Source organism: Nelumbo nucifera, chromosome 4, assembly GCF_055504915.1.
Source record: "Nelumbo nucifera cultivar China Antique chromosome 4, China Antique-T2T, whole genome shotgun sequence".
Lineage (NCBI taxonomy): Eukaryota > Viridiplantae > Streptophyta > Magnoliopsida > Proteales > Nelumbonaceae > Nelumbo > Nelumbo nucifera.
The window spans coordinates 54931169-54992958 of record NC_142652.1 but is presented as its reverse complement, the minus strand read 5'-3'; the positions used below and the strand labels follow the sequence as shown (position 1 = coordinate 54992958).

General features: G+C 38.0%; 1 protein-coding gene and 1 non-coding gene across 2 annotated transcripts; both read right to left on the bottom strand.

Moving 5' to 3' along the window:
* Positions 1-15539: 15539 nt before the first annotated feature.
* Positions 15540-45571, bottom strand: LOC104610121 (katanin p80 WD40 repeat-containing subunit B1 homolog KTN80.3). The gene is made up of 19 exons (XM_010276604.2): positions 45316-45571; positions 44981-45206; positions 44538-44668; positions 43961-44078; positions 43644-43870; positions 43432-43534; positions 38922-38992; positions 38700-38774; positions 35118-35261; positions 34752-34986; positions 34103-34630; positions 32511-32570; positions 32318-32433; positions 24985-25110; positions 16936-17010; positions 16742-16854; positions 16386-16502; positions 16218-16286; positions 15540-16137 (listed from the first exon to the last, which is right to left on the bottom strand). The coding sequence occupies exons 2-19, from the start codon at positions 45006-45008 to the stop codon at positions 16074-16076; spliced, it is 2400 nt and encodes a 799-aa protein (XP_010274906.1). The 5' UTR covers positions 45009-45206; positions 45316-45571; the 3' UTR covers positions 15540-16073.
* Positions 42278-42380, bottom strand: LOC148800525 (U6 spliceosomal RNA). Its single transcript, XR_016072041.1, has one exon. It is a non-coding gene; the product is annotated as a U6 spliceosomal RNA (small nuclear RNA).
* Positions 45572-61790: the final 16219 nt, after the last annotated feature.

The following is a 61790-nucleotide window of genomic DNA, read 5'->3' as shown; positions in this document are numbered from 1 at the left end:
GTCCACGCCTCGAACTGGCCGTGGAACTGGTTGACCACTAATTGGGAGTCGCTGAAGGCCTCGACGTGCCGAGTACCAAGGTCTAGGGCAAGTCGGAGTCTGGTAATCAAAGCCTCGTATTCGGCTTCATTGTTGGAGGCCTTGAACTCGAACCTTGGGGAATGCTCGAGCACTGTGTCTTCTGGTCTAAAGAGGATGAGGCCAGCCTTGCTGCCTTGCTTATTGGATGGACCGTTCACATGGAGAGTCCTTATTTGTGGTGCTGGGGCCGGGTCTTGAACTGCAAACGTACATTTCCCCAGAAAGTCAGCTAAGACTTGGGCCTTGATGGCGGGCCGAGGAGCATACTCTATGTCAAACTCATTCAGTTCCACACTCCACTTGATCAAGCGGCCACATGCTTCCGGCCTCTGTAGCACTTGCTTGAGAGGTTGGTCGGTAAGTATGTGGACGTTGTGGGCTTGGAAGTATGGCCTGAGTTTCCTTGCCATGGTGATCAGGGCCAGGGCTACATTTTCTAAGTTCGAGTACCGAGTCTCTACGTCATAGAGAACTTTGCTAGTATAGTAGATCGGCCTCTGTGTTCGGTCTTCCTCTTTGACTTGCACCGAGCTGACCACCTCATCTCCGGCCGAGAGGTAGAGCAGTAGGTCACCCCCAGGGCTCAGTTTGGTGAGGAGAGGTGGTGAGGTTAGGTATCTCTTCATCTCTTGAAAGGATTGCTCGCATTCTTTGGTCCATTGGAAGTCCTTAACCTTTTTAAGGCCTTAAAGAAGGGCAGGCACCGGTCCACTGGAAGTCCATGTCGAGGATGGCCTGGATTTTTTCTAGATTGGCTTCGGTTCCTCGTTGAGTGACCATAAACCCTAGAAATTTTCCGATACCAACCCCGAAGGCACACCTGGTCGGATTCAATTTCATCTGATACTTCCTAAGGGTGCCGAAGACTTCCCTGAGATCAACTAGGTGGTTCTTTGGCCTTCTTACTTTTCACGAGCATGTCGTTGACATAAGCTTCAATGTTGCGGCCGAGCTGGTCGTTGAACACCTCATTCACTAGCTGCTAATAAGTAGCGCCGACATTTTTGAGGCCAAACGACATTGCTTTGTAGCAATATAATCCACGGTCAATGATGAAAGCAATCTTCTCTTGATCCTCGGGAAGCACCTGGATCTGATTGTAGCCTGAGAATGCATCCATGAAGCTCAGGAATTCATGCCCTACCGTTACGTCGATAAGCTGGTCTATCCTCAACAGAGGGAAACTGTCTTTGAGACAGGCTTTGTTTAGGTCGGTGAAGTCAATGCATATTCTCCACTTCCCATTTGCCTTCTTCACCATCACCACGTTGGCCAGCCTGTCCGGGTACTTTACTTTCCAGATAAAGCCAGCGTCGAGCAGCTTCTAGACATCTTCATTAATAATTTGCCACTGTTCTGTGGCGAAGCTCTTCTTCTGCCTAATTGGTCGGTAGCGCGGGTCGGCATTGAGGTAGTGGGTGATGACCTCGAGATCAATCCCCGGCATATCCGCCGGTGACCATGCAAATACATCGGCATGGTTCCTCAGTAGCTGAATGAGATCCTCACGTAGACAGTTGTCTAGGAGAGATCCGATCTGGATTGTCTTCTTAGGGTCTCCCTCAGAGAGCGGCACCTGGATGAGGTCTTCAACAGGTTGGTCGCACTGTGTTCTTAGCTTGTCGCATAGATCTATGCTCTTAGTTGTAAGTGTCTCCGTGGCTGGCTATTTTCCTCGGCAAGACGTCAGGTAACATTGTCGTGCCGCTCTCTGGTCTCCACAGGCCACTCCCACTCTATATGGGGTCGAGAACTTCATGGCCAGATGGAAGGTGGACACAAAGGCTCACAGAGCATTCAAGGTCAGCCAACCGAGGATGGTGTTGTAGGAAGATAGGCATTGGACGATGATAAAATCTACCATGGTTGTAGAAGTGATCTCACCATCTCCGATTAGCAGGGGCAGAGTGATCCTTCCTGTTGGCATAAGTGACTCCCTGGAGAAGCCCATCAGGGGAGTGTTGATCAGTGTGAGACGATCTCTGCCGATGTTGAGCTGATCAAAGGCGTCTGCGAACAAGACGTCGACTGAGCTCCCAATGTCTACCAGGATGCGCTGAACTTTGTAGTTTGCAATATCGATCGTGATCACCAGGGCATCATTATGTGAGGTTTGGACCCCCCTAAGGTCATCTTCGGTGAATGTGACCGGTTCCTCTTGTCTCTTCTTCTGCTCCCTATTGTCGACCTCCATCAAGCGTGTGTATCTCTTTTGACCTGAGCTGCTCTCCCCTTCGGAAGCCATTCCTACCGAGATCGCTGCTATAACTCCAGTTGGAGGAGCTCGGCCCGGGGGCCTGGGTGCGGCTCCTCCTTAGGGGGGTTATCTTCTTTTATGTCGATGAAGCCCACCAAGTAGCCGTGCTTGATTAGGTCTTCAAGGTGGTGTTTGAGGTCGAGACAGTTGTTAGTTTCATGGTCGTGGTCTCGATGAAAGTCACAGTACTTGTCACAGTTTCTTTTATTGACTTGGGTCTTCATCTTTTCAAGCCACCGAACATACTTGCTATCTCGAATCTGCATCAGGATTTCAGACCGTGGAGTAGTTAGCGGCGTGAAATTCCTGAGTGTCAGAGGCGGCGTGCGTGGCCTCCTCTCTGGTCGGAAGTCCTGTCATTTTCTTTCTCTGTCCACCCTCTCTGTATTTCACTCCTCAGTGTCCCTTCTCTTCTTGTCAGGTTGTACCTCCTCGTCTCTTAGTTGTGCCTAAGCTTCCTCCGCTTTGATGTATTTTTGAGCGTGGCTCATCAGCGCAGCTAAGGTCTAAGGAGGATTCTTGGATATGGAGAAGTTGAATGGAGAAGGGCAGAGTCCGTGCTGTATAGATATGACGACCACTGGTTGGTTTAGGTTCTGAACCTGTAGTGCTTCACTGTTGAACCTCGTCAGGTAGTCTCTGAGAGACTCTCCCTTCCTTTGTCGTACCTGCATGAGGCTGGTCGAAGTCTTCCAATGCTTCTGGCTTGCTGTGAATTGTGCCAGAAACTGGCTCTCCAGCTGCTACCATGATACTATGGAGCGTGGGGGAAGGGATGAGTACCATTTCAGGGCCGATCCTTTGAGGGTGGTGACAAGAGCTTTGCACATCAAACCCTCAGACGAATTATGTAGCATAATTTGGGCTTTGAATGCTTTGATGTGGTTGCTGGGGTCGGTATTCCCATTGTACTTGTCAAATTGCGGTGCCCGCCACCCCATAGGGAGAAGGTCGTCCACAATCTCTTGGACGAAGGGCAATTCCTTGATGAACTGGCCACTTGGTTGTGCAGGCTGATCTACGGGTGGCACCGCGCTCTTCTGGGCTTGGCTGCACTCCAACTCGGTCAGGCGTTGTCAAAGCTCTCGGATCTCTACATCCCTGTCATTTGGAGCTGCAACGTGTGTGGCTCTTTACTTCTTGGGCCGTGCTGGGTGGTCCTTGACTTAACTGGATTTGAAAATAGAGACCACCTGGGGCGGCGTCTGTTTGCTGAGCCTTTCCCTGGCTGGGATTTGAGTAGTCTGGTGAGTCTTACTACGGTTGTCAGGTTCGCAAGACCAGGCTGAGGAGACGGATCTTCTTGCAGTATCTTGATTCTCTTGGTCAGACGACACTCCGTTCTTGCCCGACAGGCGCATTTTGGGGTCCTCGGGGCGAGGATCGGCCTTCGTACGTGACAGGGCAAGAGGGGGGACGGTCTGAGTGGGCGGGCGGCACCGCAAACCCCAGTGGCTGCATCATCGCGAAGATTTGATCAACCTTTTCTTGCATTGCTTGGAATTGGACGGGGTCAACCGCGAATGGTTGTGGCTACTGGGTCCCCTGGGGCGGGGGGCTGCGATGGCGGGATTCCCAAGATGGGGATCGGCTAGTTGAACACTCAGAGTTGTTTCTTGGCATCTTTATCGATTCTTGATTGCATAGTGAAATAGATTTAAGGAAGGCTTTTGGTTCATTTCTCACAGACGATGCCAATATGATGTTGCTCGATCATAGGTAGTGCAAGAACTGAGGTCACAGTCCGATAATCTTAGCCAACTAGGCATAGCCGAGATGGAAGAACGAAGCCACACACCAAGATCTGTGGAACAAGAAACAAGTTAGAGGCCCAAGGAGTTGTCCCCTGGTAGGCACTTCAACGCTCAAGTCAGTAGAGGGTAGTGGGCGGTCGGGCCAAGCAGCTAGAGAATGTGCTAGTCTGAGCAGAGTAACAATACGGGAGTCAGAAGTTGCACCCTTTACCTTGAGTGGGAGGTACCTTCTTATAGCCAAAGGTCCGTGACCTGGTTGGATGAGGCTTCCAAGGTTGTCGAGATGAGGCTAGCCACTGAGGTCTTCGAGATAAGACCTATTCCCTAGCGGAGTTGTCCCCATATATTTTCCTGTCTTGGTCGTGTCTATCCACATGACGTGGAGTCGTCATGGCTAGGATGGCGGTGTGTGGCCATGGTGCTGACGTGGCCAAGGAGAGAAGTTAGGCTGTAGACGCGGTGTGGTGCTGACGTGGCCGAGAAGATGAGCTAACCACCTAGGCGCCACGTGGTGTTTGGAGCCAAATCAACCATAACCCGAAAGCATGCCTTCATGAATGATGATATCCGTTAATAACCTATATAACATACAATTCAAAAATAATTAATAAATAAATATTAAAATCATAACAAAATTAATTATTTGATAAGTTATTTACTTTTATACCTGAAATCAAGTGATGATAACCAATAATTCAGTACCATAAGGAGTTTCCTACAGGCTCATAATTGCTTATATTTATATTGTGTTGATCTCTAACCAAAGTGCAATATTCGCCCCAACTTATTCTATTAGAGTATGACATTATATATATTTGTCTAAAATGCTCAAATTGCTCTTTAGTACAACATTGCCGATAACAAGGTTGAGTCGGATAATTTGATTTGTATCCTTCAGCAAAACCACCAAAAAGCAAAGAACTCATTGCAGTTCTAGGGGTTGTAGCTGTACGACCCATGTCATATGACTCATATTCATACTGAGAAGAGTTGTTGTCATAATCAAAAGTTAAACTCAAACTCATCCTACTTAATCCAGGCATCATCTCATTACTTTCAATGGATCTTCCATAATGTTGGTTCTATTCATTTGATCTTCCATAACCATAAGAATCATAATTGGAATCATCCATTAATTGCATCTCTTTACGACTTGGACGGTATTGCTCTTGACTAGGTGGCATTGAATCAGCCATGGGTAGTATATATTTGACAAAAGTACCAGTAACATCACCTTCATTGTGACCACCTGTTCTATCATAGCTACCTCTATTATATTCATAACAAAAATTAGATCTTACACTATCATCACCACCACCACCACTATCATCATTAGAGATTCATTACCATTACCAATCCCACTATCACTGGTTTGTTCTCTAACCCAATGATCAACATGTATCCCCATTTGATTAACAATATAAGGATCAATTCTTGGAGGGTTACCTGGTTCATCTAAGACCCTTGCTTCTTTTTTAGTATCTTCTAACCAATATATTATTAGATCTTCATCATATATATCATCAAGATCAATTGTGTTCAAGTAACTCTCTGGATGTCTTCTATCTCTAATGAGGTGTCTAACCCATAATCTCATGTTATAGTGGACATATATTAACTTCTCCAAAGTGTCATAGGATAGATGATTCATCTACTTTGTATGAATAAGGTCAAACGTACTCCAATTTCATTCACAACTACTAGAAGAAGTTGTTTGTGATAATACCCCTATTGTTATTTTACGAAGATGTTAGGCATCTTGACCATAAATCAACCACCACTCAGTTGAAAAAACAAAAAAATATATATATATATATTTTAATATAAATATAAAATATATAATATTAAAAAAAATAATTATTTAACAACATGATAATTTAACATTAAAGAATAGAAAATCAAGAATATTTAAAATTTTAATTTACTTGGGTTAATTCTTGTTCTTGCTTTGACGGCCATAAAATCTACAAAGTCACTTAATGCTTCATGGAATGTTTTTGCCTTAATTGAAAATAACAGATATTAGTATTATATTATAAAAATGTATTATTATATAATTTATTAGCTTATACAATTACACTTTTACCTCTTTTAAGTCAAGGGCAGGTCTAGTTTCATTTGGCTCCAACTTTGTAATGACTTTTTCCAAAGATGATAATAATCATCATCCACAACAAGATGATCATATTGGAAGGCCAAATTTAAATAATATGCTAAAATTTAAGAAAAATGTAATATTGTTAATTGGAATCTTAAATATTTATTTAGCAATTAGTATAAAAATATAAAATATTGGGAATTAATGATATAACTACATAAAGTAAAAAAATGCATGCTTTATGCAAATGGTGAACGAGTTATGCATTCCGTCTCTTGTTTATAATGTCTAGGATGTGCTTATTTGAATTTGGAAAATTTTCTTCAATAATCTTATTCACTCTACGCATTACCTTATATACAACTCCCATTGTTGCTCTTTTTTCACCATAAATAATTCAAAGCATTTTTACAAGGGGCTCAGTTATCAAAGTATATTGTTGAACTAATTTCCAAAAGTTGTTGTCGTTGATAATTTTTTTACCTTTTCCCTTTTTTGTTCTTATTTATGGCAGTGATTTCCATTCATCTGAATCAATCATGCATTTCAATAGTCTTTTGAAAATTTAGACTTTCAAGAGCAATATAATGAGTGGCAAAGCAAATTAGCCCTGGACATATTAACTCTCTGTTATTTGTAAAACTCCTCATCAAGTTGAGAATAATTGAGTGATTATAAATGAAATTGGTATTCGTTTTTCCCTTTTCAATGACTCTGAACACCATAGAAACTTTAGCGATGTCTTCTAACATTAAATCAAGGTAATGGGCTGCAGACTGTGTCCAAGACAAGTCCTTTTTTTTTTTTACATTTTGCCAACTGCTTTATAAGCACTTCCATTATTAATCACAATTTGAACAACATTTTCTGCACCAACTTCATCAACCACTGTATTCATCAACTTGAAAAAAAAATATTGTGTATTATGTCGATCACTAGATGCATTAATGGATTTATGAAACATTATTTGCCCATTACATTACACCATAAAATTGATTATCGACAATCCAGTTGGTTTTGTCCAACCATAACACATAATAGTGAGCCCATATGCTTCAGCTTTTTGGAAGAATGTTTTGAAATGACTTTTCAACTCTTCAACCTCCTCATAATTTTATAAGGTGTAGGCCCCCCATATACCTTTTTCCTACTTTTGCAAGGATATGATTGTATAAAAAACTTTGAAACAACTCTTTTAGCATCATTTCCAGATCCATGATCATAACACTCAACTTTTGTTTTGTCCAGCATCTCAGTCTCTACCCAAAAATATGTCCATCTATACTAGGAGTGTGACTTGTTGAAGATTTTTTGGACTTAAAGGGCTTAAATATGTTAAATGCTTCTTTCCAATTCTTTGCTCGAAAAATACCACTCTTTCTTTTAGATAATTGTGGTTGTGATGAACCCCTTCATGATGTTGTGATTTTCTAAATTGGGGCCTAGTGCTATAGAATCTTTGCAATTGTTCTTGTGCCCATTGAGAAGCTCGTGATGCATGTCTGCCCATATTGAATGCTCTTCGCTCTGCATCATCATCATCATCAATGTTAACATATTGAGGCATTTGTTCTTCTTCTTCTTCTTCTTCTTCTTCTTCTTCTTCTTCTTCTTCTAGGCCTCAATGTTCTTCCTAACATTTTATTCTCTATTTGTTTTTGTTTCTTCAATAACTTCTGTTCTTTAAGATGTTCTTTCATTGCCTTGGAAATTTCCATTAAGCACTTTGGACAATCCAAAACGTTTGGATATCCTCTAGCCAAGTGATATTTAAGACGGGTTACACCACCGGCTTTCATAATCTGCCAACAAAAATTACACTTAGTATGAAGTCTATTATTATTTACTCTAGTATTATATCTCTATCCAATATTTGGGTTTTCTTCCCTTTTAGGTGCCATATTAAAGACTCGACAAATGAAATTTCAATTTTAAATATCCAAGAGATGAAGAGCCAAGAGACCAATGCTTCCAAGAGATCCAATTAATTTAACTATCATAATTCATGTAAACCATAAAAATAAATTAGAAAGCACTTCATAATCATATTCGTATTTATTCAATATAAATGTCATATTTATTCATGATCCATATTTCAAAATCATTATCCAAATTTGAATAAAAATGTCAAATGATCTATGGATATGATAGATCAGCCATATATTACGAATATATTCAGTGTTTATGGACAAATTATAATAAAAAATAAATAACTAATATTTATTTTTAATTCTAAAAATTACAAAAAACTAAAAAAATCACATATTTAAAGAATAAGTTCCAAAATCCCAAATGATCTATGGATATGATAGATTAGCCATATATTTACAATACATTCAATCATTATGGAAAAATCATAATAAAAAATAATTATTTAATTTCAAAAATTGTAAAAAAAAATAAAAAAATATTACACAGAAAATTTCAAATCTTACATGGATATGGTAGATCATCCCTACGTTTCTAAGATATTAAGTCCTTGCATTCAAATAAAAAAACAAACATTTTAATTTTTTAATTTTTATTTTTCTAGATTTATTCATAAAAATCCATAAATCTACACATATAATAAAAAAATTATGATTTTTGACATGGAAAATGTAGATCAACTAAGTTGAGAACACTTTCAAGCATTCAAATAAGAAAGAAACAACAAATCAAAGGGAACAAATGAAAAAATTTGAAAAATTCACCTATTTTCGCAATATTTTCCAAAACTTAAAAATCTTCCCAAATCTTCACGTTTGATGTGTTTTTGTTGTTATTGTTTTTTTGTAGAACTAGCAATATGGGAAATATCAGATATTTGGACTGGTTTGGGAGGGGGAGAAGGCTCTTTTTGGGAGAAAGAAGCCTTCTATCACCTGTTCCTAGTTTTTAATCTCTGCTTGTATCATTTTGGGGGCGTATCGGTAGCATATCGATCATTACGACACTGAAATGGTTGATACTCCCCCGTATTGGTACGATATGGTACCGGCACGGATGAAAAGATATGCAATACCCAATTTCCTTGCTTCCCTCGTATCTACCTTTCAAAGATACAATATAATACGCCCCGATTTCTCCAATAGATTCACTCTTTAATCCTAAGTTTTAAGTATTGGGGTTTCTTATGAAATCTCATACCTTTCCAATTCATTGAGGAATAGCATTACTCCCACCACACTCTGATCTTCTTGATAAAGCCTAGAAGGAGCAACCACATGTTCTCACATGTGAAGGGGGTGGTCCCACCACTCCTTAAATCTTCCTTAAAATTCGCTATGGGCCAATTATCTAAGTTAAGCTTAGGAAGTGCCCTCAAAGTTATATTCCCCTAATGTTCTTCCCAATCAATCAAAAATAGAAATTCTATCTAACTTAGAGCATATTGGATTTAACTGGAGGTTGTACAAAGTAAAATTATTGTGTAGGAGAAGGGTCTCTTTAAGTTCAAAAGCATTCACAAAAAGGTTAAATCTATTCATACTTGTGGTCACCCCTTGCTTAAGGTTGTTGGTTTCTTCTAAAAACCTGGCTACATCAAAATTCCCTCCCACACACCATGGTCCTTCCCACAATCCCATGATATCACCCAATTATTTCCACATTTTCTCTCTCCCTATAATTATTGGGGCCATATACATTTCTTAGCACCTTGAGAGATTGAATAATTACCTTTTAGTTCCTCCATCCTTACTAGTACATCTTCTTTCCATAATGTCACTATCCTTTTTAAGGATCTGTAAGAGGGAGCATCCACCCACTTAATCCCCCTAGCTCTCCATACACTTTGCCCATATATTGTCAAATTCCATCCATTTAAACTCCTAAATTAGCACTACATCTGGATTAGTCCTCTTAATCACATCTTTAATTGTTGTTCTTTTTCTTGCATTCCCTAATCCCCTCACATTCCAACTTAGAACTCTCGTTTTAACCTTACCACTCAATCCCTTCCTACAACTAGAATATATTTTACCCATTTTCCTCCTTTCCCCTTTCATAGCAAAATTCTATCTCCCTCTACCTCTCTTTTTAATCTCTCAACTTCACTTAATTTCCTTTCTTGGTCTTACATTCATCATTCTTTTTTTGTAAAAAGACTTTTAGATCATGTTCTTCAGTTTACATCCCAACTTTTCCATAAATTATACTATAGAGTCAATTGTAATGAAATTATCTGGCTCTCCTGTCCTATTCACCTCTTCATTTCTTACCTCTCTCTCCTCACTATTTTCCTTTCCTGTTCCATGTGCATCCTGCCTTTGTAGTTCATTTTTTTCGTATTCACCCACTATTTTGTCAATGATTTCTCAAAATCTTTTATTCATACTCATCCCCCCCTTTGGTTCCTCCTCTACCTCCCATTGCATTTTCCGTGTATCTTCTGTCATGGGCCTTCGGCTCCGGGATGGGAAGGGAATCTAGAACAAGAGACATAGAGCACTCATCAGTAACAAAACCGGAAATGATAAGATTACCTGGGTTTAGCCGAGGAGTGGAAGAAGGGGGGAGGTGAAAAAAAGGAAGGTAGTTGTCATTCCCTGTTTTGAGGCATGAATACTTTCTGTCTCTTTGGATTGGTGAGAAAACAAGCCCATCACTTTGGCAACAGAAGGATCTCTTTTCTTACCCATTTGTTAATCCCTCTATGGTGTATTCCCAATCCGCTTTTGGATAGCTTGGGTTACTTCCCTCTCGGCATCTTGCATAGAAAGAAAACTTGGTTTGGACTGGTCTATTCTTGAGCATAGATTTCCCTCCCCAACATTGTGTGATGGTGCTTTATTCCATTAACTTTGTCTGTCTTGCCTATCTGAGCCAACACGTCCACTTGTTCTCCTTCCATATTGTCTTGAAATAGAAATTCCAAGTCTGGAGTCTCCCTATTTTCCTTTTCATGGAATTGTACATCTCCCTCACTTCCTAAGCATGATGCACCATCTAAGCTTTCCTCACCATTATCCTCCTCTGCACTATAATCAATCTATCCTTCATCTTCTTCCTCCCTATCCTCCATTCAATCCCTCACATACCGTGGGTTTGGGCAATTTGCTAAACGTTGAACCACATTGTTTTCCCCTAAATCTTTTTGAGGAATTCATTGCAACAAGCTCCCTTGACCTTCTTTGCTTAAACACTGTCTTGCTTCCCCTTCTCAACAATATTCCTCTTTGTTTTAGACAAAGATAGACGGGAATTCCCCATCTACAAGCTCTCCCTTGTTTCCCCAACCCATGTGATCATTTAAGTTGTTATGTGGGTCAATTCGGTTTTTATCCGGTTCCATCTCTCACCCTGTTGGTTCATATATAGAAGCTCGGCTAACTCTAACCAGGCTACCTCTCCTTCTTGCCACAGCAACATAAGAGGGCCTGCCCACTTGTTGTTCCCCCTAAGACTATTCCTTTTCCTGCACATCACCACTCTCCTCCATTCCCCAAGTGCCACATGTACTCCAACCTTCCACCTCATCATCATCTTCAACCTTAGCTCGTCTTCCCCAAAGAGACGCTTTAGCTCTTGAGGCCAACCAAACTCAATACTAGACACCATTTGAGGATATTTTAATTGATTAGGTTAAGTTTTCTGGTTTTATCTGTGCCACTCGAAGCTCTATGGTACGCATGTTTCTCTAATTTACCTCTAACAAGATTCCTCCCAAAGTCTTCACAATGTTTCCAAGGATTGTTTCACTATATTTTTGTAACTGCTCCACTCTCCTAATCATGGGAGAAGTTCCACGACTATTCGGAGATGTTCTGTTTGGTTGTGAGCTTTTCAATTCTGTTTTGAACTATAAACATCCTTAGCCTCTGTTCTTCAAGTTTACTCTTTGCTACATTGGTTTTACTCTATTGAACCATTTTGGACATACATAACATATTGGTTAGTTGATTTGGGTTGTTAGTGTATACAACGCCAAGGGTAAGAGCTATTGTATTCTAGAGGCTGACGGTCAAAAACCTTCTACACGGATAAGATATTCTCTAAGAAGCAACGAAATTGGTTTTTAGGAAAGCGAACACTTGTCGTGACTCCAAGGTTCAAAATTTCGATATGTATTATCAGCCAATACATATCATATCAAAGCCTTCCTGATACACCCCTACAGGGGGGTGTTTCAGGTCAGATAGTGGCTCGAAGGGTAGACGAGCTTTAAACCGACCCCTCTGAACCAAATTCAAAAAAGAAAAAAAAAAAGAAAAAAAAGGCTTATTGGCCTGTATCAATATTTTAAACCTTGCGTAACTCAGCTATTACTAATAAGTTGATCTATCTTCCTGTTATTAGTTGATATTTATTTGTAAGTTTTGGATCTATTCTGCCATTGGAAACCTTGTCTAACTATTGTGCTATAGCCATATTTCTTATTGTTTTTCTAACAAAATGTATAATTTATATGAATTAAAAACATTTGGAAACAGAACTTGTACATGCACACTATCTAAAAGTGGTGGCGGTAATGCAATAGACAAAGTTTGGTCAATAATAAACAAAGCATGCAATGATCAATTGCTTCTTTATTAAGTTCATTTCATTTGCAATCTAATATTATAGATTTTTCAAAAAGTGAGCAATTAGAAAATTTTGATATTTTAACCTAGTAGAAAGAACATGAGAAAATTATCATGTTTTTGCCACCATGTCACATGATCTACTAACTCTTTTGACATTTACAATTTCATAAGAATCATGTTTTAATGCAGGTACCAAGGCATTGGATCACAAGAGAAGCACTATGAATGGTAAAAGTCTGAAAATGTGCATATGCATGAAAAATTGGCTAGATGTAGAGGATAAAATGCAAGATCAAGGAGGATATGACACATCAACTGATAATTCACTAGATGATGTAGATCAAGATGGAAAAGGAGGTAGAACTCAAAGAAAATATTGAAGCCAGTTTTTAATATTCCATAATTGTATAATAGTTTTAACATTATTGAAAATTTTGATTTTCAATTATATTTGAAAGTTATTTGTGATTTTTTCCATTCCCATTGTAATTTTTTCAATTTAATTTTATTATTTCATATATGAATATATGATCAATTGATCAAATCAATTGTATATATTAAATTCAAATGAAATAAACTTTTTTAGATTTTTCTTTTCAATATATCGTCTATTTTGTTGTGTTTGTGTTTTTTATTATTTGTAACTTTATGTCGTCTTTACTTGGTAAAAAATAAAATAACTTCCTTCTTGGGGGACTCGTGCCCGCAAAAATGGTTCGTGCGCCCACATTACAACTCTAGGAAGATATAGGCTTACATTGCTCAGAGAGTATCACATGATTTGGGCCTGAGGAAATCAGGTTGTAACAAAAGACTCCATTTGGGAGGAGTGCAAATACAAATATGTTCAGAGCAAATACAATTGCCGCCATTTTCATGAATGACGGAAATTTGTATTTGTATTCTTCCCAAACAGAACCTTAATGATACACAAGTGTATTTAATAAACCCAATTTTAGTTGAAATCATTAAGGAGCTCAGAACCTTGATAACTCTGTTCACAAAAAACAAAAAACAAAGGGAAATTGTCTAAAACTCACATTGAGTTTTCAACATTCCTCTTAAACCCACTACAACTTTTTAACTCACCATGTCAGTAAGCTTTTATTTTCCAAAACTCACCTTCCATTAGTGTACCATTAATGCTTCTTAACAAAGGTATCCATGTCAGCATAAATAACAATTTTCATGACCAAATTACCCTTGAATGGTGAGTTAAAGAAAAAATGGTCTTTTCAGTTTTCAATTTTTTTTTGTTTTTTTTTTACATTTTTAATGTTTTGTTATAATTTCTAATGTTTTTTATATTGTTTTTTTTACATTTTTCTATTTTCTACAATCTATAAACTTTTGGTGTTATTTTCTACAATTTTCCTTTGCAATTTCAATATTTTTTGTAATACATTAACACCCATTAGTATATTTTTGAAAATATTTTTACATCTTCTGATTTTGTTTCTTGAAAATATTTGTTTGAACTTTTCCTTTTTCATGTCTAAATATTAAAATGGTAATATATTAACACCCGTTAATTTATTTTGTATATATTTTATATTTTTCTATGAATGTTAAAATGGTTATATATTAATGCTCATTAGTCTGTTTAACGTCAAGTTAGTGACATGGTGAGTTCTAGACATTTTGAAAAGTTGTGGTGAGTTTAAGAAAAATGCTGAAAATTCTTGATAAGTTCTAGACAATTTCCCAAAAACAAAGGAATAAGCCATTCAGTTCAAATGTTTAATCACATCACAAACAGCTCGTAAGCCTTTCTGTATTCATAATTCATGATATTTGAAGAGTATATATTTTCCGATGAAATATTTATGAATTAATTTCAGTTGCTAGTTCCTGTTTCTAAAGTCTCTTAATTTGCGAGAACTTGGAATCCGTGCTCATGTGGAAATATGCTCCATCTCTAATAGTCATGTTAAACTATTTTTTTTTTGTGATTTCTATTTCATCAACTGCAGATCTGGAATGAAAAATATAGTAGTTATTAAATTCAATGGGATCTTCATGGATCAGGTAGAATTGCTTTTTAAACTGTCTGGTGTCGCATTTAAATTGGAATTTATCATTTTAAATTCACTTACACCGGAGTTCTCGAGAATGACCATAAACCATACCAAAGGAGCATTCAAATTGATTGATGATTTGATGTGCACGGGCTTCAGCAAAAGCAGAAACCATAAACTGGGTTTTAAAATTAACATGGCATTGAATTTATAGACCAGACTACGTTTAACAAGGGCGCAATTTTTTTTCAAAACCTGGTTCAGTGTTGCATTGAAAATTTTTTACTGTCTTGATTCATAGTGATGGGTGCACACATGAATCTCAAGGCTGGAACCAGCTACTTTGCATTGACCAACTTTAAGTGCAAGGTTTGGAAGCAAAATTTGCTCACATTTTGAATGCAAAAATGGCTGGATAAACAAATTTACTCACTTTCAGTACAAAAACACATTCTTCCCAGACATCTGCAAAACTGAACTGGAGAGTTGAAAGTGACTTCAGTTCTGCATTTGCACTCTTACCAAATGCAGCCTAAGCTCAGTTTGGAAGGAGTACAAATACAAATATGTACAGTACAAATACATACAAAAATAATACTAAATACAAAGTTTTGCATTCTACATATTTGTATTTACACTCCTTCCAAACTGAGCTCTAGATAATAATCAGATTATGCACTGCCTCTGCCTTTGGGCTTTGTTGACTTGGCTTTAACCCAACTCCAGGTGCTGGTCTGAACGCTTTCCATTCTTCGTATTCGTGTGCGTGGGTTGGCTGGGAAAAGAGGGGGGGGGGGGGGGGGATCTACATTGCTCTAGCCTTGATTTAAACAACAATGCACTGAATTATCTTCCCCCAGGGGGGTGGTGAATACAAGTACCATTTGCATAAATCTCTCATTGCCCTTTCAGGACTTCAACCAAGAAATGAAGTCCAAATGCAAATATTCCATTTTGTTTGACACGTACATTTCTATAATATATAATCATGAAACTGACACAGGCTTTTTACTCGTGCAGCGCAAAATTACAAAACAATATGTTGCTGGAAGAACCAGAAAAGGATGTGGGGTTAGAGTTATCACCTGGCATGGATTCCTCTCAGCCAGACCCTGGTGTCTGCCAAACGACACGCCATGTACAACTGTCCATTAGCATTGGTGTTTGTTCCAGTAGCAGTTAAGGACCCATCTTAACATGTATACACAGGGTCAGACAAGACGGGAGGAGGAAAACAATTGGATGCTGCATGGAGCGCTTAGAGCTTTAAAATGCACAAGCTTGCTCCTTCAACGCAACAAGCCAACAATAGCTTATCCAATCAAATTGCCACCATCTGTATAGTGTTGGCTATTTTGCTCATGAAACCTCTTGAAGAACTAGATTCAACTCCTGTGCAGACTTTGCAACCGAGCCTCCTCTTCTGTGCAAAGAATAGAAGATGGAAACTATGGCATGAATAAAAATTAGAACAAAGGGTGAACAAATGAATAAGATACTCACCTCACAAGTGAAGGCAAGCTGCGCTTGACCTTTTGGAGCTCAATAAAACAGACATTACAACGTTCCAGCCTGATGCCAATTAAAACACAACACCCACCATCGCAGTAAATAAATTTTTACAAAACATGAGAAAACAAAAACCATAGATAAAAATGAAGCCAAACAAACCTCTGTTCTGCCTGGATATCCACACCAACAGACGAAGAAGCTGATAATGTTGAATGGATCACAGAACCAAAAGTTCTGACTAGTTTCAGCAGCATCTCCATAGAAATGCCTAAATGCCTGAAATTATGATCTATGGTCATCAAATTGGCATTTCAACCTACTTATGAGAAATTATGCTATTTCATGTATGAAATTAGAGCACTTGTAATCAGCCACCCCAAGATAGTATATCCCACACTTGTTCATTTTTTCTTTTTTGATGAATCCACTTGCTAAAATTTTAAAATAAAAGAAATTTTTCCTAGCAAAAAATAAAGAAAAAAAAATTGCCCATCATGATTCTGCAAAGATCTTACCTATCAAAGTTGCTTTCCAGAAGACCTGTGAGGAGGGGCAGGAGGCATGCGCAAATTTCCAATGTGACCATATCCATTTTTTCTGCTAAAATGCTGATTACATCAGCAACGACCTGCATTCCACAGAAGGCAATTAAATTATCAAGACAGTTTCAAAAAATAATGCCCATAACCTGGATCAGTAATATACATACAGCATGATCAGACATCTTATCCATTGCGCTAATGGCTCCCTTAACATCATTCCTTTCCCAATACCTGCGGACTACCTGCAAAATTTATATACCATTGCTGCTATTAAGTCAACGGTGCAAATATGAGTCAAGATTTTGATTATATAATAAATTTCACCATGCAGGATGAAGAAATCGGAAAATGTGGGGACATTTGGTAAATTCTGCTAGAATTTTGGGAAATATGAGAAAAATGAGGAAATACTGAGAAAATATTAGGAAATATATAGAATTGCTTAATGAAAGGTCAAAGAATGATACAGATTAATTATAGTCAAGAATACAGAGAATAAAATAAAAACTGGAACAACTATTAACAACAAAAGGGAGAAGTCTGAAAAATTTTACTAACAATTCATTAACACTCGATGAAAAAAAATATAAATAATTTAAGTATAAAAAAACACAAGTGAGAGTGCATAAAAAGAATTTGACAACTTTGTTCATCAGCCATTTGAATGGTTGATGGTAACAATAGAGAATAGTACTTATTTTCAAAAAAACGAAGTAAAAAACAAACAAGAGGAGAGAAAATAGGGAAAGGGACTGCTTCTTCATGACTGATTATGACTTGGAAAATGACACTTCAGCACAACTAAGTGATGCCACAAAGCTTCTATGAGGAGTATAAACTTGCAAATTGAAAAGGTATGGCAGTAGTATCTTCTTCTTCTTCTTGCCTGCTGAGTCAATGACCAATGGCAGATCTAATTTCCTGCCGCCACCAAAACCACTACTGCAGGCTTTCTCCTCCCTTCACCAGCTGATGAGATCAGTAAAATGTGATTTCTGATGGAGGATCTGCCATCTTACTGTTGTCAGTCATCTCTCTTTCAGTCAGCATAAGCACTGCCACCACCACCTCTTCAGCCATCTCTGACTCTCTCTTTCATACTCTCTAATCTAACCTTAAATATTTTTTTTTGATCAATAATCTAGCCTTAAATATGAATAGGGTTAACAGGTACCGGTAACTTAATATGCTAATCTAATGGTCTAGACCAATCTGTTGTATAACAGTCTGACCCATTCAACCAGAATTTTGAACTGTTAGTCACTCAGAGAGAAACAGCTTGATCTCTGGGTTAGGCTTTAAAAAATTACAACCAATCATACATGGGTGTAGTGGAAGATGCGTGAACTTGCAACTGGGAGTTGGGATCCCTCCGATGACTTCTAAAGGATTCCAAAGTACAACATAAAAGACACATAAATGAACCCAGCCAAAATGAAATATATGATCACTTAATGATTTTTTATCCTATAAACTTTTTTCATTTACTATACAACCGATATCTGTAGCCTTTCCCAACCCATGATCATTCAAGTCTAATTTTGAATATGATAATTTTCTTGGATCAGTAATTAATAATCAAGAGAAAAATTAATAATGATAGTATAATAAGAGATGACAAGTAAGAAAATGAAGCATAACAAGTAGGCCTGCCCCAATCTTCATAGAAGACTCTCCAACCACATTAATTTGTTGCATTACAAATAAATCAAATCAGTCCTTAAGGCTTAAAGGGCTTAACAGGCTTAAAGGGCTTAAAGGCCCCTTTTATGTAACTGTCTGCCAGCCAAAGATCTCGCTCTGTCTACTTCATTAGTTGATCTCCTGATCCAGATGAATGAAATATTCATCATAGACCAGTGTTCGGAAAATCATAATTATATTATAAATCATAGAAAATGTTTAATCAAATTCAAATTGAATAATGAACTTTGTCATAAATCAAAAGATTATTTCTGCTTTCAATAGAATGTAAAAAATTAAAGATATATCACATGAAAAGCTTAAACAAACATAAAAAAGTGACTTACTTCACTTTGAATCCATATATACCATATATGTACTTAACACAACAAATCTTACAACTTATACATTTGGTATCAAATGTCTTTGCAAGATTGAAAAAGGGTATTTTTGGGATCGGGCCAAACAAGAAGCTTTGAAGCCTAGGAGGATCGTAAAGAAGTAGATAACTCCAGATCAGGCTTTTTTGGTGGTTGGTGAATATCATGTTTCATTGGCACCTTGTCTTATGGGATCCTGGCCTTTTTTATGTAATTGGGGCTGGGTGTTTTGTTGGAGCGTGCTGTCATGATGATCAACTACTAGAGGGTCAGTTTTGTACAGTTTAGGGTGTTGTCTACATTTTCTATGGAAGGAAAACTAGAACTAATGTTGCTTTTCTTGGGTTGATGGTGTTAGCCAGGGAGGGTTGGGTGGGATTTGAAGTCTGTTTTTCTTCTTCTCTTAGGTGACCTCTAGCCACCTTCCTTGTATCGTTTTATTTTTCTGTTAATAAATTTTATTTTATTACCAAAAAACACTAGAAGCTCAATATGGTATAATCAAGTTTGATTTGACAGTCCCAACACAAAAGTTATGGCTCGCTAACCTACACATGTTTGAAAATAAACTCAAAAACCATTCTAGTAGATCTTAAATAGCCTAAATAAATCTTATTCTAGTAAGGTTTTAAAATAAAAGACCCTTGAAAAAAATTAAATTAAAGGAATGTAAGAAGTAGAGAAATAGGTCCCAATCAAAGTGATTCAAATCAGATAACAATTTTCAATTTCCCCCACTTCTAGTCCTTGGGATCCAATGAGTACATTAATTTCAATGCCTGCAATAAGGCAAGAATTTCTACTGAAATAGCAATTCCATGACCAAGCAAGCCTAAGAAAACATATAAAAGATCACCACTGTCTTTGCCCAACTGATGCTTGACTTTTCCAGACTCCTAGCCCCTCTTGGTCCCCTCCCTCTGGATTCATAAAACTGAATTTTGATGGTAGTAGCTTAAGGAACCCAGGGCCTTCTGGGATTGGGGGAGTGTTTAGGAATGAAGATGGGATTATTTCTGCCATGTTTTCAGGCCCAATTGAAGAAGATGACTCCCTTAGGGCTGAGATTCTTGCAGTTCTGGAAGGAATCCAAAGAGCAAGAGATTTGAACATCAGGTGTTTGGTCCTTGAAGGTGACTCAGAGGTGGTGATTAGATGGCTAAAGGGAGACAGCAGTGGTTTGTGGAGCTATAGAAATGAAAGGAAAAAATTCAAATGGCTGAGTAGGGACATAGAGGTGAAGTACAGCTGGGTGAAGAGAAATGCTAACTCAATTGCCCGATGGGTTAGCCAAGCAAGAGGTGACTAGGGAATCTCTGTTTTGGGCTAATTTCTAATGTTCTTCCCTTGCATTCTGTTGGTGGGGAGTTAAGACATTTTATCTCCCCCTATTGTAATTAAAATTTCACAAAGTTTCACATCATTAATAAAGCTTACTGTTATTGATAAAAAAAAAAAAAAATGCTTGACTTTTCCAGATATGACAGCAGCCATCAAAATTTAACTTAACAACTCCATGAGAAGGGGACCAATATGAGACTCAAACCAGCCTCTTGGTGGAAGATATCAAAACCTCTTGCCACCTCTTTATCACATCATCCACAAGAAAATCAAAAAACTCATGTTGTAAAGACCCAATTAATCGCTCCCCAAATTAACCATAGAATAACGCTTCCTTCAATAAATCAGAAAACATCAAAACATCTCTTATGCTTCCCAAAATGGTGATAATTGACATCATCTTCAATGCAATATAACCTTTGATATTGAAAGATTTAATTTGATTTATATGCAATCAGTCCTTAATATAGGTGATTACGAAAAGGAGTTTTTCTGCAACTGGAGTTGTTCCAAAGAAAGATTCATTTTTCTTTGTATGGGACTCATGAGGCTTCTGCTGCAGTCCATTTAAACCAGTTGACTTCTAGAGGATGCCTCAACACAGATATTAGCTTCAAAATAGAGAAAATGGTTTGGAATTTCAAGACATCAAGGCAAGGCTAGGCAACAAGGGGGCACCTCGTCACCTAGTTGCAATGGATTTTTTTAAACAAAACCATGAATCCTAGGGTAAATCCTTAGGTTCCATTATTCCATAGCAATCAACAACCATCTTTTACTAGTAATCATCTATGATCTTCATAAAAAAGAATAACTTCATATTAAAATTAGGATGTGAATCAATTTTTGAGTTGATTTTAGTTTCAAATTTATTCTTTAGGTGTCAGTAAATTAAGAATGTGGTCTTAAAAGAGTTGCAAGTCAAATGTCTACTTGTCAAGTTGGTTGGTCCACATAACCGTAGGTGTTTTGCTTTGTTTTTTGTTTTTAGGAGTCCAATTTAGTCAAGAATAAGGGCATGGTTTATAATTTTGATATTGATGAAACATTTTGCCATGTAGAGTTGGAGAAATTCCGGAGATATTTCACTAATTTTAAAAGATATTTGGAAAATCTAAAAAATCAGGTAAGTTTTCTAGAAATATAAAATTACTTAGCAAACCTTCAAGAGATAATTAGAAGAAGTGTAATTGCACAATTAAGGCTCAAAACCATAGCAAAGAACTATATAAATCACATAGGAAAAATTAAGAGACTGTAATAGGTATGTTTCTCTTTGTCTCCCTTTTGGTCTTTAGCCATCTCTTCTTTTTTTGATAAATCATCTTCTCTTCTTTTTATATGCCAATTATTTGCCATTTCAAGTTGTCTTTATTGTTATTATGTTTAAATTTGATTGAAAATACTCTTTTGTAGTTATATGTATTTTTCTTTTTCTTTTGAATTATAGTAGCTTAATGAATCTTATCAAAGTAGTAAGCCAATTATCTAATCACCAATTCCCTGTTGGTTCTTTTAGGAATATATTTTAAAAAAATTATGATGGTTTTAATTAAATATTGAAAAAAATTAATAATGTTTTTTAATATCTTTTGAAGGGCTACACAACGGGGAGTAGCCCATCTCCCAACTCACAACCCCCCAACCCGGTGCAGGTGGGATGCGATCCCAAGTCTCTGCTACAACCAGCAGGAGACCTTACCAACCAGCTGGTTGGCACCTTGCAAAAATGTTAATAATATTCTAATATTTTATCAATGAAATCTGAAATATCGCCAACATACTGGCAAACTATTGGGGACATTTGGGAAAAAAAAGATTCCTGGAAGATTTCTTATCACCACCTAGAAAATGGGGATATTTCGGGGATATATCGCCAAATATCATCGATATTTGTAACCAGGAATAAGGGCTAGCAATTGATCAATAAAAAAAAAAAGAATAAGGGCTGACCTATTAAAAAGGCTGACCTCAAGTAATTGCCAAGCAGAACTAAAATGAAACAAAAGTAGTTTTCAACTCATTTCTACATGAAGTGCAATCCTCCCCCCCCCCCCCCTTCTTCTAGTGCTCTATTTTTCTGCTGGTCTTCAGCAACAGAAAAATAGATTCTTCCATTCTCATTTCTGTTATCTCTTCTATCACAGCAATATCATTCTTTTCCTTTCTAAATTCTAACTTTCGAGTTCTTATTGCTAGAATTTCTATTCTCTTCTCAGAAATCTCAGACCAGCAAGTGTATTCTTCTCTGTCTATATTTTTTGTCAGCCTTTGCTAATAAGTATAACTTTTTTTTTATTTCTTTTGAAGGGCTACATAACGGGGGGTAGTCCATCCCCCAACCCATAACCTCCCCAACCCAGGTGCAGGTGGGATTCAATCCCAAGTCTCCACTACGACCAGCAGGAGACCTAACCGACCGACTGGTTGGCACCTTAAACTAATCAGTAGAACTTTCTCCATCCTGCCTAAATCAATCCTATCTTCCATAGGATTCTCAAAGATATTAGATCAGACCATTTCATAATCAGTCCTTGAATGCCTCAGTTTTTCCCTGCTACACCCAGTCATCTACATCAAGTCTGCAATTTCTCGCTTTTCTATTTAAATTCAATTAAACTTTCTATGTTGAATAATTGAAAATAAAATTTTGACAAGCCTTCAATTCTGCAGGGTTAACATGCTTGGTCCCATCCTGTCTATTGTCTATCCATATACATGTATACACAGTCTTGTAGTGGATAAGATTCCTTCTTTTTTCTATTGAGATAGATAAAGTAGATTCTAAACAGTACGCAGTACCTATTAAAACATTCACAAGTATAAGCATTGAGAGAATGTATGGGCTCTAAATACCAATAATCATTCCATCAGAGATGAAATTTAAACCTATTGAAATCCACTTGACGGAAGACCAACAAATGGCAATTGGAAGGGGATTCCAAACTCCAAAGAATATCTCCCCTCTTGCAGTGCCATACTTTGATCAGATTTAAATGCAACATGGTGCAACTCCAGATGATCTGAAACTGGAAACATTGTGTGCCCCAAGCTCTGTATGCGTAGCAACAGTAAAACAAGCAAAGCACACTTTCAGCTTCTTGACTGCATGGGTTGCATAGAGGGACATCCTTAGAAGCTTTGAGTGTCCCAAGCTTTGTTGGCAAAGTGACAGTGGAACAAGCAAGGCACACTTTCAGCTTCTTGATTGCATGGGTTGCATAGAGGGTCATCCTTAGAAATTTGATGATAAGGATTCTGTGTCTATATGTAATCCACGTAAAAATGCCACTTTTTACGGTACATGAGGATTCCACATAAAGTTGGTGGAAAGAATGGTACATGGGGATTCCACAAAAAGCTTGTTGAAAGAAGCTTCTCTAAGAGCCTTTGCAAAAGATTTCATCATGAAGGTTCCACCTGTTTTGCTCTCTAGATCCTTTCATCTTCCCCATTAGCTGCAGGCTACATCCTTTACAAAGTAGCCAACATTCTGGCAAGAGACTTCACCTCCCAATCATTTAAGCTTCTTAATCTTGGGATCCAAAGTGCATTTCCTTCATGAAATTCAGACACAACAGCTTCTTTATCCACTGCAAACTGATAAGACATGAATGATGCAATCTCTATCTGGAAGACATGAATGACACAATCTCTCACCAAACTGAACATCATGCCAAAGAGATTTGCTCTTTGTATATGATGGTTTAATGAGACATTCAATTTTAGCAGTTTCTTTTGGTAAACCAAAAGGCATGGTTCAATATGTTAAAACATTCTAAATTTATCCATATATTGCATCTACAAGGGTAATGTGGAACGTAACCCAAGGAATTCAAAAGCAAAGGAGACAGGAAAAATTATTTGTGACTAAGGAGATTGAGAAAGAGACAGATTTTATAAGGGGGGAGCAGCGTGGTGTGGGAACTGTTAACCTGCTGAGGATGCTTTGTTATGGCTTTAAGGTGCTTGTTTATGTGGGGGCTGTTTTGTTTTTTCTCAAAGGATATTTATCTGGAATAGGGCATTGTAGAGAGAAAAACTTAAAATATTTAAGCAAAGAGGATGGGATCAAGTACCTTCACCATCTACTAGATGGATGACTGAGTCAATAATAGCAATACTATAAATACTGTTTAGGATTGATGAAATGAGACATGGTGGCTACAAAATCTATTCGCATAAGTGGCAATGTTAAAACTTTATAATTTTCTATAATTTATAAGGAGAATTATATGATAGGGGGCATTGCTTGGTTTAATGGTAAAATCTCATGCTTGAATGAGAATGTGAGTTGGCCTGACAGTGGCCACTTTGTGCAAATGCTGAAGGTTAGTATCTTGTCCAGTCTACAGTCTACCATTCCCAAGACTGCAGATAGTTGGGACCATTACAGGGTGATGGCCTTTTATAAGATAACTATATAATACCAACTACTTTGCAATAATGATGAAAACCAATACAAGGACCTTTTATAATATAATATAAGGCATGAGCACATAGATATATGGGCTAATGGACAGACATATAATTGATACAAAGTAAAGCTAGACATCAAAGACTTAGCATACGAGCAAGGGGGTCATAAACAGAGGACAAGAAGGTTGCAAGTAAGCATGGGCAACTCTATTATTTTCTCTCCTTCCAGAAAGAATGTAAAAAACTTTCTCCTCACTCTACTTGCCATGCCAAAAAACCGTATGGTGGAGTAATTTAATCAGAATAAGAAGTTAAAAAGTAGATAAAAACATATATTAATAATCCTAACAAGCAACAAAGCTGAAGATCTATAGATTTTCTGTCTGAAATCACCTGTAGTTTGGTTAACCGAGACTGCATAGATCCTACAAACTGATCATGTACTTCCATTAGATCTGAAATAACATCCTCATCACTCACGGATACTGTTTCTTTTTCAGCAGACGGAGGGCACCCTCTCTGTACAGTACATGGAGAACAAAAACAAGAGTTAATTTTTAATATTTCTGCAGGGCACATAATCAAAAGCTTCAGCAGATCAACAGATGTACAAATGCATTTCTAAAGACATGGAAGCAAGATAGAAGGAATTTTCATAAAGGAATTGCATATTTCAATTCGTAGTCCATATACGGTAATGGGAACCAACTAGATATCTTAATTTAACAGGTAAAGAAAACATTTAAAAAAACTAGTAGAAAGCAGAAAACAAGCACTTAAAATGAAGCTATGCATGCCACGTAGTATTTCTTTTTTTTTTTTTTTAAGATAAGAAACAGAGTTAGGAGGGGTGGGGGAGGGAAGCTACAGTTTTCTGAAAATTATGGCTAACTCCACAAGTAAAGTTAACCTTCCGAAGGAAGTGGCTTAACAGAAACTTGTTCCTAATAATCCACCTGAACACCTAAGCCTCACAAAACTTCCTTTTGCAGTTCATATAATGACTTGTCAATATGAAGCATACTAGAAATATGAACTTATACAGCCTACAAAGCTTGAATGTTCCTATGACAACTGTAACACCTGAACTTTCTTATGATACCCATAATAGACAGATGTGGTATGTAATCAATACAACACTAGATGCTTGTAACCCCCCCCCCTTTCAACTAGTGCTATGCTTCTTCATTTTTCTTAACGAGGCATAAGCCTCCTTGTGTTCAGGAGGCTTATGCCTCTTACGTTCTGAACTATGCCTGTTTTAAAACATTGAGTAATTCCCATCATTGTTATTTATAGTAATTGTCTGTCATCATTACCATTTATAGTAAAAGATGACTTACTATTTAAAAAAATCTGGAGTCTTAGAACTAGAAAGTTACAGTGTCTTAATTTGAAAAGAAAGTTTCTACCTTTTGTTTTAAGATTAAATACAAGGAATTGGAGCCCAAATAGAATTGGAAGTTGCTAATTTGGGTCTATTAAAGAGTGTCAATGTTTTCAGTCCATTACTAGTCTTATTTTTTCTGTCTTATTATTAGTTAGTGCCACAGAGGTATATTTGTATTTTGTAATTCTTATTTTTTTATTATGTTTGCTCTCTTGCATATCTATAAATATCATTGTGGGTACCGCCAGCCCAGATTTGTGGCTTTCCCATCTTTATCCTCTCTTCTCTCCTCTTCCTCTTCTACTCTCCTACTGAATCCAAGTGAAAACATCGTACCAGAGCTGTGATCTAGTGATCTGGGCAGTAGAAGATTGCAGATCAACTTCTCTTCTCCCTGCGTTTTTTTTTTCCTTTTTTTGGACTGTAAAGGGATAAAACCTACATTGGACTGGTTTAGGCTACTGTCTCTACGGGTTCCCCTCCTTTTTCTTGGTACTAGTACCAAGATTAGTTGGTTTCAGTGACATACAATGCTGTGAGGAGGGTTTCCACAAGGTGTATGCTGGTTTATGGTGCTGCAGTGTATTGTAGAGTCCTGGTTCAGCAAGTAGTTACTGTCTGTCACTACCAGATGTATTCTGTGGGTTGGTAGTGGTTTGTTTATGGTGCATTGGGGCTGTGTGGCCTGAGAGTTAACAGTTACAGCAGTTCCCCTGGGTTCAGCTAGGGTTTCAGACCTGTTCTTTGTGATAAATCGTTAGTGTGGGTGATCACTGCAATGGCAAGTGAAGATTCAGCTTCGTCCAGGGGTATTTCTTCTCAAGGAATTTCAGTATGGGGCTTGACAGCATGAGTTTTCCTAATGTCCATTACTCTGAATGGGTTAAACTATTTGGAATGGTCCAAGGGTGTGAGACTTTATGTTACAGCTAGGTGAGGCTTTATGATAGGTGGGACTAGAAGAATAGTATGGTTACATCCTGGCTTCTTGTTGCTGTGGAACAGGAGGTGAGGAAGAATTTCATGCGGGCTGATACATCAAGTGAGATTTTGGAGCAGGCAAAATCTACCTATTCTGAACAAAGGCTTTATGCCAAGATTTATTAGTTACAGGATGAATCATCACCTGTAAGCAGGGCAATCATAGCTTGTCTGCTTACTATTCAGCCCTTACCTCGGTTTGGAAGGAGTTGAACCACTACCAAATTATGGAGTAGAAGAACGACGATGATGATGCAAAAGGCTTACAAGAACTTGGTTTCTCAACAGAGAATTTTTGCTTTCCAACTAGGTCTAAATCTAGTGTATGAGCCTCTCTGAGTTCAGGTTTTGGATAGTAGAGATCTCCCACCAGTTCAAGAAGTATATGCCATTATACAGTCATAGGGGAGTAGGAGTGATGGTTATAGCTAAGAGGGAGCAGCAGATTGCTCTAGCAGTGAAGGGTAGTAATAATGGTGTGAAAAAATTATAAGAGGAACGATGACAAGGATAAGTTGTGATGATGAACCCATTGCTGTCGTGCTAGACACACATGGGAAACTTGTTGGGATCTTGTTGGGAAGCCCAAGTCTGAAACTAAGAACTAGGAGCGAATAAGGGGGGCAAGGACAAAAGAAATACAATGCAGCAAATGTGGCGGCCAATGACTCTTAGACTGGAAGTATAACTACTAGTAATTCTCAAGAGCATCAGACTGGTTCTGACCCTAAGGAGGATATCATTAACTCTTTTAGGGATCACCTAGAATCCTAAGGTAGGGCACTGCGTCAGATGGATCTTCTATCTTACACAGTGCCCTACCATAGGATTCTAGATGATCCCTCAAAGAGTTAATGATATCCTCCTTGGGGCCATACTCCCTCCACTTCTTTTGCATCTACAACAAGTAATGCAGCCTCTGCTTTCCATGTTTCTACTTCCACCCTTGATTCTCCCTAGATTATTGACTCAGAGGCCTCCAATCACAAAACCAGTAAGTGTTATTTATTCCAGTCCTATAGCCTCTTGTCTAGGAGGGATAAAGTGAGACTTGTAAATTGTTCGTTCTCTTCCATTACAGGTCAGGGATCAATATCTCTCCCCCATGGCCTTGACCCTTTCTAATGTGTTACATGTTCCTAAGCTTCCTTGAACTTGCTTTCTGTTAGTAGTATCACTCACTCTATAATTGCAATGTAACTTCCTCTCCTTGTTCATGTGTTTTTCAGGACCTAACCTCCATGAAGACGATTGATAGATGAAGCATGGTGGATGACCTTTACATTCTTGAGAATAAGCTAATCTCTCGGTTTCTACATCCGACTCAAGTAGTCAATTGAGTCAAGATAATAAGAGTCAGGTGTTTTGGAGGCACAATTTTTTGGATCATGTTTCTTTTGAATTGCTAAAGTATTTGTTTCCTAGCTTGTTCAAGTCTTGTTTAACGTCCAACTTTCTGTGTCAAACATGTCAACTTAGTAAACTTTGTAGAAACTCTTTTTCTTCCAATAATAAAAGATCATAATTTCCTTTTCATATTGTGCACTCTAATGTTTGGGGACCCACTGCTATAATCTCTGAGGGTGGATACAGATATTTTATAAGTTTAGTTGATGATTTTTCTCGTTACACGTGGATATTTCCTATGTGAACCAGAGATAAAGTTCCAAAAATTGTAAAAGATTTCTAGCAAATGGTGTTTACATAGTTTCATGTGGAGGTTCAGATATTTCAATCTGATAATGCAAAAGAATACTTCTGTGGTGATCAAACTAATTTTTTTGCATCACATGGATCCCTGTACTATAGCTCTTGTGTAAAGACATCACAACAAAATGGTGTTGTAGAAGGAAAAAGTTGTCACCTTCTTGAAGTGGCTCGTGGTATGATGTTGCACATGAATGTTCCTAAAAGTTTTTGGATGGATGTTGTACTTGTTGATGCCTATCTTGTTAATTGTATGCCCTCCAGAGTGTTAAATTATAAGGCCCCACATCAACTACTTTATTCTCAGTCCCCTTTGTTCTCCATCCCTATTAGAGTTTTTGGGTGTCAGTCCTTTGTTCATGATTTGTCCTCTTCTCGTGGCAAGTTGGACCCTAAGTCTATTTCTTGTATTTTCCTTGGGCATCCTTCTACTTAGAAGGGTTATAAGTGTCTAAGCCTTTCTATCTCGCTTCTCCTTAGAGGGAGAGTTGTGTAGAGAAGCAAGCTCAGCCAGTTCATCTTCCTTCCATCCCAGATCCTACTCCTTTTTGTGTTTTTCTTCTTAAGCGTCGCAGAGATCATCAAAGTTCTAAGGATGTGGAGCTCCTAGCCTCCTAGATACTGTGCATCCAATACCATCAAATTCTCAAGAGGCAAGTCCTCAACTAGGTACTCTCATCCCTGTTGATTCTTCTGTTCCCATTGCTATTGATAATTGTGTGGATGACCTTGACATTCCCATTGAATATAGAAAGGATGTCAGGTCATGCAATACTTCCCATTACTATTGATAACCGTGTGGATGACCTTGACATTCCCATTGCCCATACAAAGGGTGTTAGGTCATGCACCACTAAACACCTCATTACCCACTGTCTTATGATCACATTTCACCCTATTATTGTGCCTTCCTGTTTGCCATTGATAGTATCCCCATCCCTAAAAGTGTTGCAGAGGCTTTGTCTTACCTTGAATGGGAAGATGCTATAAAGGAAGAAATTAATGCCCTCCATAAGAATAATACCTGGGAGTTGGTGGATCTTCCAAAGGGGAAGAAGCTAGTATGGTGTAAATGGATTACCCATTATAGGTATTTTAGTGAAGCACAAAATGGATGTGACAGTAGAAAGGTATAAGGCAAGGTTGGTGACAAAAGGCTACACACAGGTGTATGGCATTGATTACGTCAATACCTTTGCACCAGTTGCAAAGATGAATACTATTTGTGTCATCCTATCTCTAGTTCCTAATCTTGATTGGGAGTTGCATCAATTTGATATCAAAATTGCTTTCTTGAATAGTGATTGAGAGGAGGAGGTATGTAGACTGAAAAAATCTCTATATGGGTTGAAGCAACCTCCTAGAGCTTGGTTTAGTAAGTTCCATTATGGTTGTTTAGCAGATTCGCTTCAGAAAATGCCAAGTTGATCATACTCTCTTTATCAAGAGGAATTAGGGAAAGGTTGCAATATTGATAGTCAATGTAGATAATATTATAATTACAAGTGATTAGAACTCTGGGATACAGAAGTTGAAGGAATTTTTAGCCACTCAATTCAAAGTAAAGGATCTAGGACCTCTATGGTACTTTCTTGGGATTGAGATTGCCCATTCAAAAAAAGGGTATCTTCGTGTTTCAAAGGAAGTACATCTTAGACCTCTTGAAAGACACGGAAAATAGGTGCAAAACCAGCCAATACCTCTATTGATATGAATCATAGACTGGGTGACTATGATGGTGAACCTCTAAAGGATGTGAAACAGTTCCAAAGGTTGGTGAGAAGGTTTTGTACTTGTCAATGGCACGCCCTGATATTGCATATGTTGTGGGAGTCTTGAGCCAGTTTATGCACTCTCCAAAAGTACCACACTTGAAAGTTGCAGAAAGGGTACTTAGGTATGTGAAGAAATTTAAGGGCTGGGTTGTTGTTCAAAAACCATGGTCACCTAATAGTGGAAGCTTATATGGATACAGATTGGATAGGTGTGGATGATAGAAAGTCTACTGTTAGGCATTGCACCTTTCTAGGTGGAAACCCAGTGACTTGAAGGAGAAATAAGCAAAGTGCAGTTGCAAGATCAAGTGCTGAAGTAGAATACAGAGCCACGGCACATGGGGTTGCAAAGGTGCTTTGGATTAAGAGCTTACTAGGAGAGTTGGGGCTTTAATGTTGACAGCCTAATGCCTCTCTACTATGACAATAAGGCAGCTATAAACATTGCTTCTAATCATGTTCTCCATGACAAGACAAAACAAAACGTATAGAGGTGGACAAACACTTCATATGGGAAAAGCTGGATAAGGGTGAAGTGTGCACCCCCTATGTCAATTCAGAAGAACAACTTGCTGATGTTCTTACCAAGGGACTTCCATTTTTGTGGAATAATGAGTTGTGTGACAAGTTGGGTGTGATTGACATATACAGCCTAACTTGAGGGGGAGTGTTGTCAATCCATTATTAGTCTTATTTTTCCTATTTTATGACTAGTTACTGTTGCAGGGGTATACTTGTAATTCTTCTTTTTTTATTGTGTTGGCTATCACATACCGATAAATATCAATGGGGGTATCACCAGAGCAGATTTTTGGCTCTCCAAGTTTTCTACTCCTTTTCTTCCTCTCTTCTCTTCTCTCTTCCTCTTCCTCTTCTATTCTCCTACTGAATCTAAGTGAAAACAGTCAAGAAGTCTTGTAGAGAACACTCCATTGACCACTCTACTATGGGTCGGTTTGGTTTGCGGTCGAAATCAGAATTGAAATCTCTTGGAATCAAAAGCACCTATTCCTCCCACCTGTTTCCATAAGATTTGCATGACCCCCAAGGAGGGTTGGCATTGGGTAAATATAAATAGGGTTTGGAGTTTTAACTCATTTTTTAGTTGGCCAACTGGAATGTTATTCTCATTCACAAAGGGGGAGGCCAGAATGGCAATTCCCTCAAATGGGGGAATGCCATTTCACCAGAATGGGGATCGAAATCCCATTCCACCCAACCAAATGGCTGGAATGGGCCATTCCAATTCCGATTATGGACCCCTGTTCCTACAAACCAAACTGATCCTATTTTTTTATATATTTTTGCCATACTAAGTAAGGATTGAATAAAGAATTTTTTTTTTCTATTTCTACCATGGCCAACAACTATATTAGAAGTTATTCTTGCTTCCTCTATTTTCTCTTCTTTGTTTGTGTGTTAACATTTGTGGCTAAAGCTTGTTATTGTGTTAGAGATTTTTCTGCTCCACTTAGTGTCGACAAATTTGTAGTGTATTGAAATTTCATAGGGTGCAATTTTAATCACACCATTGTTATCATCCATGCAGATAGATTAACCTGTCATATCATCTATTACCCCCTTAAAAACATCAGACTCTCAAACACGTTTTATTTAATGTATCAACTATCAACCACCAAAAGATATGACACAATATGCCCGATACAGGACGTATCATATTGATACTTTGAGCCTTGCCACCACCATATTTCCAAGTAAATGCCACCATCTGCTATCAGTCTACTTCATTCAGTAAATATGCAGCTTATTTAAGGAAAAAAATTGAAAGAAAAACAATAAAAGAAGGAAGACAAATGCAGAGACAGAGAGCACCACAATTTACAGTTGGAATTGGGCAAAAGAACTACCATACCTGATTAAATGAGTTAACAGTAGATGCTGTTTCAGAGGAATTATTCAATGTAGGTCCTTCGTGGCAAGGAGATCTTTCTCTCTTCTCCCAGTTCGCAACCAGTGAACGTGTCCTCCCTTTTTCAGAATAACAAAACATTTAGGCTTAATTAATAATATGAAAAATATCATATGCAGCACAGAAAAGGATGTACCTCCTTTTTGGACTTCAACAGAACAAGCATCCCGGTTTACTTTTGGCAACCGTGCATCATCTGAAACAAAATATTGGAGCTTAATGCCTTAATCCTTATGTTGGACAGTCATAATTATTATCTAAAAAGATTACTCATCAAGACTACACAAAATGCATACAAGAGGACTTTCAATACATCCAACTACGGGGAAAAAGAATGACAAATATTTATATCATGTAGCAGAAAAGAAGATGAAATGTTCCAGCAAGTTCCCACAATATGAAATGTAGTCATTAGTCGATCAGTCGGTGTCAAATCCCCACACACAAATATTTTACCAATGCTCGCAGCTCAGACAAATGCATTGATATTTCAGTTATGAATAAGGAAACTTACTCAGGGAGATATGACAGAATAACAATCAACTAATTCATTATGTTGCAATTAGTGAGGAATCAGTTACACATGCTGCATGTAATGGGCCATACAAATGAGATGCCAGGTCATATTTGTCATCCACGGTAAAGAGAAATCTGAAAGAATGTTAGAGCCCTTGGACTATTAAGAAGCCATATTTCATGGCAAAAAATAGTGGATCTTTAGTCTGAACCCAGGTCACTGGTACCAAGATCAGATCTTTTCTGTATCTTTTATTTTTTTTCTGACATAACAAAGGATTCCAAAGGAGCCGAGGCAAACCAGGGAAACACAAGTAAAACTGTAAAAGACAAGAAGACATCATCCCAAAACATAATAACTTCAGCAAAACTCACAATCCAATAAATAACCCTCAGAACACATAACTAAAACAAACAATCAAACTAGTCCACACACCTCACATCTCAACCAAATTTAGAAGAAACCATTGCTACCTTGCAAAACTGAAATCAATACGTTTCAACTGGACTATCTTACAGGGATGCTTGGTACAGTTATAAAGTAAACCATTCTTTTTCACATAGTTAAGTTTCTGGTTAGGCACACATACATACACAGATAATAACTTAATTTGCAACCTTCAGTGGAACATTCTCAATAAGAGCCTCTCTGGTTTGGGATACCTAAAATTCAGTGTTTCTAACACTAAAATTGTCTCTCTTCTATTTTCCTCATTTCTTCTTTAATTTTCTACTTGACATGGAGAACTAATTTACAAGCAGTCTTCTGGGCAACAAGTTTATAGCATATAAATTGGTTTGGTCCATAGTTTTTGTTTTCATACTCCTATCACTGTTTCATGCAACATTACTATTAATTAGAGAGAGAGAGAGAGAGATCTAAACACCAAAATGACTAGAACTGAACCATGATAACATCAAATAAAACAAGAAATATGCCATTCTGTCAGTCTATCGCCAAAACATCAAGATCAATAACAGATAATAACCCAGTTAGATGAACAGTATGACAAAAAAAAAAAAAACATTGATTTTTTTAAGATAAAAGATGGAAAGCTTCCAAGAATTCAAATTGCCTGAAGCACAACACAAAATACAAGATTAACTGAAGAACAATAGCCATGAATTAAAACCTTAGAAATCACAGGCAACCACATCTGGCACATATAATAAAATGAGGAGATAAATAACTCTCAAGAAGTTAAAGCATACAATTTTCGTGTTGGAAGCTAGAAGGTGGCTCTACTGATGTATTTGTTGCATGTTTCCCAAGCCCAACGCATCTAATATCCATAACATTTCTTTCAGCTGTAGAGAATGCAGGGTTTAAGCCATCACCAGCAGGAAGGAAATTCTGGTCTGTAACTTCACTTAATTCCGTGTTCCTATAACCTATAGTTCCAGGTTGGACAGAAACATTCTGCTTCTCTGAATCATCCCGGCTGTTTGACAGCTTCCGAAAATCAGTAGTTTTTGACTGCATGGAGAGTGGATTTGTTCTTCCAGCACTAATAATTTCTTTACGGGATTCAGCAGCCTGCTCCAACCTTGCACTTGTTCTGGGAACAATGACGGGAATTACATCTGACTTGTTGAAGATCGAAACATTGGTTGTTGAATGGGACTTTGAAGCACTCCTCTTCAGAGTTGTACTAGGTGCTGTAGATGTATTTGTTGTAGTGGTCTTTGGACCAGAATTTAGGCCCACTCTTTGAGGAGTACTGGGAATACTTCCTGTGGCTTCATTCAGTAAACAGAACCCATAAGAAGAAACTCCCCTGGGCTTTAAAATTTGAAGTAGCTCAGAAGGAATGACAATCCAAGTAAAACAGAAGAGAAAGGAAAGGAAAGATTAGCATACATAACAACTGTTTGGACTCCTTAGCAATATGGTCTGAATTTTGTGAAACCAACAACCTCCCTAAAGATTTTGTTTCCTTGATTAAAGGATCTGAATTTTGTGAGACTGATAGCCTTGCCATGCTAGCCTTTGTGCTGCTGTCGGTTAATATAGACAGATTCCCACTTGACGTTGATTTTGATTCTGGATGACCATTTGATCGGGTGACACTAGCTGCTACATATGGCTCTATGCGCTGAGATACAAAAAGCCAGATGTTATGAAGTTATGCAACATTTTGAAATTCAGATACAATCCAACACCACAAGATAAGAATAATAGCAAATATATAGGGATGCAACCACTGTGATGAAATCCAGGTCATACCGAGAGATCCACAACCCATACTCCAACACAACTTTGATTATAAGAGCATCCAAGAAGTTTTCCCTCATGAATGTTCAGATCTGATAATCTAGACCATCCCACGTCCACAGCATCATGACATCTTATTGGTTCCCAAGAGAAAACCTAGACAGTGATCAACATCAATCAAAAGCTAAACTATGAGAATATCAACTTTATTCAATTAATCATGTTCATGTCAAGGTTATAGAACTATCTGTTAGTTGTAACTAGTAGATGGTTCAGATTATCTTGTCAAGATAAATTGCTCAAAAGTATTATGAAAATTTAGAAATTATTCATTGACACTTCAGAAAACGATTAAAGGAGAATAAGTAAATACTTCTGAGTTAATTATAACAGTGAGCCCCTATATAAAGCAGTAAACAATGGAAAATAGACAAAAATGTTTCTATCATATATGTAGGACCCTTTAATCATTAACGAGATCAATAAGAATAGAAAGAAAAGATAAAATATGATCAATACACCTAGCCAACTGTGTTAAAAGCAAGAGGCGCAACAGAAGCACAATGCACAAGGCACAATGCAAGGCACATGCCTAAATGAAGTGAAGCACAACTTTTGCAAAATGAAAATAACAAATAAAAATTTGACATATAAGAATATGTAAATCTGGATTGCATCATCATCATCATCATCTAAGCCTTGTCCCAACCATATAGGCTCTGCTATATGAATCCTGCTTTGCCATTCCATTCTGTTCGGTGCCGTATACATCATTACAGTATGGGTACTTAATCATTTTTTATTACTAGCAGGTCACTTCTGAGGAATGCCCTAGCATGAGCATGAAGAGACAAATCAAGATCCATGACCATGATAGTTTGGCAAAAGTTTTATTGCCAGTTGTCAACCTGACATAACTCTCCTCCATTGTCAAGATTTTATATCAAATAAAAAGCACATAAACCTCCATAATGTCATAATGTGATAGTCCATAACCACATATAATAAGAAAAAAACATTGATAACTCAATATCTATGAAATGCCATAATCCAAATACATTGAAGACATAAAGATACATGAAGGCATCAAGAAGGTCAAAATCAAAGTTTCACAATAACCACAGAATAAATCATAGTGGAAGAGGTTCAAGCCTATGAAACTCTAAATGTGTTTGTTTGTCTCCTGGTTGCATCACTTTAGGTAGCTAGTGCAAAAATGTCTAGAATTCCTAGTACTAGGAAGTTAGGGAATTTACAGAAGTGGAGGGCCAACAAGCCCAAAATTCATTCTCAGGGTTAGGGATCAGAGGTTTGTTGGACTCCTGTTTTTCTTCAGTGGAAATTTTTCCATCTAATATCTTACTCACAACAACTAGAGCTTCAGGTATTCAAAAGTTTTTGTTTTTGTTTATTTTAAGTTAATAGACCATTACTAGTGTACAAGCAAAAATAAAAGGCTATTTAGAAGTTTTCTTTTTGAAAGCAAGGTTATTTGGAAGTTAATAGGCCATTTCAAAATGTAAACACCTTAGAGTATAAAAATAAATAAAAAAAGCAAGGGTTGCCCTACACCTCAGTCCAAACACATGCCTAGACACACCAGATATGCCTTTTAAAAGCTGAAAGCGACACCACATGTGTGAAAGCGGGGCATAGGCCTTAAATTCTGCCTCGCTTGTGCACCTAGGCATGCCTGAGGCGGAGTTTTTAAAATATCGGCCTAGCGATCAAAGGAATCACCAAATTCGCAAAGTGTCTCATCAATAGGCCAAACAGAAACAATTAGATCAGTAACAATCAAGAAAGGAACAATAAGGTGATCCAGGAGTGATGAACATGAATACAACTTCACTCTCCAACTTCAATGTTTTCAAAATTGTATGATTTGGGATTCAAATCATATAATTCAAATTGAATTGCAGCCAAAAAGATTCAAAATGCAAAAGACAAACTCCAAATACAAATCGTTGAATCAAATCATAAATCAGGATTTGAAGTTGAATCGAGCAATTTAACGTCAATAGTGTTTTAAAGAGTGAAAGACATTTCAGGCCACATTTCGTTTTATTTAATGAGGGGTATGCATGTTGCCAAACAGGCACATTGAATTTTTAGCTTCTTTTTTGTCTCTTTTTGTGCTTTGAAAAACAGGGATTCTATCCCATCTTTGTCTCTTTTCTTTTATGCTTTAAAAACAGGGGTTCTGCCCCATATTCCACATTGTTTTGACTTTCAGCATGGTACATTATTGTACCATGCCCCATATTCTCAATCCACACTGAGATTGACAAAAAATTGTTTTGACTTTCAGCATGGTACATTATTGTTCTCATTCTCAGATATTTAAACTGAATTTGCAACATGAATATGATATAGCTGTATGATTGTTCTTGAATTATTCAATTCTTGTTAACATGAAGGTGACACAATTGTTCTTGAAGTATTCTAATTCGTATGTACATACATATTCTCTTTGTATAAGTCCTTTTCTACCAATTCTTTGTTTAAGTCCTTTGTCTTAGTGTTCTTTGTGCTTTAGTTGTCAATATCTTTAAAATTTGAGGAAGCAGTGGAGATTAAAGAACAGTTGCGATTTTTTTTCTTAACTATGGAACAAGTAAATGGTTGCTGTACTGTGTTTTACTAGCAGTAAAAAAATGTCATTAGTGCATATTTATATTATGCCTATAGCTGAAAGTTGGTGAAAAGACACGTTCTTTTTTTTTTTAGATTTTCCAGTAATTGTTTTAGGAAATTTTTTGGCATCTTTTTTTACTTTTAGAAAAATCAGAAAAACATCTTACAATTCACGATACGATTCAATTCAAACCTCATTGAGATTTACAATGCAATCACCAAGAGTTAGATCCCTCTCAATGATTAAACTGCTAGCATCAGCACTAATATTGCACGGACATGGAATTTATCAAAAAAAAATATTGCATGGACATGGACAAGAGAACCAGAATCTGATGCATGTCTGGGAATCTGAATAAGATGAAAAACATAAACTTAGGTATTTTGGAGATCCAAACTGTAGGTGATCTAACATAAACCTTTCTTGTCCAATCTATTTTCTATGATTTAGGCTCCCCAAGAAGTCCACTGAGTTCAATTCAAGAAAAACAATACTTCCTTTCAAGTCAAAGGATGGTGCAGAAATTTCCCTTTACTCTCGGTTGGAGTATATGGAAGTAAAGCAAATGCAAGGATCTTGACAAATGATATTATAATCTTGGCATATAGTATAGTAATTAATTCTTTTTTCATATGGTGATAAAGTTTCTGATTACCAATCAAAATAAAATCTCAGTGCACTGGCTGAACATACAAAGGGACAGGTGTTCCATTTAAGTTTGTGCTCAAAAGTTTAAATTTATAAAAGTAAGTAATTACATTGGTTCAAATGAATGAATTTCTGTCCACCCAAACAATATTAGTTATTAACATATAGCCAGACACCTTTGGTGTAGCATCATCTATGGGTACTTGTCCCCTTGTACCAGGATTAAAATTGTTATACAGAACATTTAACATTTTGCATTGGTATCCATGGAAAAGGAAACATCTCATATAAATAAATGGAAAACTTACCTTCAAACTTTCATGTAACCCACAAAGCAGGGTTCTTCCATCAGGATTAAAAGTCATAGATCGTACCCCAGTAGTCTGCCATAGGAATAAAGATGGAAATAAAAAGTATTTGTTTAATAAGCAAAAATGTATAACAAATTTTTGAAGGCAGTAGCTAAACCCAGACCTTTAAAGAAAGTAGCAATCAAACCATAATGGTAATAAGAAATATTCATAGGATACCTCAGGTCCAGCTGAACCAATCAGCTCAAAAGTCTCAAGATCCCAAAACTTGACAGTTCTATCAGCTGAACCTGCAAATTCAACCAACATGCAGTTGTAGTTACGAAGGGATTAGGCTATACAATAACAATATGGGCAAATATTTAGAGCATATGATGAATGGTCCGAATAACTAATTATTATAATTATAAGGTCAAGGTCATCTGTTTAGGGTTGATTTTTAATTAAATCTTCTTACTAATATCAACATTATAGTGGGTCCTACCCCCTGAACAGTGGAATGGAAGATCAATATTCATGTAGCCAACCCTACAAGGTTAGGAGCTGGGACAAGGCTTGGTTGGGTAACTTGAGTTGTATTGAGTGTGTCCCACTCCTTGCGTGCATGCATGTTTAATAGCCTATTGGCTCAACTTAAAGTACATAAACATAATATATGAAACACATTCAAAATAAAAATGTATAAATAAAATAAAAAAATAGCATATAATACATATTTAAGCATTTAACAACTTAAGCATGTGAAACTTTCATCAAGTAGTTAATGTGATATTACACATTTGGCATTTGGCATTCTACAAGCCACTTCTATACCAAACCCCTTGAGGCAACCCAAATAGGTCCATGCCAAGGTCTTAAATTTTTAACTTGTATGTAGAAAGATAATTTTTGTAATTTTAAATGTAGTTCTTATCTTTTGAAACATATCTTGCATCAAGGATGAGGCAAATAAAAACTAAATGTTGATAGGTGTCATCTAAGAAATCTGGAACTGTTTTTTAGATAAATAACATGGTTCCATTTCATTAATATAAACAGATATGTACAAGGAGGACCCAAGAGAGGAAGGTATATTTATCTACCTCCCCTAAATACAAATATTACATTTGAGCCCAATACAATTGCCCCCTATTAACCCCCTTGCTTGCTTAAAGAATCAGCCAATCCATTTGCAGGCCTAGGAACCCACTCAATTGTTATTGATGTTTCCCTTGTTAACCATCTAATCTTCTTGATGGCATCTCTTTGTAAGTCAATGCTGTCTTTTTCTCATCCTTTTACCAACCAACCACCACTTGAGACTTGAGAGTCCCCTTCAATGACCACCCTCTCTAGGTTCAACTCTTTTATCTTTTTGAACTCTATAAAGTACAGCAAGCAGTTTGGCTCTTGTAGAGTCCCCTACGCCAACAGGACCCTAAAACAATGCCATTATACCACCATCCTTGTCCCTAACATCCTGATCAGTAATCCCTGAGGGGCCTGGGTTACCAATAAGCAATCTGGAACATTCAGGGATGGGATATCTCTTTGGAGATTATACAAGAAACATATTGATTATCTATTCTCATCTGGCTGGAGTAGGGAATTCATTAAGGGCTGAACTTCTTGCTCTACTTACAAGGATTAAAAATTGAATATTACAGAAGCCGATCTAGGTTAATTGTTGAAGCCTTGAAGGAGATTGTTAAGTAACTGTAACCCAGTTTCTATCACAGTACGAAGGGCCACAGAATCACAGATCTTAAGATTCATGATAAAGGGAGCAAAGACATCAGCTTCCAATTTGAACTGCTCATTCAAGTGGACTCAAAAGATCTGCCAATAGCTTGGCTGACCATTTATAGGCAAAACAATTTGGTTTGGGGGTTACCAGGCGCAAAGATGAACCTGTAACTCTGCTAGTACTCTATTGTTTAGCATACACATGTCAGCTTTGACCATCTTTTCATTCTAGTCATCACATTTCTAAGGACACTAAGAGAGTAGGTAATGCATTTCTCTCAGTTTATCATCAACAAATTCTGATTTATGTTTCTGATAAGAAAACTATAATATACTGCCGACTGAGGAAGAACTAGAACAGATGCATATATAGAATCACCCAAGGTTCTATTGACTGACAGCTGATGCTCTATACATTTACTTTTGGAAATAGGTAAAGTAACTTTTATTAAAAATCAGATAGAGTACAACAGGCCTCCCAAGGAAAATACCCTGGCCAAGCACAATCCGCAATGTATGAACACCATTAGAATGGAAAATTAAATAAATAAAATAAATAAATAGCTTTTGTAACCATTCACTGACAATGCCTTTTTTTATCAGCAGAAGAAATTATTTTATTAGATTTAAAGAAAGCTGTAGCAGTACAAATGATGACAGGGATGTCATCCCCAAGAGCTTATCAAGTTACAGTTACCAAGAAATCCCAAAAAGGCTAATAAGTTCCCAGCATCCCAAAATACACCAGATTACAATTTAGCCTAAAACAAGCTATCTCTATCAGTTCTTTGCTTTACCAATACATTGGTCATTCCACTTGCAGACCTTCTTATCCACCCAAAAGTGGAATTGAATCTTTGCCAAGGTGTCAATCTCTCTAAAAGCATGTCTGTATTACCATGGAGCTGATCTGATATTCTTGGACCAAGATATGACTAACTGAGAATCGCCTTCCACTTCAAATTCCCTTACTCCAACTTGTACAGCAAGCCTTAATCCATGTAAGAGAGTCATCACTTCAGCTTGTACTGAATCTCCAAAGCCAATTGGTCCTGAAAATAATGCCACCACCATTCCTTCGTGGTTTTTAGAAACACCTCCTATTCCTGCCCTTCCATCACTGACAATGCCTTTTTTTTTATAGATACTGACAATGCCTTTTTTCCCTCTGTACTTTTCCATTACTCTTTCAATAAAACCTTTCCAAAAAGAACCTTATGAAAATTCAAAACTTAACTTCCCTAGATAGATAATATGGTAGGTTTTGTAAAAGAAAGGAGTTTCAAATAGGCATGTGAACCTAATTAAGGATATGCATAAGGGTTTAAAAACCAATGTTAGGACTCCTATGGGAGAGACATCAGATTTTACAGTTACAATAGATCTTCACCAATTCAGAACTTGGTCATTCATTATTTATTTGCACTGATCATAGATAATGCAGTAAACATATTAAGGAGGAGGTCCCATGGTGCTTGTTGTTTGATAATGACTTTAGAAGAAGGGGGAAGATTTTTTGGCACTTAGCATCTTTGGTTATTTGTTGGTGTATCTGTAAAGAAAGGAACAGCCACACTTCCGAAGACAAGGCATTCCCAATTGAGCAGGTGCAGAGCAAGGTGGAAAGGATGTTAGTTAAGTGGGCTTCAGTCAACAATTTCCTTAAGGGCTTCAACTTTAGTCTGTTCTCTAGTCACTGGAGTAGTATTTTGTGGGATAATGATTTTGTACTGTAAGGCTTTCCTGCCAATGTTTTCTTCCTGCTTTGATGTACTCAGCTATTAAGGAAACTTCTCCTCAGCGGCCTTTATATTTACTTCTTTTAATAGAAAACTCATCTTTCCTCTAAAAAAATGACATTATTTTTTGCGATTTGTGCGTGTCATCCTTACACAGGGACCATGCTAATCTTCTCTGTATCATTCCAATTTTATCTGATGTCTCCGAAGATACTAAAAAAATGGCATTATTTTAATTGATGAAACAAATGAAAGATTAAATGCAAAATTAAGTTTACAGACAAATACCTAAGAAACAAGAGGTTTTAAAATGAGGACTAAAACAGAATTATGCTATGTAAATTTAATAATAACAGGAGAGCAAATCAAGGTATACAATTAGGATTGGAGACCAAGAGATAACTCAATAGGACCTTTCATGGTACCTTGACTTGATAGTTCATAACAAGGGAGAGATTGAAGAGGATGTTGCCCATAAAATTAGAGCAAGCTGGGCAAAATGGAGGGATGATCCAAAGTCTTATGTGATAGGAAAATACCACTTAGATTAAAAGGAATTAAGGAAGATTCTATAAAACGATTGTAAGGCCAGCAATGTTGTATGGAGCAAATTGTTAGGTAGTCAAAAATACATGTCCAAAAAATGAGCATGGCCAAAATATGTGTTCAAAGATGGATGAGTGGAAAAACTAGAAAGGACAAGGTCATAAATGAAGTCATTTGAAGGAACTTAGGACTTAGGAGTAGCTCATGTAGGTGAAAAAATGAGAGAAAGTAGACAAACATGGTTTGATCACATGCATTGAAGACCACGTACAGCACCCATGATATAATACAAGTTGAAGGGGCTAGAAGGGCTAGGGGTAGACCAAAAAGGACACGGGTTGAAGTAGTAGGAAATGATTTAAGTGCCCACTATTTAACTATGAATATGGCACTATAGTTGTGATAAGGCTCAGATGATGATGATGATGGTGATAAAGATAAAGATCTTTAATGGTTTCACTGTCAAATCTGTCTCATAACCAGGTCAATCCCTAGTACACAATCCATCACATCACATAAGGTCCTAGGTCATGTACCTCTTTTATTCAGGTGCCATGTATGGTGATGCATTGGCACCATAATACTAGAAAAGAACAGAAGACATAATAACTTAGCACCCATTATCAGGAAAAGAATAGCCTTCAGAGAATTACATGCTCATGTCTAAGGTAAATGAAATGGAAATATTACACTTAAGTAGTGAACAAAACATTTCTTACCTGTTGCCAGCAGAAACTCATGAGGATGGAAATCTATACATTGTATCTGGCCCTCATGACACTTGAAGTCATGCAATAGCTTTCCGGCAGTTAGATCCCACAGCTGTCAAATCAGGATCATCATGAGAATTGCACAAGATTGAATTTTGTCATAAGTTTCACCAATTCCTCATGCAGTAGCATAAGTATGAGGTAAAAAAGTCCAGTATCACCTTCACAATGTTGTCTTCTCCACCAGAAACAACCCAACGGCCATCTGGGGTAAATCTGATTGCATTGACACCTCTTGTGTGGCCCTTGTATGTGTGGATGCATCCCTTCCTCCTGATATCCCATATTTTAAGATTTGTATCTAAGGAGCCAGAAGCAAAGAATTCACCAAAGGGATGGAAGTCAACTGATATGCAATTGGATCTATGTCCTGTAAGTGTGCGAACAACTGCAGGCAGAAAGCAATATAAAGTATATATGTTATTTTGGTGTACTTTGGGACAGAATCCAGAAGCTCAACAAAGTCCAAGGTGCATACTCTTTGCCTCTTCTAGATCCCACAGCTTAATTGTGCCACTAGCAGCACCCGCAGCCACCAAAACTTCAGAAGAATCAAAACTCACCGACTCAACTGCACTGGTATGACCAGATAGACTCTGCATAGCAGCCCAAATATGTAGATCAATTGAAACATCACTGCTGGCCAAACAAGCAGAATATTGGTAATACCCAGATCCTGACTATGACTGGTATTCATTGGACAATGTATAACATCCATCCAGAATCTCAATCAATTGCATTCATTAAAATATTAAAATATATCTGTCTATTTTCATGTGTGATACAATATAGGAAAAAAAATTAAGCAATCTGTAAGGAGTTGTGAGGTGTCGCTCAGCACCCACGAAATAAATACAAACAGTAGTTGTGAGGTTTCATCCAAATGCATCCACCCCAAATCGTTAATAAGGACGATAAGTGCAGTTATGAGCATATGCAAAGGCAATATTGACTTTCAAACTATACAAATATTTTCATTTAAAGAAAGTTAAAAAAAAGGGAAATTGCAATTAGGAGAAAGGATAACAGAATAAGAGGGGACAGGGAGAACTGACCAAGATGGCATTGGGCTTGCCGATAGCCCACAGGTTAACCTTGTGATCTTCTCCTCCAGTGACGAGAACTCGCGACGACTTCCTCCCAATCTTGAGACAGTTGACATTGGAAGAATGTGCTACAAATTCCTCTAGATAAATCGTGGTTAAGGCTACAAAAATCCACTCGGTCCATTTGAAATAAGAAACCCCCAAAATAGCATAAAATTCAACAAAAAGTCCAACTTAAAGTAATTATGGTGTTGATGAGTGTCAGCAGAAAAATATAGTACTGGATATCGATGTTTCATAAACTAAAACAAATTGTTGATTATGTTCAGATCGAGTAATACAAATATGACACGGTTCCAGGATCAAACCCATTACGGCCGTCAAAGAAACAAACAAAACCCTAGATATAACAAACCAAAAAATATACATATCACAAAGTAGAAGAAGGATACGTAGCTTATATGCGCGCTTGGTCGTCATGAAGCCAGGAGGAGGAAGAAGACAGGTCTCGTTGCCGATGGAAATGAAAGAAAAACAGAAACAGAAACCCAAACCCAAACCCTAGGTCTATCTCCGTGTTGAAATGCTGTTTCATCTTAACATCCGGCGGATCTCGAGAAATGGCAGCATCTCTTCTTCCCTATTCATCGCCGAGGATCTCAAGCACCCCACATTATGCTTTATATGTAAGAAAACAAAAGCAACAACATCAACAAACTGAACCCAAGAAGAAGAAGAAAAAGAAACTGAAGATTCGATTAGAGAAGACGCCGACACTGCTTCTTACCATCTCCCCTCTTTCACTTTCTGCTACTAACAACTACCAAACTCCTACCAGTGTGAGTTGCTACACCCAATCATTCCATTTCGAATTTTCTCCTCCTTCTCTCTCCTTCTTCTTCTTCTTCCTTCTCTCTCCTTTCCTCCCAAGTCCCAACACCCAAAAAATAGAAAATGGACAACAAGAAAAACAAATACTGTAGGTAGCAGTAATATTATTTTATTTTCTTTATATGATTTCAACAACTTACTATGTTTTTTATATTTGAAAAGAAGAGAGGGAGAAAGAGGGAAAGAGCGTATAGGTGTGTTGGCTAGTTGGGTTGTTTCTTTCTTTGCTTCCAAACCTACAATTTCACACTTCACATTTGACATTTTCTCTCACTAAACATGCCCTTCTCAAAGGACTAAGAGACAAGAGTGGTGGCCATGTCTCCATCTCTAAAAACTCAACCTCTCATCTGACTGCCTTAATAGTTTCTCTGATGGCTAAGTTAATTAATAATTTAAGCAAGAATTGAGAGAATCCCACAAGAGTTAAGAGATAAGGAAGTGAGTAACCCCCACTCCCTCCTTTCAAAATCAAAATCCAAAAAGAAAATAACATACATACCCCACCAGACCACCACCCTCCCTCTCTCTCTCTCTCTCTCTCTCCTTGCTCTTTACCATTCTAATAACATTCTCCATTTCTATTTTATTTTTTTTTTCTTCTTTTCTTTTTCTCTTTGATGTGGGCACCACAGGAGGAGGCTGCAACTTTTTCTTTCTAGAGCAGCCCAAGTGTTCTTCATAAGTTGACTGTGTTTAAAAGCTTAATTAAAGCAACTGCTATTACTATTATTATTCTCACATGGACATGGGAATTTTCTTCTCTTTTTTTTTTCTATTTTGGTGAGAAAAAAAATCTTCCACTTTCAATGCTTTGTTTATCCTTTTGGGGGGAGATGTATCATCATGATAATTGATGGCAGATTTTTTTTGGGCCTTCTTAGCTCATAACTAGAGACTTAGAGAGGAGGGACAAGTATTTCCATTACCACAAATCATAACTGGGAGACAAAAATGTCGGCACTCTCTCTCCTCTCTCCTCTCTCCTCTCTCTATCTCTCTATCTGGAATGGGATTAAATTCAGATATAGAGCAGGCATATAATACAAGAATGATCATAAGGACTCCAAATGAAGATCACCCATGCATCATGGATGAGTCATATAGATTCTGTAGACTAATAGGATAACTAGGTTGACAATCCTTTTCATCCACCAACCGGACTTCAAATTTTAACCTACCTTCCGTACATGCAATCATACATATAGAGGCATCTCAATTTTTTTTTTCGACCTGTATTTTAAGGGGCTACCGGTAAGAAGTGAGGACATAATTTGAATAAGAACAGCCAGAGAACCAAGTCGAAGATGAGCCCATAAAGCTTTCCATGCAACCTGCACGTTAGATAAGGTTTTTAGCCAATGTGAGCCCATTCTGCATGAACCCCAGGCCTCAAATATAAGTCTGGGCTGTGTTCCAAGCCTATGAGTTTATATGTAAAACATTACATATGTTAAGACCTGGCAAAAAGTTTACCCAACCCAACCTGAAAAAAAAAAAAAAAAAAAAAAAAACAGGGTTAGGGTCTTACATGTAGCTACCTGAATGTGAGAATGACCCCACCCGACCCAACTCGGAAAAAACTAGGTTGGGTCATGGGTCAACCCGCTGACCCGATTGTCAAGTCTAATTGGGATTATTTATGCATTGTTAGAAGTTTCCACTCTTTAATTTTTTCTATTTAGTCTTTACTATTTATTGTTTACACTTTAAATTGTTAAATGTTCAAGTTTTTTATTTTATTTTTGGAATTTTAAGGTTAATTCCTTTAATTTTGACATTTTTCATGTAGTTTTCTTTATTTTTTTTAATTTCAGTTATTTTTTGGGATGACCCATAGGTCAACCCTAACCCCAACATTTAGGGTTAGGGTCTAACATTTGACAACTCAACCTGAAATTCAACCCAACCCGAAATCAAACCCGAAGTGTCTTGGCCCAACTCTAACCTGACCCACCCAACCCAATTGCCATCTCTCTCTCTCTCTCTCTCTCTCTCTCTCTCTCTCTCTCTCTCTATATATATATATATATATATAATGAATGATAAAATATATGTCATATTTTTAATATAAAATATGCATTATATGTCTCATATTATAACATTTATGTATATAAAATAAAACACACACCCTAAAAAAGGCCCTAGCTGGCCCAAAACTTCAAGGTCTTGATGCTGGCTTGATCTAGACATAGAACCTATGCCAAGCCAGGAATTTTTTGGGCCATGTCAGGCTAAGTTATAAATGGTTTCTACTATGATACGAGAAAAACTTGTAAGTTGCAACCAATCATCCGGTATCATAAAAGTGATAACTAGGAAAGTAATGTTTATATGTAGGCCATGTTTGGGAGTGCTTAAACTAAAAATAAGTGCTTAAAAACAAAGTGCTTATTCAAATAAGAACTTAATTGCATTTAGCACCCAACTTTCTCAAGTGCTTACTTTTTAAAATAAACACTTATTATATATTAGGCATTTGGTAATCTTTACTCTAATAAGCACTTAAATAAACATTTGTGACTATTTTGTCCTTCATTTTCTTTCAAACTTTCAAAATATACCCTTTAAAAACACTTTTAAGAAAGCACTTTTATGAAAGCATTTTACAAAGACACTTTTATAAAAACACTTTTATAAAAGTACTTTTATGAAAGCACTTTTATGAAAACACTTTTATGAAAACATTTTTACGAAAGTACTTTTATGAAAGTACGTTTATAAAAGTACTTTTATGAAAGCACCTTTATGAAAACACTTTTACAAAAGTATTTTTCTGAAGCACTTTATAAAACTTTCATAAAAGTGCTTTCGTAAAAGTACTTTTGTAAAAGTACTTTTATAAAAGTTCTTTTGTAAAAATGTTTTCATAAAAGTACTTTCTTAAAAGTGCTTTCATAAAAGTACTTTTATAAAAGTGCTTTTGTAAAAGTTCTTTCATAAAAGTACTTTTATAAAATTCAAATAGGGATAATTTTATATGTGGTATTTTAAAATTCAACTAGGGATAATTCTAGAAGAAAAAATTGAACAAATATTTACTATATAAGCACTTAAAAAAATTTGGAAATTTGGTACGCCCCCCTTAACCACCACTTCCTCACCATTGCCTATGATTAGAAAGGAAGGCTAGAACTGGACCGACGAATAGTCAATCCGTGCAAAGGATTAGATTTTTAGCACGAACCTTTTGATCATTGCACACCATTTCACAACATGGATCGACAATCCAACGCAATAAAGGATTGAACTGAGATCGAGGCCCATCGGGAAGTTTGGAGAAGGAAAATCCGTAAAAGAAGTGAAGTGGGCGTAAAAGAAGTTCTTTAGCGGGGAAGTTTAAAAAAAGGGAGATGCACTGAGATCCCACACATGGAGTGGGTAGGTTGTGTGTGTGTGTGTGTGTGTGTTTGTTAACTAGTTGTCTCTATAGTTGTTTGATTGTGTCCTATTATTCCTCTAGTTGGTTTCGAATAAGAAAAAGGTCATAGGTGGCATTCTATTGATGTGTTTAACCCCTCAAGGGAGGATGGAGTCATGAGAGGAAAATAATCTATGTCAAATGTTTGATTCAATGTACTATGAATCAGATGGGATGGAGGTTGATGATGAAGTACAAGCAAAAGTTGATTTATCAATGGGAGTTGTGTTTAGTGGGTCGGGTTTTTCATGAAAAGGTTATCCATCCAATGGCATTTGAGAGGTATACTCCCAAAATTGTAGGAGGTTAAACGTAGAATTGATATGTAAATCCCTCAAAAGGTTATGTATTGTTTTTCTTTTTTCATGAGGTGGATGTGTAATGAGTATTGGGATGGATGGCTTACCCAATAAGGGTGAATTCGGTATAATTTAAAAAACTTCCCCCAAAAGCAAATCTAAGTTGTCTTCAAAGAATAAAATTGAATGCAATGGAATTGAAGGCTTAAAGTGTATGTGTGCATGTGTGTGTACAAATAAATAAAGTAGCTGAACAAGAAGATTCAGCAAATAAATAGGCAATTACTTTAAACCAATTATCAAAAACAATATAATAATATTAAAATAATTGATGCAAATAAGCATAAATTACAATATGTTGTAGCAAATGAAAGTAAATGAACAAGAATGTAAAGAATAATTGCAAATATACTTTTTATACAAAAGTAAAGCAGATAATAAATATAAATGAACGAAAAAGTAAAGTAACTATTTGTTGGTGCTTATTAGTGAAGTTAGTAGAATGTTGGTTTGTAAGATAAATAAATAACTGTAGAAACTAAAAGTATAGCACAAAGGAAAGTAAAGGCACAAAGAAAACAAGAAGAAATGTGCACACACAATTTTTATGAAGGTTTGTCTAAACATGGCCTACAATCTCTACGTCAAGCAAAGCCCTAAGGATTTTAACTAAATTAATTGAACTTCCATGCACCAGCAAAGAAGCCTATACAACCAACATGACTTCGAGTGTTTGCAATACCTTGGAAAATTTTATATGTGCTTGCCCAACCTAACTTGGTATAACTTATGGGTGTCTACCCAACCTAACTTGGTTAGTAGAACTTACGAATATTTGCCTAACTTAATTTGGTGCAACTTACAAGTGTTTACCCAACCTTTAGTGGTATTCAAACCTTGAACATCTCTTATTCTCAAATGATATTACAATGAAGCTTAGGAACTGTAATTACCTTTCAAATAGGCAAATAAAACATATACAACTCAAATTATTCAAACGCAATTGATGCTTAACACATAAATCTTTGCTCAAATAAGAGATTTGTAATAATTCCATGAAAAACATATAAGTCTTATGGATACTTAGTTTTTTCTCACTATTTTGACCTAATGAAGCTTAGAAATCTCTTCAAGAAAGAATGAAATCTTGCAAAAAACTTACTCACAAAATTATATAGTATATACAATGTAAACTTTATTGATTTCAAACTAAAACTTCTTATTTATAGAGGTTGAGAACAAGTGATTGTTTTTCTATCCATTGAGAATACTTGAGTTCTCAATAAGAAATGTCTTAAACTTGTTCCCAAGACCATGCGAACACTGTTCGCACAACTTTTTTACATCGTGCATTAGGAATATCTCTATACTTGTATGCTTTTTTCATGGGGAGATATTCCTAATGCAAGGCTGCAAGGGATTGTGCGAACTGTGTGAGCACAACCTTGTGAGTACTGAAGCCAATTTCCATCATGGAATGCACCTTGCCTTAATGTAGTTTGGATCTCCTACCCACAAGACATTGCAACTACACTTGGGGAACATTCCTATTCTTGTATGTTATCATGGATGGGGAGATGTTCTCAATGCACAACTATAGTGTCATGTGGGTAGGCATGGGTAGGAGATCCTGATTGGTCTTAATGGTTCCTATGTGGCTTAAAAAAAGTTCCTATGTGGAATGTTGATTTCCTATGGGTAGGAGATCCTGAGTAGGAGATCTTGATTGCCTAATAGTTCCTATGTGGCTTAAAAAAAGTTCTTAGATAAGTGACATGTAGTTTGACTTTCTATTCATATTTTGTGCTACACAAGTAGTTTGCATACCGAGTCCAAACAGGACACTGTAGTTCAGATCATTTTGATGAAAAGAAAAACCTATACCACCTTCCTAATTATTAACTACCCAGCCATGATATGACCCAGATTTCCTACTCACTTTCTCTACCCATATTGGTTATGGTTGTCTAAATGGGAAGTGGTGTTGTAATAGGAAAATTCATAGTGATGAATTTGTTGAGTTTACATTCTATGAACCCGTGGGTTCACGAGAAGCGTGAACCCACCAATACGCATTGAACACATCACTAGTAATGGCTTAACAAGCAAGCTAACGGGAACTAATGGAGTTATCCTATTAATGGCTATTTCATTGGTTGGAGCAGACACTAAAAGACAAAAAAAGAACCCACAAAAATCCTCTAACAAGACCATATCACCGATGTTTGATGAAGTTATTCTAGCAAAAAACAAATAGGCGGCCGGCGGCAGCAACATTCATTTGGTAAGCTTTTGTGTCCAGTGTCCAGAAGGAACAAAAAATTAGACACTCTATTGGTGTTGATTTGAAGGTTTAGTTGTTTTAGATGATCAACAGTGAAGGGCATGATTGCAGGCAAAGGGATCCGTCGTTGAATTTGTAGCAGTGATAACGTCGTTGGAGGAAACAAGGGATGGGAGAAAGAGAAAGAAAGAAAGAGAGGGAAAAATAATGAGAGAGAGAGAGGGGGGGAGAGAATGAAAAATAGGAAATTGATATGAAAGAGTGAGAGAGAGATTGGAGAGGAAGGAGATTTGCAGCCACTAATCTACCTCTATTCAGTGTCACTGTCAAAAAGAAGAAGAAGAAGAAGAAGAAGAAGAAGAAGAAGGGGAGTTCACTTTTCACTGGAATAACATTGCCAGATGTTAGTTGCCCTACACATCACTGATGATTTGATCTGGCTAGGGTTTAAATGAGAGGGGGGAAGGGGATTTTCGTTTATTTGAATATATATTTCTTTTTTTGTCTTTCAGTGCCTGGTCCAACCAAAGAAATGGCCATTAACAATGGATAACTCCATTAGTTCCCGTTAACTTGTTTGATAAGCCATTATTGATGACGTATTCAACGCATATTGGCTTGCACTTCCTATGAACCCACAGGTTCACAGAGTGTGAACTCGAATTTGTTCATTACTTTTAGGAGCTTTTCACTAATAGTAATCCATCCATGCCTAATGATGTGCTAGTGTTGATTCCTCAAGTCATCATTGAAGTTGATAATGATGCTCTATGCAAAGTCCTTGATGTCGAAGATATAGAATTGATACTAGATAAAATGAGCCCAATTAAAGTCTAGGCCTAATTAGAATGGCAACCATAACATTTTTTTTCAAAAAATGTAGTTGGCTATAGGAGAAGACATTGTGTTAATGGTGAAAATTTCTTCAACTTAGGTACTATGCCTTCAATTGGTAGAGTTTATTGATGAGAAATAAAGATAACTTAAGTACAAGATTTAATGAAAGATACTCCGAGTTAATATCTTAAGTTAGGACTTAATGAAGGGAACTAAATGAAGCAAAAGGTAATAATTCAAATTACATTCTTTGCATGGTTGGAGACGGACCAAATTCAAAACTATGGGCATTTTACTCAAGTCCACAAAGCTCATTTATTTAATATACCTTAAATATAGGATTTAATGAGGGGAAATGGATTGAAATTAAAAGTAGTAATTCAAATTGCATTTTTGCCCTCATAGTAAAAATGGACAAAATTCAATAATAAGGGTGTTTTAGTTGAGAAAAGTCCAAATTCAAGACCTCATTTCCACTTTTAATATATATTAGCATTGTGTATGTGCATTGCACATAGAAATTTGAGATGATGATGAATAATTTTACTATCCATGTTAGAACCTATGTAACAAAGACAAGTAATGGAAGCATAGTATAGGGGAGGATTTGTTGCCTTTCAACATATAGACCTAACTTTATATCTTCCTACTTATATATTAATGTTTTCAAGTTGTAGTTAAGCCTAACAATCAAATTGATTGAACTACAATACATATAGATAGATTCTTGATTGATTGATCCAATTAATGAGTCATTGGTTAGACAATAATTTTTTTCTTTTTGTATTTGTGCCATTTCCATCATTAATAACAATAACTTTAATTTATTACTCTTTTTGTTCTATATGATGAATACATAGTATTAGACATGTGTTTATTTTTTTTATACAAAACCTCTATATTTTTCTATAACATTTTATATTTTTATATATTTTTTAAGTTATTATTTTTAATTATGGCAACATGGATCAACCCATTTAACTTGGACGATTGAACCATTAACTTTTCATTTGGATAAAAAATGGTTTTGATTCTAATATGCCTTAAATTTCAAATTCCATTTCCTTTATTAATAAAAATCGTTCTTGTTTATCACACTTTTTTTTATTACAATAACAAGTGAGAGATTAAATGGTTGTAGGACGCAGTAAGAGAACCACATGGGTGATTGGAGGTCTATTGAACTTACTGCAATGAGCATTTAGTATGTAATAGGTGTCTTTGTTTTTGTGTGTGTTTATCTTTCTGCTCATGTGATAAAACACTTGTAACACATTCATTGCTTAGTGTAGGGAGGAAGAAGTGCAACTAACCTCAACTTCACATTTCCCCACATGGAAGATTTCTCTTGGGTTGAGAGAGAGAGAGAGAGAGAGAGAGAGAGTAGGGTAGGTTTTAGTATTTATTAGAAACCTGAGGAGGCAAGAAAATTTTCCACTAAAATAAAATGATTTTATTCCTTTTTTTGTTGAAGTAGGAAGAGCTACAAAAAATCATATCCCTAAAAATCACAAAAACAAATATAAGCTAAAGACCAAGGAAGATTAAAAACATTAAAAAGAAGGGTAGCACTAGTATTTTAAGGGCTTCATGTGCTAACCGATATGCAGCTTGGTTGGCTTCATGATATGGATGTGGCAACATGTAGCTCGAAAAACCAACATCTCACTTATCTTTAAACACAATGATGTTCTTCAATCTCCAAGCAACTTCGATCTTCTTCTTGAGATGTAATGTCCAGCTTCGAGTCATCCATAATACTAATAGTTTGATCTCTGAAATTCAAAGCAATTTTATAAGCTTACCATGTGGCCTATGCTTCAGCTAAGTTAGTTGAATTGATTCCAATTTTGTAAGCTTTAACATCCAAAACTTCCCCTAGATGATTTTTAGTAATGCAAGTAGTAGAAATGAACTTTCATTATTTCTAAATGTATCAAAATTTATCTTAATAAAATTCACCTTAGGTCCTTTCCAAATGATAGGTCTCAATGAGTTACAAATACTCCTATCTTCATGCTTTGACTTTAAACTTCCTTGTAATTATAGAGTACTTGATGCATGCTCCAAGATAATAGGGGGTAAGAGAGACCTATTGTTAAACACTTTGTTGTTCCTATTCTTCCATAGATACCACAAGATAATTTTGCTTTTTTTCTTTAAGGTAAGGGTTGAGATTTGTTTTATTTCTTTATAATTTCTCCCACCAATTCTTGATGGACACATCATTGTCCCCATCTTACGATATTAGTGCTAATTATGATCCAAACTTGCTTGGCAAAAGGGCAGTTCCTAAAAATATAATCCATATCCTCCTCTTTGCCACATAAATTACAAGCCCCATTAATATTGAACCCCTTAGTAATAAGAAGTTTCTTTGTTGGGATCCTAGAATTGAGTAGTAAAACTATGACAATCTTACATTACAACCGGTGGAACTTCTAGATGCCTACAAGACTTTAGATATACTTTTCCAAGTGCTATCTCAACCTTAAAGTATGCCTTTACCTTTACACCTTGAAGACTCGACACTAGTTGATAGTTTTACAAGTCTTAACTAAACCTTTTACATCCTTAAGGTATTATTACATTGAAAGCACAATACAAACAAAATGCCCCTCAATAGGCAAATAGAATGAGTATAACCAAAACTACTTAGTATACAAGATAACTCCATCAATAATACTCTAAACTCAAATGGAGTTTTCCTCAATTTTAAGCTCAAGGGTTTTTACTCTTTTAACAAACTAGGAACTCAATAGATCTACCCTTTTGATTGTTAGCTCACAAACCCCTCTTGTTTTTCTTGTTAAACCCTTTGAATCTCATATGGTTGCCCTCATTTTGTTCTTTTCACAAATTTTTTATAGGTGTCAACACCCGCTTTTTGCTCGGTTCGCCGCCTAAACCTATAATTTCCCCAAACACCCAATCAAACTCATCCAACCTCTCTGAAACACCCAAAAACCCAAAAAACCTGAATTTCACCCTGAGAGCCCTCAGATCCATCGTTAAACATGTCCAATACCTATCCGATGGCCCCGATCAACCCTCACTTACACCTCAACCATTTGATCAAGCCACACCATTAGACTTCGGACACACCAAAACACCTGCCCATGAAGTTTTAACCCCAGATTTCCTTTCCATCAAACCAAAATTCCATTATGAAACATTCCATTGGCCCAAATTCCTACGATCTTGACCCTCTAAGATTGATCAAACCCCATCATCAGATCTCAGACACCCCCAAATACCCACCTATGAAATCTTATCCCAAAATACTTTTGCTTACCCTTCAATCGCACAAAGATTCTGTTTTAAGGCCCAAAATTAACAGAATCGAACCCTTTCCAGATCTGCACAATCCAGGCCTAGTTGAGCCAATCTGATCCCACCAATCAACTCAAAAATCATGAAAACCCCACCTTGCCAAATTTCAGCCAAAAATACCCTCATTTACCCTTCTATCTAAAAAGATTTTATTTCGGTCAATCTCGTTGACCCGCACACACAAAACCCTTCTCTGCATTCAAACCCATCTCAACCCTCAATTTTCTGACCCAATAACCACCCATGATCCCGTTCTGACCCCGTAGACCGGTTTGACCCATTTTTTAAATTACAAAATTACCCCTAAATACCTAAAATTATGAAATTACCCCTTATCCCTAATATAAATTTTAACCTATCTTTCTCATTAAAGGAATCCATTATTCACTCTCCCTGACCTCTCGACACAATGGTTGATTGGCGATGGAATCCTTCCCCCATTTTTCCTCTTATTTTCTCTCAAATTTTATCTCTTTCCCTCTCTCTTGACTACTCATTGTTCTCTCTCTCGTCCGTCGAACCTGACCCTAAAGGAATGGTTTCTCTTCTTACCCCATTCGAACCCAGAAGCAAAGAAAGAGTGATTTTCAGACTGTTCATCATCGTTTTTGCCTGCTTGAGAACCAGGAGCAGCGACTACCTCACACCGGCTTCACCCTTCGCTCTTCTTCTCTTAATCTCATAAAGCAGAGAGAGGGGGGTTTTTCTTCTACTGTTCATCATCTTCACATATTCGAACCACTAGAGGCGGCGACGGCTTTTTTTCTCCCCTATCGGCGGGATCTTTTTTTTTTCCTTTTTTCCCAACAATCAATCTCAACTTCCATGAGATTCGTGAAGACCTCATCTCCAACTCCATCACCTCTATTTTGTTTATTCTTCATCATTTTTTTTCTCTTGTTTTTTTGTGGCTGACTGAGCTTTCCTCTGTTTCGCGAGTTTCATACCGAATACATCCGGCTTTAGAAATTGTCAGCAGTACATTCACATCGGGAGGAATTCGTTCAACCTCTTTGATCATTCTTCCCATTCGCAGTTGATGTAGCACAATCCGGCTGCTCCCAGTTGGAGGTGATCTGGCTGCAGTAGACGGCGGACTCAGTTGATCTACAAAAAGTGAATTAGAGAACCCGGGGTTGCTTACCCGGCGAGGTCGCTCCGATGCTTAAGTTAGTACTTGGTTGCGAGTTGGCAATAGTTTAGAATGCAAGAGAGCTAGAGAGCAGAGATTACGCGTACCTTTCACCCCCGGGGGTGGAGCCTTTATATATTGGAGTCCTCGTGGGTTTCGCAGAGTGGTTTCGGGATCCTCGTCACAATGAGGTCTGTTTCCACGTTAATTGGGGATAATGCTGCCAACTGATAAGGTTCGTTACTTCTGCCCGAATCGGACGGGGGAGATAATGCTAGCTGTAACGAGGTATGATCCTGCGAGATGCGGAATCTGGTGGCAAGATCTTCGAGGTTGCCATGCAGTGGTCGGTTAGTATTACCCGATCTAGTGCCCTTTGGATCCGACTTGGTACGAATGCCGAAGTGCCTTGGGACCGAGGTGGTCCTGATGCGATCTTTTACCAAGGTGAACTCGTCCCGAGGTGGACTTGCCCCGAGGTGGTTTGGTTATCCGAGCTTGATCCGTTGCAATCTTGGTGCGTCGGACTGAGTTGTCATCCTACTAGTCAGGTCGTGTCCACGTGTCTCCCTATTACTAGGTCGGGCCAAATCACCCTACATCAATTGCCCTCCACTCCCTGAGCTAGGGGTCCCGACCCGATGCGGGGAGTTCATGATGAGCCAAGTGGATTTGGTCCGAGGTTCAGGTAGCTAGTCAGACGAACCACTAGTTGGACTTGTTCGACCACCCGACTCAACCAGAAAAAACCCAGGTCGCATCTGGTCTACGCGCGGATGTCACACGATCTATACACTCCGCGATCGTCAAAAATGCGCTAAACCGATTTTATCCTCGGGGTCGTGCAACTGGTTTTCCTAGGAGCCATTGGATTGCTTCGATCTCGACCGTTAGTTATCGGACATAGCGGCTATAAATAGGGGGCTCGAGACTCATTTTTCTTGCCACAAATTCACAAGTCTTTGTTCTGAAATCGTGTCGAAATCCTTCAACTCGCTTTTTCTTTCTTCTTTTTCTAAGGTCACTCTTCTCTTGGTGAGTTCGTATTTTTCTAAGTTTGTTCTTTGTTTCTTAATCATGTCTAGCTCTAGCATAGATAGGCTCTTAGGTAACTCTAGTGAGGTCGAGGGTGTCGAGGTGCAATCTGCGGCCCCTGCGGGGGAGGCAAGCTCGTCGCTGGGCGGCTCCACTCTTTGGTCTTTGGAGGGAACTTCGGTGCCCAAAATTGAGCCATCTCGGCTCGGGGAGACTGAGGTTTGGGAAGAGGGTCTGTCTTCTAGAACAGAGGCCCCATCTTCTCCCTTAGGTCGGGATTCAGACGAGTTCGGTCCCTCTACCTTGACTTCGGATAGGCTAATGTACTTAGTAGCTCGCTATCGTCTTCCCAATAGCTTTGTTTTTAGTCTTCCTCTAGGTAAATATCCTTGGGCTCACGATCACTATGAGCTCGCGGTCTTTGAAGAGAAGCTCGTTGTTGGGCTGCTTCCCACTTCACCCCTTCATCATAGAGGTAGCCAAATTCTTTAACATCACCATTGACCAACTACACCCAAACTCTATTCGGAACATAGTTGGTACCATCTCCTTATTCCACACGTATAACCGACCTCTATCCCTAGATATCTTCAGCTCGATCTGTTCGATAAAAAAGAACTCCGCTTGTCTGCGCGGGGACGTCAGACAAAGCTATTACATCTCTCCTCGGCCTGGGTTCAAAATCCTGTTCGGCAGTCCGAACAAGGTTCCGACCTGGAAGAGGAAGTACTTCATTGTTCGAAATCCTGAAAGGTGGTCTTTTCCAACTCACTGAGGGTGGCTATCAAGGATCCCGAGGTGAGTTTAGATGCGGAAACTAGGGCAGTTATCAACTTGTGGAGGTACCTCGGCCTCGAGATGAAAGATTTCTTGGCCGGGGAGAAGCTTGTTCGAGTTGGACTGAGCCCTCCTGGTAGGTTTCCACCTTGGTTTTTTTTTTTTTACTTTAAGGTTCTGTTTAGTTTGCGGCTAACCTTTTACTCTTGCAGTTACCATGAAGGAGGTCGATGCTAGGAACCTTCTCAAAAGCTTTCAGAGAGGGAAAAAGAGGAAGGCCTCAAAGAAGCCTCACCGGGAGGCCGGTCCTTCTGCCCCCACCCCATCCGAAGTCCTTGTCGTGGAGCAGATCTCTATCGAGCTTCCAGAGGAGTAGGTCCGCCCTCAACCCCCCGTAGTGGACTTGGATGAAGACCAGGGGGAAGAAGCTCAACCTCATGAACCGGGGAGCACTTCTGTGCCCGAGCAGGAAGGCGTCCAGCCTCACGAGCCGGAGAGCGCTTCAGAATTTGGGCTCAAGTCCCCCAAGGAAAGCATAATGACTCATCGGCTCGGAATGCGCAAGAGCAGGGATGCCGTCTTTCCTGACGAAGTCGCAGAGTGGGTTGACATGTCTACAGCCCGGCTCGGAGGCCGAGCTACCAGTTATTGCATGGTGGTAAGTATCTTACTTTATATTTTATTTCTTTGTTAAATTTTCAAATGTACTTACCTCGGTTTTCTTTACTAGGTGAACTACGCCATTCATTCGTTAATGTGCCAGTCCGAGATCCGCCTGAACCAGGGTTGGGATGCCGAGGAGAAGGCATGACAGCTTCATTGCGAACTAGATATAGCTTGGGGTGAGATACTTCGGGCCAAAAATGGAGCTCGAGCCAACAGGAGTTGATCTTGGTCATGACCGAGGAGAAGGCAAAGCAACAAGAACTAATCTCTGCATTGACCGAGGAGAAGGTGAAGCAACAAGAGCTAATCTCAACGATGACCGAGGAGAAGGCAAAGCTTCAACGAGAGATCGAGAATCTCGAAGCAACGATTCAAGAGCAGACTAAGATCTTCGAGACCGCCATCAAAGAGGCACGAGCTGAAGAAAGAAGGCATGTCGTTGAGCACTTCAAGGAATCCACGGAGTTCCACGATCTCCAGGTCGAATATGGATCGAGCTCCTATTGTTTCGGTTTCAAGCTGTGCAAGTACTTGATGCAGCAGAAGTTCCCCGATCTTGATCTTGGAGTCGTCTCTATGTCGGGCCTTACTCCCGAGGTGGCAGAGGTGGCGAATGAAGAGCCTGACTCATCAAAGGAGGAAAGCAACGATGAAGTCTTAGAGGCGGGCTCCTCGGTTCAGGAGAATGTAGGAGATCATATGGAGACCGATCCGGCTGGCAGTCCTCATGCATGATTCTGGATTTTTCTTCTTTTTGTGTTTTGGATGTACACCCCAAGGCCACCGAGCTCGGGTTATAATGAAATCTTTGTACTTACACTCTTCTCATTAATGAAATACTAACTTTTTTGAGTAATCCTTGTGCAAAAATATTCTAAGTATAAATGACTCTCGATCTGGGCAACAAGTGTATAGGTTACCCGAATTGTCAAGCTTCCGAGCTGGACAACAAGTAAAGATAACCAAAGCAAAATTTTTTCTAAGTGTTTGTTATCCTGAACTATCTTCTAGGACTATTAGTAGGGGCAACTTTACGTAATGTACGCCGAGGTGAGCGACATTGCAGGGTATATACCCGACCTGTCCGCGAACGGGCTACTCATTTAAATGTTGGTTGTCCCCAACAAGCCCAACCTGTTGATATATGCCGAAGTGGGCTAGACATCATAGGGCTCATACTCGAGCTGTCTACACCTTAGGCATTAAAAGCACTTTGCCTATGCCGGAGAGGCGACTAGGTCTTATATGTCCATGCCGAGGAGGCGACTGGGGGTAGTTCGCCCATGCCGAAGAGGCGACTGGGTCTTATGTGGTGTCGAGGTCTTTTGTTAGCTTAGCACCTTGGCCCTTAGGCTTTGGGAGCGACTCATAGTCCACTCTCCTTTAGATTTTGCCCATGCCGAAGCGGCGACTAGGACTTGTCGTACTGTTGAGGTTTTTTATCAGCTCAGCATTTTAGTCATTGGACTTCTGGGAGTGACTTGTAGTCCTCTCTCCAGTTCAGCAATCATAGGTAGTGCCACCTTAGGTTGACGATGTTCCATGCTCGATGTACTTGTTTTCCTTCTAAGGTTTCGAGCTCGTACGTACCTTCCCCGAGTACCCGCTTTACTCGGTAGGGACCTTCCCAGTTCGGTCCGAGCTTACCAACACCGGGCTCAGGCACCATAACTTTCTGAAGGATTAGGTCTCCGACACGAAAGTGCCACTTCTTGACCCGGGCGTTATAGTACCGATTCACTCTTTGCTGGTAGGCTGCGGTCTGGATATATGCGAGGTCCCGTACTTCTTCCACCAGGTCGAGGTTGGAGGGGGTTTCACCTGTGGCGGTCTTCACGGTAGTTCAGTAGGCCCATAATACACTGGGTAGCTCGTCTACCCATAGTCCTTTAGCTCGGGCTAAGCAGACTTTTAGTCCATGGAGTATAACTCTGTTTGTGACTTCCGCCTACCCGTTTTCTTGTGGGTGTGCCACCGAAGTGAAGTTTTGTTGTATCCCCATCTCGGCACACTAGTTCTGAAACTTGATATCTTCGAACTGCTTACCGTTGTCAGAGATAAGCACCCGAGGTAGTCCGAAGCGGCATAGTACATTCCTCCAAAAGAAGTTTTGTACACTTCAGGCTGTGATTGTTGCTAGGGGTTCCGCCTCCACCCACTTCATGAAGTAATCCAGTACTACCACCAGGAATCTCCTTTGTCCTGTCGCTGGCGGGAATGGTCCAAGAATGTCGATTCCCCACTGTGCGAAGGGCCATGGGCTAGTGAGGTACTTCAGGTCAGTAGCAGGTCGGTAGTGGATGTTGGCGTGCCTTTGGCATTTATCGCACTTCTTGACAAGCTCGAGTGCATCTGCCTTCATCGTGGGCTAGTAGTACCCCTGCCGTAGCGCTTTCTGGGCGAGAGCCCTGCCCCCCAAGTGTCCGCCACACAGGCCTTCATGACTGTCGTGGAGAACGAGCTCAACCTCTGAGGGTCGCAAGCAGCACAAGTAGGGAAGCCTGTAGGATCTCCGGTACAGCCGTCCATCTATCATGACGCACTTGGTTGCCTGACGGTCTACCCTTCTGACTGCGTTGCGATCTGC

Excerpts from the sequence above, each read along its gene's own strand:
- LOC104610121 (XM_010276604.2), bottom strand. The coding sequence starts at position 45,008 with ATGACGACCAAGCGCGCATATAAGCTAC. Across the intron at positions 32,571-34,102 it reads TAGCTTCCAACACGAAAATT|ATGATGCACGGTTGCCAAAA; the intron begins GTATGCTTTAAC and ends ATTTTGTTTCAG. Across the intron at positions 32,434-32,510 it reads TGTTGAAGTCCAAAAAGGAG|GGAGGACACGTTCACTGGTT; the intron begins GTACATCCTTTT and ends ATTCTGAAAAAG.